Source organism: Rutidosis leptorrhynchoides, chromosome 2 (assembly GCF_046630445.1).
Source record: "Rutidosis leptorrhynchoides isolate AG116_Rl617_1_P2 chromosome 2, CSIRO_AGI_Rlap_v1, whole genome shotgun sequence".
NCBI classification, from domain to species: Eukaryota; Viridiplantae; Streptophyta; class Magnoliopsida; order Asterales; family Asteraceae; genus Rutidosis; species Rutidosis leptorrhynchoides.
In genome coordinates, this window is record NC_092334.1 from 119,733,484 (window position 1) to 119,805,572 (window position 72,089).

The window sequence follows — 72,089 nt, forward strand, 5'->3', positions numbered from 1 at the left end:
GGAAGATGACATGCTTTTCCATAAACGAGTTTAAAAGGTGTGGTTCCAATTGGAGTTTTGTAGGTTGTTCTAAAAGCCCAGAGTGCATCCTCCAATTTCATGGACCATTCCTTCGGATTTGATCCTACGGTTTTCTCTAGAATACGTTTTAATTCTCGGTTGGTATTTTCAACTTGTCCACTTGTTTGTGAATGATAAGCAGTTGAGATTTTATAAGTTACTCCATATCTTTTGAGAACTTTCTCAAGTTGATTGTTACAAAAATGAGTACCCCGATCACTTATTAAAGCTTTCGGTGTTCCGAACCTAGCAAAAAGACGTTTTATAAAGTTGACTACAACTTGTGCATCGTTAGTTGGGAGAGCTTGTGCTTCTACCCATTTAGATACATAATCAATGGCAACGAGAATGTAGATATTATTATGAGATTTTGGAAATGGACCTATAAAGTCAATACTCCAAATGTCAAATACTTCACATACTTGAATGACATTTTGTGGCATTTCATCACGTTGACTTATTTTTCCGGCCCTTTGACATGCATCACATGATTTGCAAAGAAGGTGTGCATCTTTGAAAATTGTTGGCCAATAGAATCCAGCATCGTAAAATTTTCTTGCTGTGAGTTGAGGCCCATAATGTCCTCCTGTTGGTCCTGTGTGACAATGGTTTAAGATTTGACTAGCTTCATCTCCGAATACACATCGGCGTATTATTCTATCGGGACAACTTTTAAACAAATGTGGATCTTCCCAGAAATAGTGTTTTATATCACTAAAGAATTTCTTTCGTTTTTGGTACGACAACCAATTTTCAAGGAATCCACATACTAAGTAGTTTGCATAGTATGCAAACCATGGATTTTCACTATAATCTATCTTCAATAGATATTCATCAGGAAAGTTATCTTGTATGGCTGATTCATTTAGAACTTCTAATTCGGGATTTTCAAGACGAGAAAGATGATCAGCGGCGAGATTTTATGCTCCCTTTTTGTCTCTGATTTCAATATCGAACTCTTGTAAGAGTAAGATCCAACGAATTAATCGTGGTTTGGCATCTTGTTTCCAAAATAGGTATCTAAGAGTAGAATGGTCAGTATAGACCACCGTTTTAGCTAGAACGAGATATTAACAAAATTTGTCAAAAGCAAAGACAATAGCAAGGAGTTCTTTTTCAGTAGTTGTGTAATTCGTTTGTGCTCCTTGTAACTTCTTACTAGCATAATAAATAGGTTGAAATCATTTTTCAATCCTTTGTCCTAAAACGGCTCCCATTGCAAAATCACTTGCATCGCACATCAGTTCAAACGGTAGATTCCAATTTGGAGTTATCATGATTGGCGCATTAGTGAGTTTATCTTTAAGAAATATTAAAAGATTTGATACATTCATCTGAAAAGATGAATGGCGCATCCTTTTCTAGGAGTTTATTCATAGGAGTGGCAATTTTAGAAAAATCTTTTATGAAACGTCGGTAAAAACCGGCATGCCCTAGAAAACTCCTAACTCCTCTAACATTGGTGGGATGTGGAAGTTTAGCAATTACATCTACTTTAGCTCTATCCACTTCAATTCCTTCTTTTAATATTTTATGACCAAGAACGATGCCTTCTTTAACCATGAAATGGCATTTCTCCCAATTAAGTACTAGATTTGATTGTTCGCATCTAATAAGCATTCGTTCAAGATTAACTAGACATGATTCAAATGTATCACCGAAGACTGAAAAGTCATCCATGAAAACTTCCATGCATTCTTCTATCATGTCGTGAAAAATCGCCATCATGCACCTTTGAAAGGTTGCAGGGGCGTTACAAAGTCCAAATGACATGCGTTTATAAGCAAAAGTACCATAACGGTACGTGAACGTGGTTTTTTCTTGATCTTCGGGTGCTATTAGGATTTGAAAATATCCGGAAAAACCATCAAGAAAACAATAGTAACTATTTTCGGCTAATCTTTCCAACATTTGATCAATGAAAGGTAAGGGAAAGTGATCTTTTCTGGTGGCGTCATTTAATTTTCTATAATCAATAAAACACACCATCCTGTTACAGTCCTAGTAGGAATAAGCTCATTTTTCTCATTTGTGATGACAGTCATGCCACCCTTCTTAGGTACACATTGAACTGGGCTTACCCATGGACTATCAGAGATTGGATAAATTAAACCTGCATCTAGCAGTTTAATTATTTCTTTCTTAACAACATATTGCATATTAGGATTTAGACTTCGTTGGTGTTGCACATACGTTTTATGACCTTCTTCCATAAGGATTTTATGTGTGCAATACGAAGGACTTATTCCTTTAATATCATGAATCTTCCATGCAATAGCTGGTTTGTGAGCTTTTAGCACAGAAATGAGTTGAGATTTTTCATTTTCCGTAAGAGAAGACGATATTATTACAGGTAATTCAGATTCACCATGTAAATAAGCATATTCCAAATGGTTTGGAAGTGGCTTTAACTCTAATGTCGGTGGTTCTTCTATCGATGATTTGTATCGATATCTGTCTTCTTCTTTTAGCATTTGAATTTCTTTTGTTGCTGGTTCATATCCATTAGTCATAAGTGTAGCTAACATTTTAGCTTCATTAATTAGTTCAGTTCATTCTCCTAAAGAACATTCTCCTGTTCCTTGTAATTCTGGAAATTCTTCTAACAATTCTGCATGTGAATCTATAGTTTGAATATAATAACATGTATCATCTGCAGATTGCGGTTATTGCATGGCTCTATCAACAGAAAAAGTAACACTCTCGTCCTCTATACTTAGGGTCAGTTACTTACCGAACACGTCTATTATTGCTTTAGCCGTGTTTAAGAATGGTCTTCCTAATATGAGAGGAACTCGAGAATCTTCTTCCATGTCCAGAATAACAAAATCTACTGGAAATACTAAAGTACCAACTTTAGCTAGCATGTTTTTCATTATCCCTCTAGGATATTTTACTGATCGATCGGCTAGTTGTATGCTTATTCGTGTTGGTTTCAATTCTCCAAGGTCTAGTTTAGCGTATAGTGAATACGGCATTAGATTTATACTAGCACCTAAATCTGCCAATGCTTCTATTGAACTAAGACTACCCAGAAAACATGGAATCGTGAAACTTCCTGGATCTGATAATTTTTCTGGTATCTTATTCAATAGTACTGCAGAACAATTAGCATTCATAGTAACAGCCGAGAGTTCTTCCATTTTCTTTCTATTTGTGATTAGATCTTTCAAGAATTTAGCATATCTAGGCATTCCTGAAATCACATCAATGAAAAGAAGATTAACATTTATTTGTTTAAACATATCCAAGAATTTTTATTGCTCGACTTCAAGTCTCTCTTTTCTCATTTTACTCGGGTAAGGAAGTGGTGGTTGGTATGGTTTAACATAAGGTTTAGCCTTAATTGTGTTATATTCATTAACCTTTTCAACTACCGGTTCTGTTTTCTTATCTTGCTCAGGTTGTGGTTCTTGTGGAGTAGGAATAGCGTCATCAGAAATTATATGTATTTCAGGTGGTTTAAGTGTAATACCGCTTCTTGTGGTAATGACTTTAGCTGTTTCATTCCGAGGGTTAGCATTTGTATCACTAGGTAGATTTCCCGATTTTCTTTCACCTATCAACCTTGCTAGGTTACTTACTTCTTGTTCCAAATTTTGAATAGAAGCTTGTTGATTTCTAAATGCTTGAGCATTTTGTTCATTGATTTGTTTCTGAGATGTGAAAAACCGAGTTTGAGATTCAGCTAGCTTCGACATCATATCTTCTAAATTTGGCTTTTTATCATCAGTTTGTGGTGGTTTGTTTTGAAAAATAGGTCTTTGCTGATTGTAAGTATTATTAGATACTTGTTGATTGCTAGGACCTTGTTGGTTGTTGTATGGAACATTTCGGTTATAATTCTGATTTTGATTGTAAATTGGTCTTGGCGGTTGATAATTATTCTGATAATTATTTCCAGGCCTTTGGTTAATGTATGAAACATTCTCTCTTTGTTCCATTGTTTGTTCAATACTGTGACAATCTTTTGTCAAATGTGGTCCTCCACACTGCTCACAACTAATTCGTATTGAGTGAATATCTTTAGTCATCTTTTCCATTCGTCTCTCGACAGCCTCTATCTTTGCGGAAATGGAATCTAAGTCATGGCTAGAATCGGCTCTAGCTACTTTAGATGATCTAACGATATCTTTTTCTTGGTGCCACTCATGTGAGTGGGAAGCAGTGTTATCAATAATTTTGTAAGCGTCAATTGCGGTTTTCTTCATAATGGAACCACCAGCTGCTATATCGATGTCTTTTCGTGTAGTGATCTCACATCCTTGGTAGAATATTTGTACTATTTGACAACTGTCTAAACCATGTTACGGACATCCTCTCAATAACTTTCCAAATCTTGTCCACGCCTCATATAGAGTTTCATTTGGCTTTTGTGTGAACGTAACAATTTCTCCTTGAAGTCGTACGGCTTTAGATGCCGGAAAGAATTGTTTAAGAAATTTTTCAACTAAAACATCCCATGTATCAATCGCCCCTTCAGGTAACGATTCTAACCAATCTTTGGCTTCTCCCTTTAAAGTCCAGGGAAATAACATGAGATATATCTGTTCATCCTCCACTTCTCTTATTATGAATAAAGTACAAATCCTGTTAAAGGTACGAAGATGTTCATTTGGATCTTCCTTCGGCGCACCACTAAATTGGCATTGATTTGTTACCATGTGTAGGATTTGTCCTTTGATTTCATAATCTGGCGCATTAATGTCTGGTTGAGTAATTGCGTGACATTGGCCAGTGCGTTTAGCTCTCATTCGGTCTTCCATACTTAGAGGTTCCAGATTCTCCATGATTGAATTTGTTGAATATGAATCACTAGAGGATTCTGATTTAATGGGTTGTTCCTCTACAATCTCTGTTTGAATGATTGGTGGTTCCGGAGAAAAGATTAATGGTTCAGGATTTCTGAATTGTCCCTGAATATCCTCCGGATTCTCAATTGTGAGGTCGGGTTCAAAAAATGGATTATCAGAAATTTGAATTGGAGTACTTGGTCGACTAGATGAAGATTCTAAAGAAAAATCAACGGCGACAATATTGGCTAGATGTCTTGATCGAGTTACAGGTGGTGAACGTATGAAAGGTGGTGAACGTTTTGCTCGGTGCGTTCACTGAATATCCTATTAGTTATAAAAGATAAAAATTATATAAGTTATCAAAATAATAGACTTTTCTGATTTTTCTCACGTTTCGAATAGCCAATAGATGCAGCAGGTAGCCAGGACCCTTTAAATCGGAAGCTCACAACTCACCACTAACAAATCCAACTATTACTATGAACCAGAAATTTTGGATGTCTATCAATTTAACCAGTTAAAATAATTTTTCGTTGAAATTTAAAGAAATTTTAGAGAAGAAATAGAAAAAAAAATTCTAAGTCCTAAAAACTAGAGCGTCGATGAAAAAGAAAAAGTGCGTCGAAAAATGTGTTAAAATAAAAGGTCGAAAAATAATAAAAAGAACGTAGCGCGTCGAAACTTAAAAGTCTAAAAACTAAGAATTAAAAGTTGCGTCTAAAGGTATTAAAGCTTAAAGAAATTCTATATCTAAAACGGCAATAACTTAAAAAGTACTAAAATTTATAAAACGGTGTCGCAAAATTCTAAAGCACCTAAATCTTAGTCTAAAGAAAAAGCACTTATGGGATTTTACGGCAAAGCCTGAAAATCTAGAAATAAAAATAACTACGACAAAAACTATGACTTAGAACTAAATACGAACAAAAAATACAAATATTACGCTAAATAAAAAGATACAAAATATAAAAATAAACTTAAAGTTGTAAAAAGTACAATTTTTATAAAAATATTATTTTTATATTATTTATTTATAAAAGTAATTATTAAATAATAATTAATTAAAACTAATTAAAACTAAAAATAAAAATTAAATCTAAAAACTAAATTAATTAATTAATTAATTAATTAACCCTAATTAGGGTTTAGAATAATTATAATAATAATAACTCCGTAATTAATGCAGTACTAGGATCAGATGTGGCATGTCAGAGCACTTCATGCGGTCGCATGAAATTTTACCTTCGGATCCATGCGATCGCATGGACTAGAAAACTGGGCCAGATATTGGGCTGCTACAGTGTAGTGGCCCGTATACTTTTTTATTTATTTTATTTTTTTCTGTTTTTAATATTAAATAAAATATTTACATAAATAAATAAAAACTTATATTTTAAAAAAACTAAAAAAAACTTTATAATTTTATATATATATTTAACAATCTCTTAAAAATATATAAATTTTGTTTTTTTTATATATATAGCGTTACGCTTTCGGCGTTTAAGCAGTCCCCGAAAGCGGCGCCAAAAATACTTGATGTTTTGCGAGGGGTATACGAAATAGTATTAATTTTTACAAGGAAATACTATTAAATATGATACAATTTTACACAAGATATTTATTTATTTATAGAATGGATATACCTAAACCTTGCTACAACACTTATAGGCAGTGTACCTAATCGTACAGTAGTGTAGTTTTTAGTAAGTCCGGTTCGTTCCACAGGGATCTTAGCCAAGTTTAACGCTATATTTTTAAAAACTATATTTGTAAATAAATATATAAGTAGTATTATTATTATAAAAGGGGGTTTTTTACCGTTTAATGACCGGTTTGTCGATTTTAAAACTTTAGTCGCAGTTAAAACCTAATGTAAAATATTAAAAATAAATATAACTTAATTTTAAGCGTAAAGTAAATAACGATAATGAAATTGCGATAAATAAAAGTGCGATAAATAAAATGACGAATAAATAAAATTGTGTTAATTAAAAGTGCAATTAAATATGAAATAAAGGAATTATGCTTATTTAAACTTCCGTAATCATGATGTTTGACGTGTTGAACGTATGAAGCCCAATTCCACAAGTGTCGTTCTTTTTTCCAAACCCCAACTATGGTACAAAGCCCAATTACCCAATTTTAATATTTAGCCCAACATCACGATTACTTCGGCTTAAATAAGCATAATAATAACTTAGCTACGAGACATTAATTTAAAAAGGTTGAACATGACTTACAATGATTAAAAATAGCGTAGCGTTACACGGACAGAATTTCGACTTACGCCCTTACAACATTCGCTAACATACCCTTATTATTAGAATTTAAAATTAAAATTAAAATTAATATATATATATATATATATATATATATATATATATATATATATATATATATATATATATATATATATATATATATATATATATATATATATATATATATATATATATATATATATGTACGTTGAGAGTAAGAGAGGAAAGAAAAAGATGTGTTTATTTTGGCCAAAACACGCGAAATTTATAGATGTGGCCTGATAATTGGGGCCATGCGAACGCATGGAAATTACTCTTCCAGGCCATGCGATCGCATGGCCAGCTGGGAGAGTTTACATGTGCTTGTTTTCTTCTTGCCGACGGTTTTAAATAAATATATATAATATATAAATAATTTTAAGAATTATTTAAATATTATATTATATTTATGTGCATAGTTGACTTGTAATTTTCGCTCCGTTGCGTCGCGCGTTGAGAGTTGACTCTGGTCCTGGTTCCGAATTTTCGAACGTCCTTTCGTACAATTTAATATTTTGTATTTTGCGTTTTGCGGCTTGTACTCTTGTAATTTTGAGACGTTTCTCATCAATAATTTGAACCACTTTGTTTGTATTTTGTACTTTTGAGTTTATTGGTCGTTTGCGTCTTCAATTCGTTGAATCTGTCTTTTGTCTTCACCTTTTATTATTTAAACGAATATCACTTGTAAATAGAACAATTGTAATCAAAAGCTTGTCTTTCTTGAGAGATAATGCTATGAAATATATGTTCATTGTTTAGCATTATCAACCCACATCATGCATCAACAAATAACGAAGTATTGATTCATAATTTCAATCACATTGAAGAAATACTCCGTAAAATGTATGTAATTTCTAAAGTTTCAGGGATTACTCAATTCTAGTTTCAACCGTAAATCAAATGAGTTTAATTTAATATTAACTCAATAAATCTATGTTACATCTGAAGAAAATATATACATATATATTTTCATAAAGACTGAAATAGAATTCTGTTGTACAAAATATTAATTGTAAATTTTTTTTTAACGGGTAGGTAATACCCGAGAAATATATAAATTCACAATTAATATGTTACATTTTTCGAATCTGATTCAGCAATCATCAACGATACTCACTACCTTCACAACAACATACCTTCTTTCATAAGAAATCAAGATAATCATTCTCATCCAAATTTCATTACGTATTCTGATTTTGACAAATCAAAATTTAAGTCAAGATTCAATCAGTATCATCACACTTAGATCCTTACATCTTTCAAAGCTATACTTTGATTTCAAAACTATGCTAGAACATCATATGTATATTAACGATTACAATCTGTGTCCAAACCACTTCAAACAATGAACAATCAAGATGATGATCTGACCACATGTTATCCACAGTTATTGTGATAACCTGGAAATTTCCAACCAAATTTAAACTTTAATATTTATATGTTTCCGACACGATAAGCAATATTTGTTAAGTTAAATTTCAAGAATTTTAAACTATGTTCATACATTCATTCAACCTCAACCAAGTTCCAACGATTCACGAACCATTAAACGAATATGATTATATATGTATATGTGTATATATATTATAACTTGAAACGTAAACAAAATATTAGATTAAATACTTTATATGATTGTATCTGTTTTAAAATATTTATCAATGGAATTAGAAGATAAGATCAAATGATTGAATTATCAGATATATTGAATTATGATTACAAGTCTCTGTTGAAAGGCCCACGTTGATTTGAGAAATCTTTCCATTTTAACAATATTCGAAAAATGGTAAAGTGATTTTTAAATAAGAATAAATTGTCAATCATTGAGAACTAGACAAAGGATAGTGGAAGATTGAATCTCATAAAGACTCGATTGATCTATTTAGTTTCAAACGTACAAAAACATTTTCAGTTTAAAAAGAACTTTATTATTAAAATGTATATAACTTTTATAAATATCTAGAACCACTTTTGACAACTCATTACTTAACTAGTATGATAAAGATAACGATATTTATATTTTATTTTATTAAATATATATAACGATTTAAATTAATATTATATATATTTATACGCGTATTATACGTACATAGTTTTATACTTTTACTATACTTAAACTTTACCTTTACTTTATTTTTACTTTACTTTAACTTTAATAATTCACTTTAATAATTCATACTTTAATAATTCATACTTTAATAATTCACTTTAACAATTCACTTTAATAATTCATACTTTAATAATTCACTTTAATAATTCATACAATAATAATTCACTTTAATAATTCAAAAATCTATTATAAATAGAATTCAATAGGTTTCATTATTTCATGGAAACTTGAAAATATTTTTCTCTAAACTCTCTCAATCGATTTACATATATATATTTACTCCGTATTATTTCAAGATATTATTAGTATACATAAAATATTACGACGGAGTGCTGTCCGAGTGATTTCGAAATTGTTTTTCGAGTGGGATAGGATTAAGGAAATTATGGGTTATAGCTATGGAGGTGATTGAGTATGGTTCATGGGTATGCTCGTGAGGTCAATATAGTGTTTATCATTTCCGTTACGTCTATGTACCTTTCCTGCAATATTGAATCTCAATATTGATACGTAAGTACTCATAATTTAACTTTTACATACTAATAGTGTATCCCTGACTAGTGCTCGAGTATTTAGGATTATGCATGCTTGTACTTTTGATATTTCCCTTAGACAGGTTAGGTTGATTCTTTAATTAGTTACACTTGCGGTTGAGATAAGGTATAAGATATGCATGTCCTTGGAAAGCTAGCGAAAAATTAAGAACTTTTCCTTTAGATATCGAATGGTTTCGATGAATGGATTAGAAGTTATAATCAATTGAAATTTTGATATTTTTATTAAAAATGATTATTATTATCGTCGTTTTTATCGTCGTTCTAGTTTTATCTTATTATTATCATTATTATTATCTTTATCAATAAAAGGGATTTATCATTAAAAATTGTTATTTTTTTATTATTATTACTATCGTTATTATCGTTAAAGTTATAATTAGTATTATTATTATTATTATTATCCAATTATTATTATTATTATTGGTATTATTATTATTATTATCATTATTAATATATATATCATTATTTAAAAATGGTTATTGTTATTGTTATTATTATTATTACTATATTATCATTAAGATAATTATTAGTATTATCGTTAATAATGTTATAGTAACTATCATTATTAATATTAGTGTAATTAAAACAAATATTTGTAACACCTAATTATTTTGATTACTAATATTATCATTATTATGAACACTATATAAAAGACGATTAAAAGCTATTAAACGAAACAATTAGAAAATAATGGGTAAGAGTATCATGATGAAATTAAAATATTATAAGATATTGATTTAGATAAAATTATCGTTCTTATTATTTTTATCATTACTATTATTATTAAAAGTATAGTTAGTATTAAAACTATCATTTTAACAAAAATTATCATTTTAATAGAAATGTCATTGTTACTATAAAATATCATTATTATTATTATTTTAAATAGAATTATTATTTTAAAGATAATATTAAAAATTATCGTAAATATTAAAGTTATCATAATTAGAATTATCGTTTTATCATAATGTCATCTTAGTAATTATAAATATTGATATTTTTATAATAATAATTATTATTACAAAATAATACAACTTTTACTTACTATCATTATAGATATTATTTTATCAAATAAATATGTGATACAAACATATTTTACTACGTGTAATAACTTACTTTAATAATACCTATCATATTATCTTTATAATATTAAATGAACCCTATAAATTTTATTACTTAATATATATAAAAGTATATTTTATTATATAAATTTAATATAAAATTTTATTTATTAATAAATAAATTATATTATTTACTCTAATAAATCTTTTAAAAATATTTAAAAATATAAAACGACGATATTTAAACTATATATTAATCATGTATAGATTTTTGGAAATTATTTTGAGTCAAATTTACTTTTGTTGACTTTTGCATATTAGTCTCGAGCATTAGGATTGTGGTACACTATGACTTGACCTAATTTGTTAGACAAATATTGACTAACACATAAATATATATAATTAATTTAGGTTCGTGAATTCGAGGCCAACCTTGCACTTGTTCAATGATGTTATATGTATTTTTACTACGAAATACAGTATGGTGAGTTTCATTTGCCTTTTTACCCTTTATATTTTTGGGACTGAGAATACATAGGCTTTTATAAATGTTTGATGAAATAGACACGAGTAATTGAAACTATATTCTATGGTTGAATTATCGAAATCGAATATGCCCCTTTTTAATAAAGTCTGGTAATCTAAGAATTAGGGAACAGACACCCTAATTGACGCGAATTCTAAAGATAGATCTATTGGGACTAACAAACTCCATCCAAAGTACCGGATGCTTTAGTACTTCAAAATTTATATCATGTCCGAAGGAGGATCCCGGAATGATAGGGGATATTCTTATATGTATCTAGTTAATGTCGGTTACCAGGTGTTCACCATATGAATGATTATTTTTGTCTCTATGCATGGGACGTATATTTATGAGAACTGGAAATGAAATTCTTGTGGTCTATTAAAATGATTGAAATAAATGATTATGATAAACTAATGAACTCACCAACCTTTTGGTTGACACTTTAAATCATGTTTATTCTCAGGTGTTAAAGAAATCTTCCGCTGTGCATTTGCTCATGTTAAAGATATTACTTGGAGTCTTTCATAGCATATTTCGAAGAACGTTGCATTCGAGTCATTGAGTTCATCAAAGATTATTATTAAATTAATTTATTGTTGGAGAGTGGATATTATGAAATGGTATGCATGCCTGTAAATTTTCGATGTAAAGAAAGATTGTCTTTTAAAAACGAATGCAATGTTTGTAAAATGTATCATATAGAGGTCAAATACCTCGCAATGTAATCAACTATTGTGAATCGTTCGTAATGTATATGAACGGGTCCTTTCAGTTGGTATCAGAGTGGTGGTCTTAGCGAACCAGGTCTGCATTAGTGTGTCTAACTGATAAGTCGATAGGATGCATTAGTGAGTCTGGACTTCGACCGTGTCTGCATGTCAAAAGTTTTGCTTATCATTTTGTGTCAAAAATTAACTACTTATCATCCTCAGGAAATTACCTACTTATCATTTTTAGTCTAAGACACGTCTTGCTGCATTGATTGCATGAATAGTGTATAGACAAAAATCCATATCTTAGCATATCTGCTAAATCATATCTTATCGTATCTGTTACTTTAAACTTCGCTTGACATATCCGGCAAAGTCCTCCATAATCTACGAAATCTTTTGATCTATATATATATATATATATATATATATATATATATATATATATATATATATATATATATATATATATATATATATATATATATATATATATATATATATATATATTCTATGTAATTAGAATACCATCCGTTAGCCAAAATCATTTCATATCGGAAAAAAAAATTCTTTATCCAATCGTACGAAATGGAATTCGTCATCAGTTCAAGTCACTCAGATTCTGAAATGGAATCCCATTCAAGCTCCAAAAGCAGTGTGACCGGAATAGATCAACCAATCAGTCATCACCTATTCTGGATGAATTGGGGATGGGTTCGTAGCCTCCTCAATCATTGGAGACAAGAAGAAGGTGATCCCTTCCATCCACCACATTGCCCTCTTGACGAAGAACCTAAAGCACTTACCGGCGAACCTGTCCGAAATACCATGTTCTCGCTCATTTCCAGAGTATCTCGTCACGATTATATATTACATCAAATTTTAGATTTTATTTATCCGCTCGTCCGAACCGACAATCACCCCGGTGTAATAGAAGAAGTCAACGAGCTTCGCGCTCGGGTAGTGGCTTTGGAGAATATGGTGCAGAGATTACAAACACCAGCAGCAGCATCAGCAGCATAACCAGTACCACCATCATCAATGCCAACAGTACCATTACCACCTCCAACCACAACCGCGTCGTAAACCTCAACTTCACAATCTGTCCCACGAGCATCAACGTCATACGCACCATAGATACCAAGGAGTACCAACAACAATAACTGACGAAGTATTAATTCATAACTTCATTGGAGAAACATTCCGCGGCGATTATGTAATCTCTAAAGGCTTAGAGATTATCTAATCTAGCCCTAACCATAAATCAGTTAAGCGAACCAAAATGATAGAAGGAAGAGTAGAAACCCTGACAAAAATGGTGTGTGATTAACAAGCTAAACTTGCTTTACCAACAGTATCAACAGTACCGTCAGCGTTACCAGCATCGTCAGTACAGTCAACATCCAAATCAACAACACCGATAACATCACAAACTCTGTCAGTTCAAGAATCACTGTGGACATCATTACGAATCAATAACGTGTATATTGTATCAACGAGTTATGAAGAATTAACTCATTCCCTCTGAAGAAATTATATGTATATATATATATATATATTTTGAAATAAATCTTTTCGTGCTTAGTTATTGTGTGTGAATCTTAACTACTCGGTTAATTCATATTACAAATATGCAATAATGTACGTCCTTCGGCCGCAACTTAACCAGCGTTAACTACAATCTCTGTCGCAATTCAACAAATTCCAATTCATAATAAATCAAGTATATATTTGATTTTACACTTTCATCATCGATGTACCCGAAACTTTTCAGATAACATCATTCGTACTTTGCGAAATTCACAAGAATTCCACGAACCGAACATCATACATCAACAAATAACGAAGTATTGATTCATAATTTCAATGTCATTAAAGAAATACTGCGTAAAAGTTATGAACTTTTTAAAGCCTTTAGGGATTATATAATTCTAGTTTCAACCGTAAATCAAATGAGTTTAATTTAACATTAACTCATTAAATCTATGATACATCTGAAGAAAATATACATATATATATATATTTTCATAAAGACTGTAATAAAATTCTTTTGTACAAAATATTAATCGTGAATTTTTTTTTAACGGGTAGGTAATACCCGAGAGATATATAAATTCACAAATAATATGTTACATTCTTCGAATCTGATTCAGCAAATCATCCATTATACTCCCTACTTTCACAACAGTATACATTCTTTTATAGAAATCAAAACAACCATACTCATTCAAAATTTAATTACATATTCTGATTTTGAAATCTCAAAATTCAACTCGAGATATGACCAAAATCATCACTCTTAGATCCTTACATCTTTCACAAGCTATATTTTGACTTCAAAACTGTGTTAGAACATCAAATGTATGTTAACAATTACAATTTGTGTTCAAACCCTTCGAAAATTTCTGAAGACACTTCGAATGATGAGCAATCGAGATGATGATCTAACCACATGTTACCCACAGTTATGTACTCGAAAAACTCTTGAAACCAAAGTAAAAGTTTAAACAACGTATCCGCGTCAGATTCTTTGGCATTTATTAGCAAAAATAACTTTGCGACTCCTATTCAAAGTAGCCAGTTTTGTCACAGCTCCAGCAAGTCAACTTTGACTTTTCAGTCAGACTAACCTTATTATAACCTTGAGATATACACCATCGTTACCAGGGAACCTTTTACATTCCACCACATTATTAGCAGATGTACCAACAACTTCATTACCCTTTGACTTTAGCATCTCCAAAAAGTCATTATAATTATTTATTGAAACCCCATCATTTACTCATTCGCATCTTGTAATGAGAATTGTCATACGAATCATTGGGAATTAGCAATCAGTATTTTGAAATCTCGCAGCATGTCTACGCCAACAGTTATATGTGTATATATAACGTCTATCTTCTGGACTTAATTTGAATGTGAAGTTTCTGAAAAACACTCCGAACTACGAATTGGTTCTCCGAAAATGGAAAAAAAAAATACTGATGAAACAGCAAAAACTATAAACGACTTTAAACGGTAAAAGTTGGATGATAATGATGAAGTGTGTTGGAAAAGCGCAAAAAAAGAGAAGTTTTGGAACTGGAAAACGGATTGAGCAAAGTAGGAAGGAGGCTGTGGACAAATTACAAAGACTGAACCTGACTTCAAAGGATCCAAATGATTCAGTACCTGCTGAAGTCATTAACGAATACCTTGCTCCTGACTCTAAACCCCTGCGGACAATATTCTTCATCATCCTCTGATATTAGAAATTCTAAAATATCATCATATCTTTCATTATAAATATCCTCCATATTTCTGAAGGTATTTTCTTAATTTTTCTTATTTGAAATCATTTACCTCTTCGCGCTATCTGTATTACATCATAAAAGAAACTATTTTAGTTTCTAAATTCTGAAACATTCAAGTTTAAAATAGGAATATTTTGAAGTAGTGTTGGGAACTGAAGCATGAATTAGTATAATATAATGACACTTGATCAACGTGATTATATTACAGTAAGTCATGCTGAGTTTCTAAATGGAACGTGATGATTCACAGATCATAACATCATCATGTGCCATGTTATACAATTCTTGTATTCTATTTAACCTCTAAAATATCAAGAAAATATTTCTTGTTGATTCGGCCTTTTTCAAGATATTCTAGTAATTTGACAAGTCAAGATCGTGCCATCACAATTTCCTTCCTAGAACATTAACAATGTTCATTCCGAAATTCATATCTATGAATTCTGGACCATTACAAGCGGTGCTTAATCGCAAGAAGAAGAAACGAAAGGACAAAACTCCGAAATAGAAATTGGGGTATAAATTGCAGTAAATAAAAGAGAGCATTAACTGTGAATGATAATGATTATAGAAGACATAAGCAGAGACTTTGAAATATAAGGGAACATATAAAGCCCAACGATAAACCAGAAATTATAAACCATATGTATCGATGCATATAGAAATATAAAGACACGGGAGAACTAGAAACACTATAAACCCAAGAGTATAGTAGAAGTAAATAGATTCTTCCGGCGGTAGATGAAAAAGAAGAATGACCGATATGAAAGTTAGAAGTATATCGAGAATCAAAACTGGATGGAGCATATTGATGAATACTTTAAAATATGAGTTGAGGGGAAAAGAATAGAAGGTGATGAAACATGACTAAGAACTTAGAAATCAACAGATTTAACTCACACAATGGCGGAATAAGTGAATCAAACCCTCTAGTGAATATGTTAAGTTTTTTTTTTGATTAAATTAGTCAAACCACAACTAAATCAAGTGTGATTAGATCAACACCTAGAGCTATTATTCATCACCTGAGTGATTTGGACTGAGAGAGAATCAGAGGAGCTCACTAGATCTGAGTGTGTGTAACAAATGAGAGGCTTAACCTAAAATGAAGAACATAAGACTTTATTTACCCCTGCTGTTGACTCACCCATACGATTCATTCATCACACGTATGAGTTGGCTTCATCAGCCGTACGGGTGATCACTCACTCGTGTCTTCTCATTTAGGTTGTAATTGTGACTTAGCTCAGCATCAACCATGCGTATGAGCCTGTTAGCCGTACTAGTGAGGCTTCACTCTTACGTCTGAATAAGTCTAACATAGTCAAACATCTAAATCTCGTTCCTGCAGTTCCTGTAACCACATACAAACACGGATAGGATAATAACGAGCAATCATGGTGGCCTGTAAACTGTTGTACCTGCAATGGATGTGGGTAGATGTCTAGGGACTTGTATAAAATGCATCAACAGAAGGTGTGAGTTGTAAGGAAACGAAGGAGGTGAATTTATAAGAAAATCTCCGACAGAACAATTAAAATGGACGATCGCATTTAAAGCGGATCCTAATTCCCTTGATTACCGGAGAGTCAAATCTTATTAAGAAGATTTTCTTCAAATCCCTTGAAATCTGGGAATCAATCATATCTACGTCAAATGATAAGATGAATCTACACTTACTCATTTTACTCTTCTATGTTAGCTTCATTCGTACTATTCATATAAATGGATTGTTTATCCAAATTATTCGCTGATGATAAAAACTCTAATTTTCAGCCCGTATGCATCATGAAAACATACTTATTATCATTCACGACCTTTCCACTCAAATTTCGGGACGAAATTTCTTTAACGGGTAGGTACTGTGACAACCCAGAAATTTCCAACCAAATTTAAACTTTAATCTTTATATGTTTCCGACACGATAAGCAATATTTGTTAAGTTAAATTTCAAGAATTTTAAACTATGTTCATACATTCATTCAACCTCGACGAAGTTCCAACGATTCACGAACCATTAAACGAATATGATTATATATGTATATGTGTATATATATTATAACTTGAAACATAAACAAAATATTAGATTAAATACTTTATATGATTGTATCTGTTTCAAAATATTTATCAATGTAATTAGAAGATAAGATCAAATGATTGAATTATCAGATATATTGAATTATGATTACAAGTCTCTATTGAAAGGCCCACGTTGATTTGAGAAATCTTTCCATTTTAACAATATTCGGAAAATGGTAAAGTGATTTATAAATAAGAATAAATTGTCAATCATTGAGAACTAGACAAAGGATAGTGGAAGATTGAATCTCATAAAGACTCGATTGATCTATTTAGTTTCAAACGTACAAAAACGTTTTCAGTTTAAAAAGAACTTTATTATTAAAATGTATATAACTTTTATAAATATCTAGAACCACTTTTGACAACTCATTACTTAACTAGTATGATAAAGATAACGATATTTATATTTTATTTTATTAAATATATATAACGATTTAAATTAATATTATATATATTTATACGCGTATTATACGTACATAGTTTTATACTTTTACTATACTTAAACTTTACCTTTACTTTATTTTTACTTTACTTTAACTTTAATAATTCACTTTAATAATTCATACTTTAATAATTCATACTTTAATAATTCACTTTAATAATTCACTTTAATAATTCATACTTTAATAATTCACTTTAATAATTCATACTTTAATAATTCACTTTAATAATTCAAAAATCTATTATAAATAGAATTCAATAGGTTTCATTATTTCATGGAAACTTGAAAATATTTTTCTCTAAACTCTCTCAATCGATTTACATATATATATTTACTCCGTATTATTTCAAGATATTATTAGTATACATAAAATATTACGACGGAGTGCTGTCCGAGTGATTTCGAAATTGTTTTTCGAGTGGGATAGGATTAAGGAAATTATGGGTTATAGCTATGGAGGTGATTGAGTATGGTTCATGGGTATGCTCGTGAGGTCAGTATAGTGTTTATCATTTCCGTTGCGTCTACGTACCTTTCCTGCAATATTGAATCTCAATATTGATACGTGAGTACTCATAATTTAACTTTTACATACTAATAGTGTATCCCTGACTAGTGCTCGAGTATTTAGGATTATGCATGCTTGTACTTTTGATATTGCCCTTAGACAGGTTAGGTTGATTCTTTAATTAGTTACACTTGCGGTTGAGATAAGGTATAAGACATGCATGTCCTTGGAAAGCTAGCGAAAAATTAAGAACTTTTCCTTTAGATATCGAATGGTTTCGATGAACGGATTAGAAGTTATAATCAATTGAAATTTCGATATTTTTATTAAAAATGATTATTATTATCGTCGTTTTTATCGTCGTTCTAGTTTTATCTTATTATTATCATTATTATTATCTTTATCAATAAAAGGGATTTATCATTAAAAATTGTTATTTTTTTATTATTATTACTATCGTTATTATCGTTAAAGTTATAATTAGTATTATTATTATTATTATTATCCAATTATTATTATTATTATTGGTTTATTATTATTATTATCATTATTAATATATATATCATTATTTAAAAATGGTTATTGTTATTATTATTATTACTATATTATCATTAAGATAATTATTAGTATTATCGTTAATAATGTTATAGTAACTATCATTATTAATATTAGTGTAATTAAAACAAATATTTGTAACACCTAATTATTTTGATTACTAATATTATCATTATTATGAACACTATATAAAAGACGATTAAAAGCTATTAAACGAAACAATTAGGAAATAATGGGTAAGAGTATCATGATAAAATTAAAATATTATAAGATATTGATTTAGATAAAATTATCGTTCTTATTATTTTTATCATTACTATTATTATTAAAAGTATAGTTAGTATTAAAACTATCATTTTAACAAAAATTATCATTTTAATAGAAATGTCATTGTTACTATAAAATATCATTATTATTATTATTTTAAATAGAATTATTATTTTAAAGATAATATTAAAAATTATCGTAAACATTAAAGTTATCATAATTAGAATTATCGTTTTATCATAATGTCATCTTAGTAATTATAAATATTGATATTTTTATAATAATTATTATTATTACAAAATAATACAACTTTTACTTACTATCATTATAGATATTATTTATCAAATAAATATGTGATACAAACATATTTTACTACGTGTAATAACTTACTTTAATAATACCTATCATATTATCTTTATAATATTAAATGAACCCTATAAATTTTATTACTTAATATATATAAAAGTATATTTTATTATATAAATTTAATATAAAATTTTATTTATTAATAAATAAATTATATTATTTACTCTAATAAATCTTTTAAAAATATTTAAAAATATAAAACGACGATATTTAAACTATATATTAATCATGTATAGATTTTTGGAAATTATTTTGAGTCAAATTTACTTTTGTTGACTTTTGCATATTAGTCTCGAGCATTAGGATTGTGGTACACTATGACTTGACCTAATTTGTTAGACAAATATTGACTAACACATAAATATATATAATTAATTTAGGTTCGTGAATTCGAGGCCAACCTTGCACTTGTTCAATGACGTTATATGTATTTTTACTACGAAATACAGTATGGTGAGTTTCATTTGCCTTTTTACCCTTTATATTTTTGGGACTGAGAATAAATGCGCTTTTATAAATGTTTGACAAAATAGACACAAGTAATTGAAACTACATTATATGGTTGAATTATTGAAATCGAATATGCCCCTTTTTATTAAAGTCTGGTAATCTAAGAATTAGGGAACAGACACCCTAATTGACGCGAATCCTAAAGATAGATCTATTGGGACTAACAAACCCCATCCAAAGTACCGGATGCTTTAGTACTTCGAAATTTATATCATGTCCGAAGGAGGATCCCGGAATGATAGGGGATATTCTTATATGTATCTAGTTAATGTCGGTTACCAGGTGTTCACCATATGAATGATTATTTTTGTCTCTATGCATGGGACGTATATTTATGAGAACTGGAAATGAAATTCTTGTGGTCTATTAAAATGATGGAAATAAATGATTATGATAAACTAATGAACTCACCAACCTTTTGGTTGACACTTTAAAGCATGTTTATTTTCAGGTGTTAAAGAAATCTTCCGCTGTGCATTTGCTCATGTTAAAGATATTACTTGGAGTCTTTCATAGCATATTTCGAAGAACGTTGCATTCGAGTCATTGAGTTCATCAAAGATTATTATTAAATTAATTTATAGTTGGAGAGTGGATATTATGAAATGGTATGCATGCCTGTAAATTTTTGATGTAAAGAAAGATTGTCTTTTAAAAACGAATGCAATGTTTGTAAAATGTATCATATAGAGGTTAAATACCTCGCAATGTAATCAATTATTATGAATCGTTCATAATGTATATGAGCGGGTCCTTTCAGTTATGTACCTGAAAGACTCTCGAAACCAAAGTCCTAGTTTAACACGTACCCGTAACAGATCCTTTGGCATTTATTAGCAAAAATAACCCTGCAATTTCTTTTCAAAATAGCATATTTTGTTACAGCTCCAGCAAGTCAACTTCGACTTTTCAGTCTGACTAATCTTATTATAACCTTGAGATATACGTCATCGTTATCGAAGAACCTTTTACATTCCACCACATTATCAGCAGAGGTACCAGCAACTTCTTTAACCTTTGATATTAGCCTCTCCGAAAAGTCATTATAGTTATTCATCGAAACCCTATCATATACTCATCCGCACTTTGTAACGAGAATTGCCATACCTATTACCGAGAATCGGCAATCAGTATTTTGAAATCTCGCAGCATGACTACAGTTATATATATACATATAACGTCTATCTCCTAAGCTTACATATTTCGAATGTGAAGTTGCTGAAAAACACCCCACCCTACGAATCAGTACTATGAAGTCTTGAAAAAGGCCGATGAAGTGGCAAGAACTGTAGACATCAATTACGGTCAGGAGTTTGATAATAAAGAATGGAAGATTGGAAAAGCTCAAACGAAAAATTTGGTACTGGAAAACGGATTAAGCAAAGTATGAAGGAAGCTGTGGACAAATCACAAAGACTAAATCTGCCTTCAGAGAATCCAAATGATTCAGTGTCTGCTGAAGTCTTTAGCGAATATCTTACTCCTTACTTTAAAACCTTTGCGGACAATATTCTTCATCATCCTCTGATCTTAGATATTTTAAGATATCATCATATCTTTTATTATAAATATCCTCCATATTTCTGAAGATATTTTCATACCTATTCTTATCAGAAATCATTTGACTCCTCGCGCTATCTGTATTATATTATAAAAGAAACTAATTTAGTTTCTAAATTCTGAAACCTTCGAGTTTAAAATAAGAATGTTTTGAAGTAGTGTTGGAAACTGAAGCGTGAGTTAGTATAATATAATGAGACTTGATCAACGTGATTATATTACAATAAGTCATGCTGAGTTTCTAATGGGACGTGATGATTCACAGATCATAACGTCATCATGTGCCATGTTACATAACTCTTTCATTCTGTCTAACTTCTGAACATATCAAGAAAGTATATTCTTGATAGTTCTATTCTCAGTGATTCTGGTAATTTAACAAATCAAATTGTGCTATTACGTTCTTTCCTGTTTAGGACATTAAGATCATTCGAAACTTTATACTTACGAATTCTGGACCGTTACTCGCTTTACTAGAGGTCGAGAAAAGGATAAAAAGGCAAAGAGCTCTAAAATATAAGAGAAAATATAAAGCCCAATAACAACACGGAGGTTACAAACCGTGGAAATTAATACAAATAGCAATATAAAGCACGGTATAATTAAGAATAGTATCACCCCAAGGGCGATGTTGAAGAAAACAGATTCCTCCGGTGGAAGTTGGAAAAGAAGAATGATTGTTGCAATAGTAAGGATAAGGACAAGAATTAGAACTGAATTAAGTATTGTCACAATCTTTTGAATTTGGAAATTTAGTATAAGAGTGGTGAAAATAATGGAACGGGAGAAGTTCATTTATAGTGGAGATACCAGACAAAGCAATCAAGACAGATGATTGCATTAAATTAAAGAGATTTTAATTTCCTTAATCCCGAGGAAATCAGATCTTAATCAGATCACGAAGATTTTCTGTAAATCCCTTAATTCCAGAATTCAACCATGACTAGTGAAAAGTCATGATGAAACTTATCTATCTCATTTCACTATTTAATGATAGCTTCATTCGTACTCTTCGAATAATCGAATTAATTTATCCTTACTACTCAATGGTAATAAAACTCTATTTATCAACTCATGTTCATCATGAAAACATGTTTATTGTTAGCCATGACCACCCTAATCAAATTTTAAGACAAAATTTCTTTAACGGGTAGGTACTGTGACGACCCGGAAATTTCCGACCAAATTTAAACTTAATCTTTATATGTTTCCAACACGATAAGCCAAGTCTATAATATTGGGTCTTACAATTTTGGAACCGTTTACTTGAATGCAGTTGTCCTTTAACTATTGCCGACGATTCACGAACCATTTTGTGTAAGTAATTATGTAAATAAATATTTATAAAAATAAAAGTGTATATTTGATATTTTGAGTTAATAAAATAAACTTTAATCAATCGGAATTAAACATATAAAATAATAAATTAAGTATTTATATATAAATCTATACATGATATTATTATGAATCTATATGTATATGTGTGATTCTATTAGTACTTATCAATTATATATTGTGATATATATATATATATATATATATATATGAGAAATTACTACTCAATAAAAGTTATTACATAATATAAATTATAAAATTTCATAAAGAATAACATGTAATAATAATATATTAAAAATTACAAGTTAAAAATAAAGTTGTTATATCAATGTTATTACTTTCATTACTATAAGAATTACTAATTATATTAAAATCAGTATTAGGGGTATTATCATTTTAATATAAAAATATGAAATGGAAAAAATATAAATTGTTATAGTATTATTATTACCAATAATATTATTATTAATAATATTAGTAACTTTATAAATTAATATTTCTATTATTAATACTAATATTGTAAATATTATTATCAATAACATTATTATCATTATATTATATTATAAAGTTTTATTATTATTATTTATAACATTAAGAATGTTAGTATAATTATATTTATTAATTTATAAGATTAAATATAAAATACATATAATATAATTACAATTATATAAAAACAGATCCACCTATGCATATATACTGTTATAATTTTACAAATACATATTCAGTATTTTATTTATATAGAAGTACATATACAGTGATATATACACACGTATATATGGTATATTATATATATATATCCAAATACAGAAAATTCATAATCAGTGTGCATCGCTTTCCATCTATTTATGAAGTGATTTCATGTCTCCAAATTCGTACTAGCAGGATTGCAAACACTAGCATGAATCCAATTCAGTAACAACCCTTGCAGCTTTTTATATTTTCTTTTTATTTTTCTTTGGTATAATCGATTTAGCTATCGACGAATTTTGCTGTAAAATCCAAATCAATTTTAAATCCTTTTCAAACTGTAACTGATTGGTACGAATGATTATATCTATTCCCATAATCAACCAAATTCAGTACAAATCAATTACACTACGAACAAATTCTTGTTAACCGTCTTAATCTAATTGTATATTTTTTCTTCTCCATTCTTGTTTCTGTCCTTCCTCCTTGATTCCTTGTCGACCACTATCACTAAATTTCAATCAAGAACAATGCTTTAATTATTCGAATTACATTATTGATATCGTTGATATACTACATGTAGTTATTGCTAAATGGGAAGAAAAACATAAATTAACGAAAACAAAACTCACCAAATCACCATCTCTTGTTTCATGATTACCACTAATCCACCAATTATCTTTTTCTGTTTTAATTATGTTCAATAACAACCATCACCACCCTTCTTTACAAACTCGATCACCATCATCATCACTTACATTTTCTTTTCTCTTTCGTTTTCTGTTTATGGGTGATGTCAAAGCAGAGGGGTATAAAATACTATTAAATTTTAGCAGAAAATACTATTAAATACGATACAATTTTACACAAGATATTTATTTATTTATAGAATGGATATACTTAAACCTTGCTACAACACTTATAGGCAGTGTACCTAATCGTACAGTAGTGTAGTTTTTAGTAAGTCCGGTTCGTTCCACAGGGAGATCTTTAAGCAAAGCTCAACGCTATATTAGTTTACTTTTATAAAAATACAAATATATATATAAGTAATATTATTATTATAAAGAGGGGTTTTTACCGTTTAATGACCGGTTTGTCGATTTTAAAACTTTAGTCGCAGTTAAAACCTAATGTAAAATATAAAATAAATACAAGACTTTAAATTAAAGCGTAAAGTAAATAACGATAATGAAATTGCGAATAATAAAAATGCGATAAAAATTAAATTGCGATAATTAAAAAGTACGATAATTAAAAGTGCGATAAAATGAAATAACAATAAATAAAAGTGCGATAATTAGAAGTGCAATTAAATATAAAATAAAGGAAATAAAATATGATATAAAAGAATTATGCTTATTTAAACTTCCGTAATCATGATGTTTGACGTGTTGATTTTAGTTTTATGCCCATGGGTTAATTGTCCTTTGTCCTGGATTATTCAATATGTCCGTCTGGTTTTTGTCCATAACAGTCCATCAGTCATAAATATAAATTGCAAGTGTCCTTGTCAAATTATTATTATACCCGAAGATAAATATTCCAACTAATTGGGGATTCGAATTGTAACAAGGTTTTAATACTTTGTTTAATGAATACACCAGGTTATCGACTGCGTGTAAACCAAGGTTTTACTACTTTGTTAACAATTACACCAATTACCCTTGAATGTAATTTCACCCCTGTTTTAATTATTCTAGTGGCTATTAATCCATTCCCGTGTCCGGTTAAATGAACGATTATTCGTACATATAAATACCCCGCCCATCGTGTCCGATCGAGTGTATATGGTAATTTATAGGGACGCCCAATTGTAAATCTTTATATTAACATTAACAAACTTTCATTTAGTTAAACAAATATAAAGCCCATTAATAGCCCATAGTCTAGTTTCCACAAGTGTCGTTCTTTTGTCCAAACCCCAATTATGGTACAAAGCCCAATTACCCAATTTTAGTAATTAGCCCATCATCATGATTACTTCGTTTTAAATAAGCATAATAATAACTTAGCTACGAGACATTAATATAAAAAGGTTGAACATAACTTACAATGATTAAAAATAGCGTAGCGTTACACGGACAGAATTTCGACTTACACCCTTACAACATTCGCTAACATACCCTTATTATTAGAATTATAATTAAAATTAAAATATAAATTATAAATATAAATATATTACGTATATATTGAGAGAGAGATTGAAAATATGATGTAAAATTCGATCAGAATTCGGTTGGCTTTATAGCCAGAAGTGAATTTTGGGGCTCCGCGACTCGCGGCAAAATACCCTTAAAACTCCGCGAGTCGCGGAGAGGTATTTACAGTTTACACCCTTGGAGTTTCCTGCTGCCGACGGTTTTAAATATATATATATAATATATATATAATTAATATAATTAATTATATATTATATTATATTTATATATATAGTTAACTTGTAATTTTTAGTCCGTTGCGTCGAGCGTTAAGAATTGACTCTGGTCCCGGTTCCGGATTTTCGAACGTCCTCGCGTACAATTTAATATCTTGTACTTTGCGTTTTGAATCTTGTACTCTTGTGATTTTGAGACGTTTCTTATCAATAATTGGAACCTTTTTGATTGTCTTTTGTTCTTTTGAGCTTTTTGGTCGTTTGCGTCTTCAATTCGTCGAATCTGTCTTTTGTCTTCACCTTTTATTATTTAAACGAATATCACTTGTAAATAGAACAATTGCAACTAAAAGCTTGTCTTTCTTGAGGAATAATGCTATGAAATATATGTTCGTTTTTAGCATTATCAAATATTCCCACACTTGAGCGTTGCTTGTCCTCAAGCAATATTGTCTTGAAATACTAGAATCACTTCTTTATTCTTCACACTTTGTACATCAGTGATTTCTATATGGCGGTATAAACAATGGTAGTAACGATATGGTTTACAGTCCCACATGACTATAAAAATTTAGATCCATTAAGGAAATTGGATCTTTATGAAAACATTTGATCTTTTGAAATCTAGTTTTTACCCTAGATAAGTTTTTCGGGATAACCCTTTACCGGTGTTTGCAAAATATTTTTGTGGGTTTGGTGGGTTTCAGATTTGAAAATTTTAGCTCAAAACTTGCGGTTTTGTGTCACCCACTTGCTAACCTTGTATTTGGAAAGCAACACGTCCAGTTTACTTGTTCCGTATATTACCTTTCGGCAAACTACCGTCCGGTTGTAAAGGAAAGCGTTGAACAAGCAACTGTTTAATGCAATGTCCCGTGACATGCTTTTGATTATGGTCTATAACGTGTCGGACGCAATTACTATCCTTGGTAGGAGCAATAGTAAAGCTCACCCTTATAATTTTTCGGTCTGGCACAAGGTTCTGTCTTTGACCATGTTATGCAACCACCGTTCTTACGGTTGACACCCGATTTAGTTCAGGTGACCTAATGAATTCCAGGTGAATTCCTAGGATTTTACGTTCAATGGTAATGAACGCATTGAAAATAGGGTTTTCAGAAAACAAATCGGTTTATAATTTTGATCAAAATATTTTCTCGTTTAAGCTCGAGTTTAGATATCATTGAATTCCATGAGTTTGTAATTCTCAATCTTTAAGGTCAATCTCTAGGATTGAGTAATATCAGTCTTAAAAGCTGATTTTTAATCTTTAAGGAGATTATCCTTTCTGGGGATCTGATTCATTAGTCTTATCCAGCTAATTTGCATGGTGCCCCCCCATTGTACGAGATAAATCCTTCTCATGGTTAGGATAAATCTGACCACTTGGCGACCCTGTTTAATGCTGAGGTCCGTGGATTTCCTGCTGATTTTAGTGATGACTTTTCTAGATTTTTCGTCAACCTACAGCTGGTCTGAACGACAACTTCATGACCTAAATCAAGAAGCGCGTGTCTTTTTCGGAAGACTTTACTTCCTTTTAATGATGGAATTGATTCATCGTGTAGATCCATCTCTTCTTTTCTTTCATCGGGTAAAACAGTTTAGTTTAGTCCAAAGCAAAAGTATTTTCAGTTATTTGTTACAGATATATGTGACATATGTTTAAAATAATTTGGTAAATTTTCCCACACTTGGCTTTTTATTTTTCTTTTTATCGTCCTCTATTCCATTTTAAATGAATTTTAACATTTTAGTTTGTTTCTCAATTTATGTCCTTTCCGAGGTAACAATAATTTCGGTGTTAAAACCTAGTTTTATCGTTCATAAATGTGTATAAACATGATTTTAATTCATTTAATTGAAAATTTTGAAAAATTTTACTAGAATTGGGTAGTCAGTATATAAGACTAGGGCTGTTCTTTTTTATCAGAGAGCACTAGATTCTAATACAACTACTGCTTTACTAGTATTTTTAATGGTAACCAAGTGTTTAATATAAAAATTTTAAAATCCGAAAGAATTTAACCCCTTCCCACACTTAAGATCTTGCAATGCCCTCATTTGCAAGAAATCAGTAACAATTTAAATTATTGAGGGTGATTTGTGTGAAAATGATTAAATTTTTACCAAAGTTTCCAAATATATTGGCGTTTGTTTGCTGAATGATAAATGGTGCACGTCATTTGTTCATTCCGTCTTGTTGTTATTTCACATACATGTTGCATCATTGTCGTCAAAATTACTTGCTTTTGCTGAACTTAATGCCAGTCTTTGAAAACGCGTTGTTTTACCCTGTTGTGTACATAAGATAAACTGCAAACATATATACATATTTTTGAAGTTTGGTTTATTACCCCACATTCAAAAATTATTAAAATCTAAGAATAAAAGTTAGAAATTATAAAAATGATTACAATATAAACAAAAATATTAAATGTATCAATAATTACAAATTACAAAATAATAAAAAATAAAATAAGTAAACTAAGGATGATATTGGTACCAATAGGGGTTCCACGCATAACCATAAGTGCTATAGAATGCTTCGGCAGGGTCATACGTAGGATATGGTGGCTGCATCTCTATCGACCAAGGAGGGAAGACGGGTTTCGGTGTAGGAATATAGTTTCTACCTATATGTTGGCAATGTGCTATGATCTGGTTCTGATGAACTTGCCAATCTTCAAATGCTCTCTGTCTAGCATTTTCGTATTCCTGAGAAGCTATAAACCTATGCATTTCTTGCATCTGGTTCCCCCCTCCTACATTACCTTGTTCCTGGTTTCTCTCTACCTGTGGATGTCTACCATTGTATCGTACTGCGGCGTTATTTCGCCGCTTCAAAACTTTAGCACCATGGTACACATTTAAACCTATAGTGTCGCGGGGTTCCGGCTCTTCTACTAATAATCCCCCCCGACTTATATCCACACCGAGATATTCACCAATCAAAGTAATAAAAATACCACCTCCTATTATGCTATGTGGACGCATCCCTCGAACCATAGCTGATAAATAATAACCCACACAATATGGTATACTTACAGCGCTGTGTGGGTCTCGAATACACATATGGTAAAACAAATCTTGTTCATTTACCTTTTCTTTGTTTTTACCCCTTTGTGTAATCGAATTAGCTAAAAACCTATGTATTACTCTTAATTCGGCTCTATCTATATCCAAATAAGAGTAGTTTCCCCCTTTAAAACGGTGATGGCTTGTCATTTGACTCCACACACCGTGTGTATCAAAATTCTCATCTATTTTCCTACCGTTTAGTATCAATCCTCTACAATCGGCAGACGCTAATTCCTCAGGCGTATATATACGTAAAGCCTGAGCCATGTCCAGTAAAGACATGTGGCGCATCGAACCGCCTAACAAAAATCTAATAAAAGAACGATCGGTTAAACTAGCTACCCGATCATTCAACTCTATACTACATAACAACTCTTCACACCATACTTTATATACAGGTCTGCGTATGGTGAATAAACATATCCAGTCATTAAAAGAAGAATTACCATACTTCTGTACCAGTAATTCCCTAATTGGCCCGGCCAATTCTACAGCTTCCAAGGGTCCCCATTCTATGACCCTTGGTACCTCAACAACCTTGGAATGAAGAGTATGCAAACCCCGTTGATATTTTGGATAATCTATCCAAAGTCTGTCAAATCGCAGGTTCGGGTGCAACTGTTCCAAGTGCATATCTGAAAAGGTCATGACTGGATGAGGTACATCCTGCTTGTAGTAGTTATCTACCTCCTGTTGTTCCAAGTTCTCAGCAGGAGCATGGCGGGCTTGGGATGAAGATTCACCCCTTTCATTCTGCAAAACACATCAAACACAAATTTTGTGCATCCAAGTATGCATTAGTGTCAGCAAAATCATCAATCAAAATAATTACAATGACATTATCAATTTATATCAAACTTAAGCTTATTTTCACATTTTTATCAAATCTACACTTTTTCAAATAAGCATATACGAAAATTTTCGCCAAGTTCATAAGCATTCAACTCAAATAACATGTCAAAATAATCATTACTAGCAATCAAACAAGTCTCAAATGGCATTATCTTTAAAAAATCAAGTTCATGAATTTTAGACTTGAAAAAGTCCACTTTAATTCTCAAAATCATGTTTAGGCTCAAAGGTTGGATCATTTAACTACCTAGACATGTTACACTACTCAATTTAGCAACAATTCATGACAAAAATCGGCCATAACCTGTTTATATCAAAAAGCCCCAAATTTGCTCAAGAACACAAACCCTAGATTCTAAAGATTTTGAAGTTTTTGGCTTCAAATCATGTTAACAAGCATCAATCTAGGTTATACATGCATAATATACTAACAATTTAACACTAATTACACTAAAAATTAACAAAATTCAAATTATGAAAATATGCTAAAGAACACACTAAAATTCGGATTTAAAGGTGATTTGGGGTGTAATTGTACCTGTTTTCTTGAGTAATTCTTAGATAAGATCCTCCTCAACATGATTGTAGTGAAAATTTTGAAGATTAACGGTGAAAAATCGAGTTTTTGGGATGATTTTCGTGGGTTTTCTCGGGTTTTTTCGAAGTGCAGTATGTGTGTGTGTGTTATTCTGTTCCAGCTCGTTCCTTTTATTTTTTTTTTCTGTATTTTTGTCCCTCCGCGAGTCGCGGAGGTTTTCACTTAAAACTCCGCGAGTCGCGGAGTTTACCCTTTTTTTTTTTTTTTTTTTTTTTTAAACTTATAAAACAATTAAGAAATTAATTTTAAAATTTTGTTTCCCTTGTTATTTAGGACGAGGTCGTTTCGGATCGATGTCCTAGTCCGTCCCTCGACAAAATTTTAAAATTTGTCTTTTTGTAGCGATTGTTTTAAAAGCTAAGATTTTTGGGTTTTTTCAATGTTTTTGGCATACTTTAAATCAATAAGATTAAAAATAATGATAATAAAAGTTCTCGTCCCTCCCTCGGGTAAAGCAATTTCGGTTCAAAGACCTAGTCTTCAACTTACGACGAATTTTAAAAATCATATTTTTAACTTAATGAGATAAAGTAAATTTTTGTTTTTTAAATTCACACAACATAAATATAAAATTCATAATTAATATTAAAAATTAAAAATTCATACCAAACTTAAAATTTGAAATGCATAAAATTAAAATTTCATATTTTAAAAATTAAAAATTCACACCAAACTTAATTTAAAAATTCATATTATAAATTCATACCAAACTTATATTAATTTTTTAAATATTTACAATTTTAAATATATTATTTTTATAAAGTTTACAATATTAAATTAAGGTTTAAATATTAATTTTAAAAACATGGTAAAAATAAATTAAAAATCTTTTTGTCTTTTTATCCCACTTTTATCAATCAAATATTATCAAAAATATGCGCCCCTCTTTTCGGTAAAGTAATTTCGGTTCCAAGACCTAATTTAACTCATGACGAATTTTTGAAATATTTTGGGTTGATTGATTAAAGATATTTATACCTTAAGAATAAACGTTAAATTTCGCAGTGATGTAATAAATTTTTGAATGATATCAATAATTTCGGTCGCCAAACCTAATTTTATTCAATACCAATTTAATACTTTTTAGCGAACAAATTAGCGTTTATTATCAAAAGGTTAAAAATAAAAATAAAATAAAAATAAAAACTGTACAGACATACCTGTGAAATAGATTTCTTAGTTATATGATCTATTATATTCATAAGATAGTCGGTTTAATTGGTCTTCCATGGCTGCATAGGCGTAACCTCGAGCATTCATTGTCTTTTCTTCTAAACATATGAACGGTCCGTCTCTGCATAAAGTAACAAATTCGGTATTTGAATAGGTTTGATTATTTGAACATTTACCTCCATGTGACCATTTTCCGCATTTGTGACATTTTTCTAGGTGTCGTGCTCTTCTTTTCGCTGCGGATTTTGATTTTCCTTTACCAAATTGTAACTTATTATCTTCGCATCTGGATCCTTTTCTAACTCCGTCCATTCTTTCTCTGATTACTGATACTATTTCACTCGGTAGTATGTCATTATTTCTTTTAGTGATCAAAGCATGTAGCATTAGACCATGGTTTAGTTCACAGGCAGTCTTCATTTCGTAAAAACCTAAAAAAATAAAAATTCAGAATGGGGGGAGAAGACTAGTTCTTTAGGGTCTGCTAGGGAAAGACCATACGTGTTCCATTTTCGAGAACTACACGAAAACAGACAATCTAACTCTAACAGAAATATATATTATCCTTTAAAGACTTGATTCTCCTCACACTTAGTTAGCTGTGGCATCGAAATTGTGATTAACTTCGTTGTCGACCTCCATCGGACCATGTATGTAATGTTTAACTCTGTGACCATTAACTTTAAATTCAATCCCATTTGAATTTATCAATTCTATCGTTCCGTATGGGAAAACTCTTTTGACTATGAATGGTCCAGACCATCTTGATTTCAATTTTCCAGGAAATAGCTTGAATCGTGAATTGAAAAGAAGAACTCTGTCTCCTTCTTTGAATTCTTTTGAACTTCTGATTCTTTTATCATGCCATTTCTTCGTTCTTTCTTTATATATTAACGAATTCTCGTATGCTTCATGTCTTAATTCTTCTAATTCGTTTAGTTGACTTAATCGTAGACGTCCGGCTTCATGTAAATCAAGATTACATGTCTTCAAAGCCCAAAATGCTTTGTGTTCAATTTCTACTGGAAGATGACATGCTTTTCCATAAACAAGTCTAAAAGGTGTGGTTCCAATTGGAGTTTTGTAGGCTGTTCTAAAAGCCCAGAGTGCATCCTCCAATTTAATGGACCATTCCTTCGGATTTGATCCTACGGTTTTCTCTAGAATACGTTTTAAAGCTCGGTTGGTATTTTCAACTTGTCCACTTGTTTGTGGATGATATGCGGTGGAGATTTTATGAGTTACTCCATATCTTTTAAGAACTTTCTCAAGTTGATTATTACAGAAATGAGTACCCCGATCACTTATTAAAGCTTTCGGTTTTCCAAACCTTGCAAAAAGACGTTTTAAAAAGTTTACTACAACTCGTGCATCGTTAGTTGGGAGAGCTTGTGCTTCCGCCCATTTAGATACATAATCAATGGCTACGAGTATATATAGATTATTATGAGATTTTGGAAATGGACCCATAAAGTCAATACCCCAAATGTCAAATACTTCACATACTTGGATGACATTTTGTGGCATTTCATCACGTTGACTTATTTTTCCGGCCCTTTGACATGCATCACAGGATTTGCAAAGAAGGTGTGCGTCTTTGTAAATTGTAGGCCAATAGAATCCAGCTTCATAAACTTTTCTTGCTGTTAGTTGAGGCCCATAATGCCCTCCTGTTGGTCCTGTGTGACAATGGTTTAAAATTTTACTAGCTTCATCTCCAAATACACATCGGCGTATTATTCCATCGGGACAACTTTTAAACAGATGTGGATCTTCCCAGAAATAGTGTTTTATATCACTGAAGAATTTCTTTCGTCTTTGGTACGATAATCCTTTTTCAAGGAATCCACAAACTAAGTAGTTTGCATAGTCTGCAAACCATGGGATTTCTTTATAATCTATCTTCAATAGATATTCATCAGGAAAGTTGTCTTGTATGGCCGATTCATTCAGAACTTCTAATTCGGGATTTTCAAGACGAGAAAGATGATCAGCGGCGAGATTTTCTGCTCCCTTTTTATCTCGGATTTCAATATCAAACTCTTGTAAGAGTAAGATCCAACGGATTAATCTTGGTTTAGCATCTTGTTTTGAAAATAGGTATCTAAGAGCAGAATGGTCGGTATAGACCACCGTTTTTGCTAGAACGAGATATGATCGAAATTTGTCAAAAGCAAAGACAATAGCAAGGAGTTCTTTTTCAGTAGTTGTATAGTTCGTTTGTGCTCCTTGTAACGTCTTACTAGCATAATATATAGGTTGAAATCGTTTTTCAATCCTTTGTCCTAAAACGGCTCCCATTGCAAAATCACTTGCATCGCACATTAGTTCAAATGGTAGATTCCAATTTGGTGTTATCATGATCGGCGCATTAGTGAGTTTTTCTTTAAGAATATTAAAAGATTTGATACATTCATCTGAAAAGATGAATGGCGCATCCTTTTCTAGGAGTTTATTCATAGGAGTGGCAATTTTAGAAAAATCTTTTATGAAACGTCGGTAAAAACCGGCATGCCCTAGAAAACTCCTAACTCCTCTAACATTGGTGGGATGTGGAAGTTTAGCAATTACATCTACTTTAGCTCTATCCACTTCAATTCCTTCTTTTGAAATTTTATGTCCAAGAACGATGCCTTCTTTAACCATAAAATGGCATTTCTCCCAATTAAGTACTAGATTTGATTTTTCGCATCTAATTAGCATTCGTTCCAGATTAACTAGACATGATTTAAATGTATCACCGAAGACTGAAAAGTCATCCATGAATACTTCCATGCATTCTTCTATCATGTCATGAAAAATCGCCATCATACACCTTTGAAAGGTTGCAGGGGCGTTACAAAGTCCAAATGGCATGCGTTTGTAAGCAAAAGTACCATAAGGGCACGTGAATGTGGTTTTCTCTTGATCTTCGGGTGCTATTGGAATTTGAAAATATCCGGAAAATCCATCTAGAAAACAATAGTAACTATTTCCGGCTAATCTTTCCAACATTTGATCTATGAAAGGTAAGGGAAAGTGATCTTTTCTGGTGGCGTCATTTAATTTTCTATAATCAATACATACACGCCATCCTGTTACAGTCCTAGTAGGAATAAGCTCATTTTTCTCATTTGTAATGACAGTCATACCACCCTTCTTAGGCACGCATTGAACTGGGCTTACCCATGGACTATCAGAAATTGGATATATCAAACCTGCATCTAGCAGTTTAATAATCTCTTTCTTAACTACATCTTGCATATTAGGATTTAGTCTTCGTTGGCGTTGCACATACGTTTTATGACCTTCTTCCATAAGGATTTTATGTGTGCAATACGAAGGACTTATTCCTTTAATATCATGAATTTTCCATGCAATGGCTGGTTTATGAGCTTTCAACACAGAAATGAGTTGTGATTTCTCATTTTCAGTAAGAGAAGACGATATTATTACAGGTAATTCAGATTCACCATGTAAATAAGCGTATTCCAAATGGTTTGGAAGTGGCTTTAACTCTAATTTCGGAGGTTCTTCTATTGATGATTTATATCGATATCTGTCTTCTTCTTTTAGCATTTGAATTTCTTCTGTTGTTGGTTCATATCCATTAGCTATAAGTGTAGCTAACATTTCAGCTTCATCAATTGGTTCATTACCTTCTCCTAAAGAACATTCTCCTGTTCCTTGTAATTCTGGAAATTCTTCTAACAATTCTGCATGTGCATCTATAGTTTGAATATAATAACATGTATCATCTGCAGATTGCGGTTGTTGCATTGCTCTATCAACTGAAAAGGTAACACTCTCATCCTCTATACTTAGGGTCAGTTTCTTACCGAACACGTCTATCATTGCTTTAGCCGTGTTTAAGAATGGTCTTCCTAATATGAGAGGAACTTGAGAATCTTCTTCCATGTCCAAAACAACAAAATCTACTGGAAATACTAAAGTACCAACTTTAACTAGCATGTTCTCCATTATCCCTCTAGGATATTTTATTGATCTATCGGCTAGTTGTATGCTTATTCTTGTTGGTTTCAATTCTCCGAGGTCTAGTTTAGCGTATAGTGAATACGGCATTAGATTTATACTAGCACCTAAATCTGCCAATGCTTCTATTGAACTAAGACTACCCAGAAAACATGGAATTGTGAAACTTCCTGGATCAGATAGTTTTTCTGGTATCTTATTCAACAGCACTGCTGAACAATTAGCATTCATAGTAACAGCCGAGAGTTCTTCCATTTTCTTTCTATTCGTGATTAGATCTTTCAAGAATTTAGCATATCTAGGCATTCCTGAAATCACATCAATGAAAGGAAGATTTACATTTATCTGTTTAAACATATCCAAGAATTTGGATTGCTCGGCTTCAAGTTTCTCTTTCTTCATTTTACTCGGATAAGGAAGAGGTGGTTGGTATGGTTTAACATAAGGTTTATCCTTAACTGTGTTATCTTCATTAACCTTTTCAACTACCGGTTCTTTTTCCTTATCTTGATCAGGTTGTGGTTCTTGTGTAGTAGGAATAGTTTCATCAGAAGTTACAGGTATTTCAGGTGGTTTAAGTGTTGTACCACTTCTTGTGGTAATAGCTTTAGCTGTTTCATTCCGGGGGTTAGCGTTTGTATCACTTGGTAGACTTCCCGGTTTTCTTTCACCTATTAACCTTGCTAGGTTGCTTACTTCTTGTTACAGATTTTGAATAGAAGCTTGTTGATTTCTAAATGCTTGAGCATTTTGTTCATTTGTTTGTTTTTGAGATATGAAAAACTGCGTTTGAGTTTCAACTAGCTTCGTCATCATATCTTCTAAATTCGGCTTTTTATCATCGGTTTGTTGTGGTGGTTTGTTTTGAAAATTCGGTCTTTGCTGATTGTAAGTATTATTGGATACTTGTTGATTGCTAGGACCTTGTTGGTTGTTGTATGGAATATTTCGGTTATAATTCTGGTTTTGATTGTAAATCGGTCTTGGCGGTTGATAATTATTCTGATAATTATTTCCAGGCCTTTGGTTTATGTATGAAATATTCTCTCTTTGTTCCATTGTTAATTCAATACTTAGACAATCTTTTGTCAAATGTGGTCCTCCACACTGCTCACAACTAATTCGTATAGCATGAATATCTTTAGTCATCTTTTCCATTCGTCTCTCGAAAGCATCTATCTTTGCGGAAATGGAATCTAAGTCATGGCTAGAATCGGCTCTAGCTGCTTTAGATGATCTAATGATATCTTTTTCTTGGTGCCACTCATGTGAGTGGGAAGCAGTGTTATCAATAATTTTGTAAGCATCAGTTTCGGTTTTCTTCATAATCGAACCACCAGCTGCTATATCTATGTCTTTTCTTGTAGTGATGTCGCATCCTCGGTAAAATATTTGTACTATTTGACAGGTGTCTAAACCATGTTGCGGACATCCTCTTAACAACTTTCCATATCTTGTCCACGCCTCATATAGAGTTTCATTTGGCTTTTGTGTGAACGTAACAATTTCTGCTTGAAGTCTTACTGCTTTAGATGCAGGAAAGAATTGTTTAAGAAATTTGTCAATTAAAACATCCCATGTATCGATCGCCCCTTCAGGTAACGATTCCAACCAATCTTTGGCTTCTCCTTTTAAAGTCCAGGGAAATAACATGAGATATATCTGTTCATCCTCCACTTCTCGGATTTTAAATAGTGTGCAGATCCTATTAAAGGTACGTAGATGTTCATTTGGATCTTCCTTAGGCGCACCACTAAATTGGCATTGATTAGTCACCATGTGTAGAATTTGTCCTTTGATTTCATAATCTGGCGCATTAATGTCTGGATGAGTAATTGCGTGACCTTGGCCAGTGCGTTTAGCTCTCATTCGGTCTTCCATACTTAAAGGTTCCAGATTCTCCATAATTGAATTTGTTGAATCGGTATCACTAGATGGTTCTGATTTAATAGTTCGTTCCTCAACAATCTCTGTTTGAATGATTGGTGGTTCCGGAGGAAAGTTTAATGGTTCAGGATCTATGAACCGTTCCTGAATATTTTCTGGATTCTCAATTGTTAGGTTTGTTTCAAAAACTGGATTATCGGAAATTTGAACTGAAGTACTTGGTCGACTGGATGACGATTCTAAAGAAAAATCAACGGCGGTTATATTTGTTAAACGATGTCTTGATCGAGTTACAGGTGGTGAACGTACAAAAGGTGGTGAACGTCTTGCTCGGTGCATTCACTGAATATCCTATTAGTTTTAAAAAGGAAAGAAAAATTATAATAAGTTATCCAATCAATAGACTTTTCTGATTTTGCCCACGTTTCGAATAGCCAAAAGATGCAGCAGAGGGGCAGGATTCGTTTGGTCTTAATATAATTGAGGACTGTTTGGCTCCAATAACCCGGTCCACGTACAAATCCAACTATTACTACGAACCAGAAAATTTTGATGTCTATCAATTTAACCACTCAAAATAAATTTTCGTAATTTTAAGAAATTTAGATAAGAAGTAGAAAAAATTCTAAGTCCTAAAACTAGAATAGCGAGAAATAAGAGAGAAAAAGAGTTCGTCGAAAAAGGTAGAAAAAGAAAAAAAAATATGGTTGAAAAATAAAAGGTGACGGAAAAATAAAAGGAACTTATCAAAACTTAAAAATACTTAACTAATTTAACCTTATTACTACAACTAACTTAAAATTATAATCGCAAATTGAAATTACTAATTGGAATGATAATTGATACATAGTAAAAGGTCTAAAAATATTAAAGCTTACAGGAAAAACTAAATCCCAAATGGAAATAACTTAAAAAGAAACTAAAACTTAAAAAGGCGTCGCAAAATTCTAAAGCACCTAAATCTTAGTCTAAAGAAAAAGCACTTAAGGAATTCTACGGCAAAGCCTAAAAATATAGGAGTAAAAATAACTATAGCAAATACTAAATTTAAAATTAAATATGAGCTAAAAATATAAATATTACGCTACAACGATTAAAAAGGTACAAAATATAAAAATATATAAAAAGTTGTAAAAAGTACAATTTTTATAAAAATATTATTTTTATATTATTTATTTAATAAAACTATTAATTTTATAATTTAATAAAAACTTAATTAATACTAAATACATAAATATAAAGTAAAAAGTAAAAATAAAACTAAAATTAATAATAATAATAATAATATTTAGGTTTTAATAATAATAATAATTAAAAATAACCCGTGATTAGGGTTTTTGTCCGTGTGTCAGAAGCCCTCCGCGAGTCGCGGCAAATAAAGAGGAAAACCCCGCGAGTCGCGGGGTTCAGTAATTCAGTTGACAGGACTTACTTTTTACGCGTTTTTCTTTATTTTTTTTTTTTTTATTATTTTCTGTTTTCTGTTTTTAATTTAAATAAACGATTTTTAATAAAATTTATATTTTTATAAATTAAAATAAAGATAAAGAAACTTATAAAACTTAAATATTTAACAAAATCCTAAAAATACTTATATTTTTGTTTTTCTTTTTATATTTTTGAATATTTAAAACGTATTTTTACAAAAATGACTTTTAATAAAAGTAGATAAAAAATCTTTTTTTTTTTTTTATTAGCGTTGCGCTTCCGGCTTTTAAGATAATTCCCCGGCAGCGGCGCCAAAAATACTTGATGTCAAAGCAGAGGGGTATAAAATACTATTAAATTTTAGCAGAAAATACTATTAAATACGATACAATTTTACACAAGATATTTATTTATTTATAGAATGGATATACTTAAACCTTGCTACAACACTTATAGGCAGTGTACCTAATCGTACAGTAGTGTAGTTTTTAGTAAGTCCGGTTCGTTCCACAGGGAGATCTTTAAGCAAAGCTCAACGCTATATTAGTTTACTTTTATAAAAATACAAATATATATATAAGTAATATTATTATTATAAAGAGGGGTTTTTACCGTTTAATGACCGGTTTGTCGATTTTAAAACTTTAGTCGCAGTTAAAACCTAATGTAAAATATAAAATAAATACAAGACTTTAAATTAAAGCGTAAAGTAAATAACGATAATGAAATTGCGAATAATAAAAATGCGATAAAAATTAAATTGCGATAATTAAAAAGTACGATAATTAAAAGTGCGATAAAATGAAATAACAATAAATAAAAGTGCGATAATTAGAAGTGCAATTAAATATAAAATAAAGGAAATAAAATATGATATAAAAGAATTATGCTTATTTAAACTTCCGTAATCATGATGTTTGACGTGTTGATTTTAGTTTTATGCCCATGGGTTAATTGTCCTTTGTCCTGGATTATTCAATATGTCCGTCTGGTTTTTGTCCATAACAGTCCATCAGTCATAAATATAAATTGCAAGTGTCCTTGTCAAATTATTATTATACCCGAAGATAAATATTCCAACTAATTGGGGATTCGAATTGTAACAAGGTTTTAATACTTTGTTTAATGAATACACCAGGTTATCGACTGCGTGTAAACCAAGGTTTTACTACTTTGTTAACAATTACACCAATTACCCTTGAATGTAATTTCACCCCTGTTTTAATTATTCTAGTGGCTATTAATCCATTCCCGTGTCCGGTTAAATGAACGATTATTCGTACATATAAATACCCCGCCCATCGTGTCCGATCGAGTGTATATGGTAATTTATAGGGACGCCCAATTGTAAATCTTTATATTAACATTAACAAACTTTCATTTAGTTAAACAAATATAAAGCCCATTAATAGCCCATAGTCTAGTTTCCACAAGTGTCGTTCTTTTGTCCAAACCCCAATTATGGTACAAAGCCCAATTACCCAATTTTAGTAATTAGCCCATCATCATGATTACTTCGTTTTAAATAAGCATAATAATAACTTAGCTACGAGACATTAATATAAAAAGGTTGAACATAACTTACAATGATTAAAAATAGCGTAGCGTTACACGGACAGAATTTCGACTTACACCCTTACAACATTCGCTAACATACCCTTATTATTAGAATTATAATTAAAATTAAAATATAAATTATAAATATAAATATATTACGTATATATTGAGAGAGAGATTGAAAATATGATGTAAAATTCGATCAGAATTCGGTTGGCTTTATAGCCAGAAGTGAATTTTGGGGCTCCGCGACTCGCGGCAAAATACCCTTAAAACTCCGCGAGTCGCGGAGAGGTATTTACAGTTTACACCCTTGGAGTTTCCTGCTGCCGACGGTTTTAAATATATATATATAATATATATATAATTAATATAATTAATTATATATTATATTATATTTATATATATAGTTAACTTGTAATTTTTAGTCCGTTGCGTCGAGCGTTAAGAATTGACTCTGGTCCCGGTTCCGGATTTTCGAACGTCCTCGCGTACAATTTAATATCTTGTACTTTGCGTTTTGAATCTTGTACTCTTGTGATTTTGAGACGTTTCTTATCAATAATTGGAACCTTTTTGATTGTCTTTTGTTCTTTTGAGCTTTTTGGTCGTTTGCGTCTTCAATTCGTCGAATCTGTCTTTTGTCTTCACCTTTTATTATTTAAACGAATATCACTTGTAAATAGAACAATTGCAACTAAAAGCTTGTCTTTCTTGAGGAATAATGCTATGAAATATATGTTCGTTTTTAGCATTATCAATGGGTATCGAACAAAACAACCACTTCTACTCGTCTTCTGTTCCTGCTATTAACTGCTATATTTTCCTGGTAATACACCTCACCCACCACCTTAAATAAATTGATAAATAGTTGCCTTTTTGGTGAACCATTCACTGTAATTTTTCTCTTCCTTTTTTCGTGAGACAACGAAATATATAATGAATATAAATGATAAATAGGGACGTGAGGTTGTGATGGTTATCGTCCGGTTAAAAAAAAAAATAGGAAAGCAAAAGGTGTAGAACCTACCAAATGGAATTAAATGATAGGAGTAGTTTCACGATTAGTTGTTAGTGTCCCTGTCTTCCTTTATAAATTCTAAAAAGTGAAACGTGCACGCAATCTACGGCTGATATGATCCATTTTTCTTCGGTTATGATTTTGAAAAACAGTCCACAAATATTGTTCTTTTGGGCTGTTAATGGATCGTTACTTATTTTGAACTGATATGATTATACTTGTTGGGTTAAGGTCCAGCTAGACTTTTCCTTTGGGCTGTTCGACTTATAGAACCCAGAACACCACCAAAAGATATTGCTACGCTATTATTACTCCTTCCATTTTCTGTTGAACCGCCACCCCAAAAACACCATAACTTATGGTGAACCACTACTAGTCGTTGCTACTGCTAACCGTTCCTGTACAGTTTTGATCATCAACATAACCCACCATATTTTCTTTCTTTCCTGCTATTATTCGATCAACCCTATCACCATCACTAAACTAATTATTTTTTTTGTTTTGCTCGATAAAACCAAACCCATTTGATTTGATCGAGACCCAACATCACACACTCATTTACGGGGGACCAATTGAAGCTTTTGACTGTAGTTCCTAGTTCCTATTTCTTTTAAAGCTGTGAACGAAGGAAGTGAAACAATGATGATGATGATGATGATGATGATGATAATAAATATGATATGTCAATATGATAATATAAGTTAGATGATTATGATGATATTGATGATTAAGATTATGATGATGATGATGGTTAATAGTATAATGATGATTAGCGAATGAATGATACATGATGATGAAGATGATAAGGAGATTAGAAGGAGAAGAAGTCAGGTGAAGTTAAGGGTTAAATATAGCAAGATTACGTATATTTTCAAAAAAATGGAATTGAGCAGTTAGTTTGGGTGTGTTTGTGTGTAACGAGAGGTCTCGGGTTCGAACCCAGGCCGTGGCATTTTTTTTAGAAAGCTCATTCTTTAAGGTAGTAATTTTATTATTATTATTATTATTATTATTATTATTATTATTATTATTATTATTATTATTATTATTATTATTATTATTATTATTATTATTATTATTATTATTATTACTAGTTTTATTATTATTATTATTATTATTATTATTATTATTATTATTATTATTATTATTATTATTATTATTATTTTATCAAATAAATAATAGATACATAAAAATATATATTTGATACATAATATAATTATATTAGTGTTACATACGATTTTAGAATGAAAATAATGACATTAATTATATAAATACTACTTATAACAAATTACGGATTTTTGATATAATACTAACTACTTGTATACATATATTAATATAACTATATGTATAAATATTAATTATTTTACAAAATAAATATATGTAACACATAATTGAAGATATAATATATATCTTAAATAGAATTGAGTATGATTATTGTATAATTAAAATACTTAAATAAATAGCACATAATTAATAAACGGAATTATGTGATTATATATTTTAATATATATTACTGATATAGGTTCGTGAATCCGAGGCCAACCCTACACTTGTTCAATGATGTCATATGTATTTTTACTACAAAATATAGTATTGTGAGTTTCATTACTCCCTTTTTAAATTCTTTTGCAATATATATTTTTGGGACTGAGAATACATGCGCTTTTATAAATGTTTTACGAAATAGACACAAGTAATTGAAACTACATTATATGGTTGAATGATCGAAGCCGAATATGCCCCTTTTTGCTTGGTAGCCTAAGAATTAGTAAACCGGTCTGCCAATTGACGCGAATCCTAAAGATAGATCTATTGGGCCTAACAAACCCCATCCGTTGTAGCGGATGCTTTAGTACTTCGAGTTTCTATATCATGTCCGATGGATGTCCCGGAATGATGGGGATATTCTTATATGCATCTTGTTAATGTCGGTTACCAGATGTTCAATCCATATGAATGATTTTTGTCTCTATTCATGGGACGTATATTTATGAGAACTGGAAATAAAATTCTTGTGGTCTATTAAAATGATGGAAATGTATGATTATGACAAACTAATGAACTCACCAACCTTTTGGTTGACACTTTAAAGCATGTTTATTCTCAGGAGATAAAGAAATCTTTCGCTGTGCATTTGCTCATTTTAAAGATATTACTTGGAGTCATTCATGACATATTTCAAAAGACGTTGCATTCAAGTCATTGAGTTCAATAGAGATTATTATTAAGTAAATGACAGATTAGGTCATTTATAGTTGGATATTATGAAATGGTATGCATGCCTGTCAATTTTCGATGTAAAGAGAGTTTATCTGTTAAAAACGAATGCAATGTCTGAAAAATGTATCATATAGAGGTCAAATACCTCGTGATGTAATCAACTATTGAGAATCGTTTATAATGTATATGAACGGGTCCTTTCATCCCATTTCTCAATGGTTTCAATCTTTGTCGGATCAACTTGAATACCTTCTTTGCTCACTATGTGACCGACGAATTGAACTTCTTTCAACCAAAATACACACTTTGAAAATTTAGCAAACAGTTTCTCATTCCTCGACAATTCTAGCACTTTTCTTAAATGTTATTCGTGCTTTTGCTCATTCTTTGAGTAGATAAGGATGTCATCGATGAAAATAATAACAAACTTGTCAAGATATGGCCCACACACTCGGTTCATGAGATCCATGAACACAACTGGTGCGTTAGTCAATCCAAACGGCATAACTATAAACTCATAATGACCGTAACGCATCCTAAAATCAGTCTTTGGAATATAATCTTCCCTCACCCGCATTTGATGATACCTGGAATGTAAATCGGTCTTTGAATAAACCGACGAGCGTTGTAGTTGATCAAATAAGTCGTCGATTCTCGGTAGTGGATAACGGTTTTTGATGGTAAGTTTGTTCAACTCTCTGTAGTTGATATACAACCTAAATGTACCATCCTTCTTTTGACAAACAAAACATGAGCTCCCCTCGGTGATGTACTTGGTCGAATGAAACCACGCTCTAAAAGTTCTTGTAATTGGATCTAGAGTTCCTTCATTTCGCTGGGTGCGAGTCTGTATGATGCACGAGCTATCGGTGCAGCCCCGGGTATAAGATCTATTTGGAATTCAATAGATCGACGTGGAGGTAGTCCCGGTAATTCTTTCGGAAATACATCGGGAAATTCTTTTGCAACGGGAACATCACTGATGTTCTTTTCTTCGGGTTTGACTTCCTCGATGTGTTCTAGAATGATATAGCAACCTTTTCTTATTAGTTTTTGCGCCTTCAAACTACTAATAAGATTTAACTTCGCGTTGCTCTTTTCTCCGTACATCATTAAAGGTTTTCTTTTTTCGCGTACAATGCGAATCGCATTTTTGTAAAATACAACCTCTGCTATCTCCTTTATCAACCAGTCCATGCCAATTATCACATCAAAACTTCCTAACTCTACTGGTATCAAATTAATCTTAAATGTTTCACCAACCAGTTTAATTTCTCGGTTTTGACATATTTTATCCGCCATAATAAACTTACCGTTTGCTAATTCGAGTAAAAACTTATTATCCAAAGGCGTTAATGGACAACTTAATTTGGCACAAAAATCTCTACTCTTATAGCTTCTATCCGCACCCGAATCAAATAAAACATAAGCAGGTTTATCGTCAATAAGAAACGTACCCGTAACAAGCTCCGGATCTTCTTGCACTTCTATCGCATTAATGTTGAAGACTCTTCCTCATCCTTGACCATTTTTATTTTACTGATTTGGGCACCTAGTTTTGTAGTAGCCCTTCTTTCCGCATCCAAAACATATAATGTTGGCATTTTCTGTTCCTTTATTCCCTGGTCCGTAAACTTCACACTTTTCCGCACTATGCCCCATTCTATTACACTTGGTACATGTTACCGAACAATAAATATTCGGATGGTATCCTTCACACCTTTCTCACAGAATTTTCTAGTTTTTGTTGCCATTGTTGTTATTGAGATGGTTGTTGTTGCGATTGTTATTATTGTTGGGACGGTGGTTGTAGTGGTTGTTGTTGTAGGGATTACTGTTGTTGCGTTTGTTGTTGCGAAAATTGGTGCGATTGTAGTTGTGATTGTTGTGTTGATTGTTGAAGCGATAGTTACTGTTGTTGTGTTGGTGACTTTTGTCACTGTTTTCTTCCCACTTCCTCTTGACTTGTTTCGTGTTGGCTTCTTTGGCTGCCTGCTCTTTAATTCTTACCTTAATTTGATTTATGAGTTTATGAGCCATTCAACTTGCCTTTTGTATGGAGGAAGGCTCGTGTGAACTCACATCTTCTTGAATTCTTTCTGGTAACCCTTTTACAAATGCGTCGATCTTCTCTTCTTCATCTTCGAATGCTCCCAGACACAATAGACACAATTCTGTGAATCGTCGTTCGTACGTGGTAATATCAAACCCTTGTGTTTGTAACCCTCTAAGCTCTACCTTGAGCTTATTGACCTCGTTTCTGGGTCGGTACTGCTCGTTCATTAAGTGTTTGAATGTCGACCACGGTAGTGCGTAAGCAGCATCTTGTCCCACCTGCTCAAGATAGGTGTTCCACCATGTTAACGCAGGTACTTTACTTTATCTTCTTCAGTGCACTTACTTATGGCAAACACCGATTCGACCTTCTAGGTCCACCGTTTCAATCCAATTAGTCCTTCGGTTCCATCGAATTCTAGAGGTTTACAGGCAGTGAATTCTTTGTAGGAGCATCCTACACTATTTCTTGTGGAATTAGTTCCACTGCTAGATCCAGAGTTATTGTTGTTATTTTGCATTACGGCCTGCACTGCAGCTATGTTTGCAGCAAGAAAGGTACGGAATTCTTCTTCAATCATATTCATGGTGTGTCGAGTAGTCGGTGCCCTTTCCTTCAAAAATAGCCAAAAGAAATGAGTTAATCATATAGAACATTAAGAGTAGTCAATAGTATTTTGTAGCATAATATGAACTTATTTATAAAAGATTTTTCTTCATATTAGCGTTTTATAAGTTTTAATTCGGGTAGTACCTACCCGTTAAGTTCATACTTAATAGCTAAAATACAATTCAACTACTACAATTCTATATGAGAAACTGATTACAATAATATTTCACGTTCAAACTTTTATACAATATTTTACAAACATACAATACCGTTATTTTACATATAGCATGAAATATAGCACACAATAACATTGATACAAGGCAATTTCGAAGACAATTCTAGTTTAACGCAATTCGTTCCGCTAAGGCAATAAAGATACGTAATTCATAGGTCCAGAAGCAAGTCATGCATTCGGGTTTTACTAATACTATTTCCCATCCTTGATCTTGTGGAACATAACCGGTATGGACGTTGGCTAGGCAGCATGTTGTAACGTCATCAAAAGGACGAGGGTTACGTAATGCCCAACAGCCCCGTAACAATCTAAAAACCTTATTTCTCACTTCAACTACTGAATCCGTCACTTGTGGAAATGTTTTATTTAAAAGTTGCAACCCGATGTTCTTTTTCTCAAATTGGTGAGAGTTGAACATCACTAACCCGTAAACATAACATGCTTCTTTATGTTGCATGTTTGAAGCTCTTTCTAAAGAAAGAAGTCCTATGTTGGGATATGTGGAGTCAAAATAGGCTCTCAACCTGTAGCGGAAAGTTGCAGTAGGGTTTCCCGCACTTAATGCCTTAAAGAAAACATGGCGTAACTTAGGTTCTCCCCAATGTGATATACACCATCTATCAAAGGAAAGCCTTTTATAAACCAAGGCATGCCTGAAACATCTTTCAAATGTCCTACAAACTAATTTCGCCATAAATAATTGTGCCGATGAATTTTTACCGACTTTAGACAAGATTTCATCAATCATATCCCCTGGTAAGTCTTCTAAAATATTTGATTGTCTATCCTTAACGTCCATTGTGTGTTTTTATACTGTAAAAGAGATGAAAAATTAGATTTTGTAAAGAATGATAGAATACAAACATTACAAGTAATTTTTACATACAGCATAAAAGTACAAACACACTGCAATACATGTATTACATGACATGGCAAGAATAATTGACTTCAACTCTTTATTCAGACTCACTTGTTTCTTCTTCTTCAGACTCATTTCGTTTTACTAATTTTCTAGGGATAGATGGTGCTCCTCTAATACGAGCCGTCCTTTTCACAAATGGTTTAGAAAAACCTGGTGGCTTAGATGTTCCCGGGTTATAGTGAAAGTTTAAGAAATACAGGTGTTTACGATATATCCCATCGGGATATTTCATGTTAACATAGAGTTCATCTGTTTTGGACTCGATTTTTTCTATTTTGATAGCTTTTCCCTTATTATTTTCTTTTGCCTTATTAAATTGATCCAAGATAATTTCTATAACATCATCGGAATCCTCGTCGGGATCCGATTCATCAAAAAATTGGTAATTTTCCCAATATTTTGCTTCCTCGGCGGAAACTGAAATGTCCCGTTCTTATTGATTAAAAACGTTCCATATTAATTGATTTCGTTGCGAGGTTTTGACCTCTATATGAGACGTTTTTTAAAGACTGCATTCATTTTTAAAACAAACCATAACCTTTATTTCATAAATAAAGGTTTAAAAAGCTTTACGTAGATTATCAAATAATGATAATCTAAAATATCCTGTTTACACACGACCATTACATAATGGTTTCCAATACAAATATGTTACATCGAAATCAGTTTCTTGAATGCAGTTTTTACACAATATCATACAAACATGGACTCCAAATCTTGTCCTTATTTTAGTATGTAACAGCGGAAGCTCTTAATATTCACCTGAGAATAAACATGCTTTAAACGTCAACAAAAATGTTGGTGAGTTATAGGTTTAACCTATATATATCAAATCGTAACAATAGACCACAAGATTTCATATTTCAATACACATCCCATACATAGAGATAAAAATCATTCATATGGTGAACACCTGGTAACCGACATTAACAAGATGCATATATAAGAATATCCCCATCATTCCGGGACACCCTTCGGATATGATATAAATTTCGAAGTACTAAAGCATCTGGTACTTTGGATGGGGTTTGTTAGGCCCAATAGATCTATCTTTAGGATTCGCGTCAATTAGGGTGTCTGTTCCCTAATTCTTAGATTACCAGACTTAATAAAAAGGGGCATATTCGATTTCGATAATTCAACCATAGAATGTAGTTTCACGTACTTGTGTCTATTTTGTAAATCATTTATAAAACCTGCATGTATTCTCATCCCAAAATATTAGATTTTAAAAGTGGGACTATAACTCACTTTCACAGATTTTTACTTCGTCGAGAAGTAAGACTTGGCCACTGTTGATTCACGAACCTATAACAATATATACATATATATTAAAGTATGTTCAAAATATATTTACAACACTTTTAATATATTTTGATGTTTTAAGTTTATTAAGTCAGCTGTCCTCGTTAGTAACCTACAACTAGTTGTCCACAGTTAGATGTACAGAAATAAATCGATAAATATTATCTTGAATCAATCCACGACCCAGTGTATACGTATCTCAGTATTGATCACAACTCAAACTATATATATTTTGGAATTAACCTCAACCCTGTATAGCTAACTCCAACATTCACATATAGAGTGTCTATGGTTGTTCCGAAATATATATAGATGTGTCGACATGATAGGTCAAAACATTGTATACGTGTCTATGGTATCTCAAGATTACATAATATACAATACAAGTTGATTAAGTTATGGTTGGAATAGATTTGTTACCAATTTTCACGTAGCTAAAATGAGAAAAATTATCCAATCTTATTTTACCCATAACTTCTTCATTTTAAATCCGTTTTGAGTGAATCAAATTGCTATGGTTTCATATTGAACTCTATTTTATGAATCTAAACAGAAAAAGTATAGGTTTATTGTCGGAAAAATAAGTTACAAGTCGTTTTTGTAAAGGTAGTCATTTCAGTCGAAAGAACGACGTCTAGATGACCATTTTAGAAAACATACTTCCACTTTGAGTTTAACCATAATTTTTGGATATAGTTTCATGTTCATAATAAAAATCATTTTCTCAGAATAACAACTTTTAAATCAAAGTTTATAATAGTTTTTAATTAACTAACCCAAAACAGCCCGCGGTGTTACTACGACGGCGTAAATCCGGTTTTACGGTGTTTTTCGTGTTTCCAGGTTTTAAATCATTAAGTTAGCATATCATATAGATATAGAACATGTGTTTAGTTAATTTTAAAAGTCAAGTTAGAAGGATTAACTTTTGTTTGCGAACAAGTTTAGAATTAACTAAACTATGTTCTAGTGATTACGAGTTTAAACCTTCGAATAAGATAGTTTTATATATATGAATCGAATGATGTTATGAACATCATTACTACCTCAAGTTTAGTAGGTAAACCTACTGGAAGTGACAAGAAATGATCTAGCTTCAAAGGATCTTGGATGGCTTGAAAGTTCTTGAAGTAGGATCATGACACAAAAACAAGTTCAAGTAGGATTTTTACTCGAATTAAGATAGTTTATAGTTATAGAAATTGAATCAAAGTTTGAATATGAATATTACCTTGAATAAGAAAGATAACCTACTGTATATAACAAAGGTTTCTTGATCTTAGATGATTACTTGGAATGGATTAGAAAGCTTGGAAGTAAATTAGTAAACTTGAAGGGATTTTTGAAGTGTTCTTGAAGTGTTCTTCCTATGATGATTATAGCTTGATTCTTGAAGTGATTTTTGATGAAGATGATGATTAACTACTGGAAAAATACGTTCATAATAGTGTATGTGTGTTGAGAGAGAATTAGAAAGAGAATTGGAAGTGAAATGGAGTGAATGATGAGTGGTAATTGGTGAGTGGTGAGTGGGGTTAAAAGGAGTTCTAGTTAGTTGACTAGCTCATGGTAGAAGTTAAAATTGATTAGTCATACATGAAATAATCAAGAGTGGAATCCCATGCTAGTTCCTATTGGTATATACCCATAGTAAGTACGTTTTGAAGCTGTGTATAATACGGGTAAGAATACGACTAGAATTCTTGATGAAAGAAAAGAATGGGAAAGTAACTGTAACCATTTTTGTTAAGTATGAGTGTTTTGATATATGTCTTGAAGTCTTCCAAAAGTATTTTAATACATCTAAATACACTACATGTATATACATTTTAACTGAGTCATTAAGTCATCGTTAGTCGTTACATGTAAGTGTTGTTTTGAAACCTTTAAGTTAACGATCTCAATTAATGTTGTTAACCCATTGTTTATTATATCTAATGAGATGTTAAATTATTATATTATCATGATATTATGATATATTAATATATCTTAATATGATATATATACATTTAAATGTCGTTACAACGATAATCGTTACATATATGTCTCGTTTTGAAATCCTTAAGTTAGTAGTCTTGTTTATATGTATATAACTCATTGTTAATATACTTATGGAGATACTTACTTATCATAATCTCATGTTAACCATATGTATATCCATATATATATCGTCATGTCATTTTTACAAGTTTTAACGTTCGTGAATCGCCGGTCAACTTGGGTGGTCAATTGTCTATATGAAACATATTTCAATTAATCAAGTCTTAACAAGTTTGATTGCTTAACATGTTTGAAACATTTAATCATGTAAATATCAATCTCAATTAATATATATAAACATGGAAAAGTTCGGGTCACTACAGTACCTACCCGTTAAATAAATTTCGTCCCGAAATTTTAAGCTGTTGAAGGTGTTGACGAATCTTCTGGAAATAGATGCGGGTATTTCTTCTTCATCTGATCTTCACGCTCCCAGGTGAACTCGGGTCCTCTACGAGCATTCCATAGAACCTTAACAATTGGTATCTTGTTTTGCTTAAGTCTTTTAACTTCACGATCCATTATTTCGACGGGTTCTTCGATGAATTAGAGTTTTTCGTTGATTTGGATTTCATCTAACGGAATAGTGAGATCTTCTTTAGCAAAACATTTCTTCAAATTCGAGACGTGGAAAGTGTTATGTACAGCCGCGAGTTGTTGAGGTAACTCAAGTCGGTAAACTACTGGTCCGACACGATCAATAATCTTGAATGGTCCAATATACCTTGGATTTAATTTCCCTCGTTTACCAAATCGAACAACGCCTTTCCAAGGTGAAACTTTAAGCATGACCATCTCTCCAATTTCAAATTCTATATCTTTTCTTTTAATGTCAGCGTAGCTCTTTTGTCAACTTTGGGCGGTTTTCAACCGTTGTTGAATTTGGATGATCTTCTCGGTAGTTTCTTGTATAATCTCCGGACCCGTAATCTGTCTATCCCCCACTTCACTCCAACAAATCGGAGACATGCACTTTCTACTATAAAGTGCTTCAAATGGCGCCATCTCAATGCTTGAATGGTAGCTGTTGTTGTAGGAAAATTCTGCTAACGGTAGATGTCGATCCCAACTGTTTCCGAAATCAATAACACATGTCTTCAAGCGTTTATATCATCCTTTCGCTCTGCCCATCAGTTTGTGGATGATAGGCAGTACTCATGTCTAGACGAGTTCCTAATGCTTGCTGTAATGTCTGCCAGAATCTTGAAATAAATCTGCCATCCCTATCAGAGATAATAGAGATTGGTATTCCATGTCTGGAGACGACTTCCTTCAAATACAGTCGTGCTAACTTCTCCATCTTGTCATCTTCTCTTATTGGCAGGAAGTGTGCTGATTTGGTGAGACGATCAACTATTACCCAAATAGTATCAAAACCACTTGCAGTCCTTGGCAATTTAGTGATGAAATCCATGGTAATGTTTTCCCATTTCCATTCTAGGATTTCGGGTTGTTGAAGTAGACCCGATGGTTTCTGATGCTCAGCTTTGACCTTAGAACACGTCAAACATTCTCCTACGTATTTAGCAACATCGGCTTTCATACCCGGCCACCAAAAATGTTTCTTGAGATCCTTGTACATCTTCCCCGTTCCAGGATGTATTGAGTATCTGGTTTTATGAGCTTCTCTAAGTACCATTTCTCTCATATCTTCAAATTTTGGTACCCAAATCCTTTCAGCCCTATACCGGGTTCCATCTTCCCGAATATTAAGATGCTGCTCCGATCCTGTGGGTATTTCATCCTTTAAATTTCCTTCTTTTAAAACTCCTTGTTGCGCCTCCTTTATTTGAGTAGTAAGGTTATTATGAATCATTATATTCATAGATTTTACTCGAATGGGTTCTCTGTCCTTCCTGCTCAAGGCATCGGCTACCACATTTGCCTTCCCCGGGTGGTAACGAATCTCAAAGTCGTAATCATTCAACAATTCAATCCACCTACGCTGCCTCATATTCAGTTGTTTCTGATTAAATATGTGTTGAAGACTTTTGTGGTCGGTATATATAATACTTTTGACCCCATATAAGTAGTGCCTCCAAGTCTTTAATGCAAAAACAACCGCGCCTAATTCCAAATCATGCGTCGTATAATTTTGCTCGTGAATCTTCAATTGTCTAGACGCATAAGCAATCACCTTCGTTCGTTGCATTAATACACAACCGAGACCTTGCTTTGATGCGTCACAATAAATCACAAAATCATCATTCCCTTCAGGCAATGACAATATAGGTGCCGTAGTTAGCTTTTTCTTCAATAACTGAAATGCTTTCTCTTGTTCATCCTTCCATTCAAATTTCTTCCCTTTATGCGTTAATGCAGTCAAGGGTTTTTCTATTCTGGAAAAGTCTTGGATGAACCTTCTGTAGTAACCAGCTAGTCCTAAAAACTGGCGTATGTGTTTCGGAGTTTTCGGGGTTTCCCACTTTTCAACAGTTTCTATCTTTGTCGGATCCACCTTAATACCTTTTTTGTTCACTATGTGACCGAGGAATTGAACTTCTTCCAACCAAAATGCACACTTTGAAAATTTAGCGTACAATTCTTTCTTCCTCAATACTTCTAACACCTTTCTCAAATGTTCACCGTGTTCTTGGTCATTATTTGAGTAAATAAGTATGTCATCAATGAAAACAATGACAAACTTGTCAAGGTATGGTCCACACACTCGGTTCATAAGGTCCATGAACACAGCTGGTGCATTAGTTAAACCAAATGGCATGACCATAAACTCATAATGACCGTAACGTGTTCTGAAAGCAGTCTTTGGAATATCATCTTCTTTCACCCGCATTTGATGATACCCGGAATGTAAGTCAATCTTTGAATAAACAGACGAGCCTTGTAGTTGATCAAATAATTCGTCGATTCTCGGTAGTGGGTAGCGGTTCTTGATGGTAAGTTTGTTCAACTCTCGGTAGTCGATACACAACCTGAATGTACCATCTTTCTTCTTGACAAACAAAACAGGAGCTCCCCACGGTGATGTGCTTGGTCGAATGAAACCATGCTCTAAAAGTTCTTGTAATTGGCTTTGCAGTTCTTTCATCTCGCTGGGTACGAGTCTGTAAGGAGCACGAGCTATTGGTGCAGCTCCTGGTATAAGATCTATTTGAAATTCAACGGATCGATGTGGGGGTAATCCCGGTAATTCTTTCGGAAATACATCGGGAAATTCTTTTGCGACGGGAACATCATTGATGCTCTTTTCTTCAGTTTGTACTTTCTCGACGTGTGCTAGAACAGCATAGCAACCTTTTCTTATTAGTTTTTGTGCCTTCAAATTACTAATAAGATGTAGCTTCGTGTTGCCCTTTTCTCCGTACACCATTAAGGGTTTTCCTTTTTCTCGTATAATGCGAATTACATTTTTGTAACAAACGATCTCTGCTTTCACTTCTTTCAACCAGTCCATACCGATTATCACATCAAAACTCCCTAACTCTACTGGTATCAAGTCAATCTTAAATGTTTCGCTAACCAGTTTAATTTCTCGATTCCGACATATATTATCTGCTGAAATTAATTTACCATTTGCTAATTCGAGTAAAAATTTACTATCCAAAGGCGTCAATGGACAACTTAATTTAGCACAAAAATCTCTACTCATATAGCTTCTATCCGCACCCGAATCAAATAAAACGTAAGCAGATTTATTGTCAATAAGAAACGTACCGTAACAAGCTCCGGGTCTTCCTGTGCCTCTGCCGCATTAATATTGAAAACTCTTCCGCGGCCTTGTCCATTCGTGTTCTCCTGGTTCGGGCAATTTCTAATAATGTGGCCCGGTTTTCCACATTTATAACAAACTACATTGGCATAACTTGCTCCGACACTACTTGTTCCTCCATTACTCGTTCCGACACCATTTGTTCCTTTCGTTCTATTAACCCCTGGTCCGTAGACCTCACACTTCGCTGCGCTATGACCATTTCTTTTACACTTGTTGCAAAATTTGGTGCAGAACCCAGAGTGATACTTTTCACACCTTTGGCATAGCTGCTTCTGATTGTTGTTGTTGTTGCGGTTATTATTGTTGTTGGAATGATTGTTGTAGTTGCTGTAGTTGTTGTTGTTGTTGTTGTTGTTGTTGGGCCGTTTGTTGTAGTTGCGATTGATGTTGCGATTGTTGGGATAATTGTTGCGATTATTGTTGTAATTGTTGTTGTTGTTGTATTGGTGATTCTTATCACCGTTTTCCTCCCACTTTCTTTTGACTTGCTTCACATTGGCCTCTTCAGCAGTCTGTTCTTTAATTCTTTCTTCAATTTGGTTCACTTGTTTGTGAGCCATTCTACATGCCTGTTGTATGGAGGCGGGCTAGTGTGAACTTATATCTTCTTGGATTCTTTCCGGTAATCCTTTCATAAACGCGTCGATCTTCTCTTCCTCATCTTCGAATGCTCCCCGACACAATAGGCACAATTCTGTGAATCGTCTTTCGTACGTGGTAATATCAAATCCTTGGGTTCGTAACCCTCTAAGTTCTGTCTTGAGCTTATTGACTTCGGTTCTGGGACGGTACTTCTCGTTCATCAAGTGCTTGAATGCTGACCACGGTAGTGCGTACGCATCGTCTTGTCCCACTTGCTCTAGATAGGTATTCCACCATGTTAACGCAGAACCTGTAAAGGTATGCGTAGTGTACTTTACTTTGTCCTCTTCAGTACATTTACTTATGGCAAACACCGATTCGACCTTCTCGGTCCACCGTTTCAATCCGATCGGTCCCTCGGTTCCATCAAATTCCAAAGGTCTGCAGGCAGTGAATTCTTTGTAGGTACATCCTACACGATTTCCTGTACTGCTAGATCCAAGGTTATTGTTGGTATGTAGCGCAGCCTGTACTGCGGCTATGTTTGAAGCTAGAAAAGTACGGAATTCCTCTTCATTCATATTCACGGTGTGTCGAGTAGTCGGTGCCATTTCCTTCAAAATAGTCAAATGGAACAAGTTAATCATACAAAATATTAAGAGTAGTTAATAGTATTTCGTAGCATAATATGAACTCATTTATAAAAGCTTTTTCTTCATATTAGCGTTTTATAAGTTTAAATTCGGGTAGTACCTACCCGTTAAGTTCATACTTAGTAGCTAATATACAATTCAACTACAACAATTCTATATGAAAAACTGATTATAATAATATTTCGCGTTCAAACTTTTATACAATATTTTACGAACTTACAATACCGCTTATTTTACATAAAGCATGAAATATAGCACACAATAACTTTGATACAAGATAGTTGTGAAGATAATTCTAGCTAGTACACAAGTCGTTTAGCAAAGGCAATAAATACACGTAATTCATACGTCCAGAAACAAGTCATGCATTCCGGTTTTACTAGGACTACTTCCCATCCTTGGTCTTGTGGAACATAACCATTATGGCCGTTGATAAGACAGCGTGTTGTAACGTCGTCAAAGGGACGAGGGTTACGTAATGTCCAACAGTCCCGTAACAATCTAAAAACCTCATTTCTTACCCCAATTACCGACTCCGTCACTTGTGGGAACGTTTTGTTTAATAGTTGTAGGCCGATGTTCTTGTTCTCACTTTGGTGAGAAGCGAACATTACTAATCCGTAAGCATAACATGCTTCTTTATGTTGCATGTTAGCCGCTTTTTCTAAATCACGAAGTCCAATATTCGGATACATTGAGTCAAAATAATTTCTTAACCCATTGCGTAGAATAGCATTTGGGTTCCCCGCAATATATGCGTCAAAGTAAACACATCGTAACTTATGGATTTCTCAATGTGATATCCCCCATCTTTCGAACGAAAGCCTTTTATAAACCAAGGCATTCTTGGAACGTTCTTCGAATGTCTTACAAACTGATCTCGCCTTAAATAGTTGTGCCGAAGAATTCTGACCGACTCTAGACAAGATTTCATCAATCATGTCTCCGGGTAGGTCTCTTAAAATATTGGTTTGTCTATCCATTTTGTGTTTTTATACTGTAAAATAGACAAGAGTTAGATTCATAAAAAAAAATACTTATTAATACAAGCAATTTTTACATATATCATAAAGCATAAGCACACTATATTACATATATTACACCACACGAATACAACTATCTTATTCCGACTCGCTTGTTTCTTCTTCTTCGGTTTTGGTTCGTTTTGCCAAGTTTCTAGGGATATATGATGTTCCCCTAATACGAGCCGTCATTTTCCACATTGGTTTAGAAAAACCTGGTGGTTTAGAGGTTCCCGGGTCATTGTTGCAACTTAAGGACTTCGGGGGTTGACGATACATATAAAGTTCATCGGGGTTGGAATTAGATTTCTCTATTTTTATGCCCTTTCCCTTATTATTTTCTTTTGCCTTTTTAAATTCAGTTGGGGTAATTTCTATAACATCATCGGAATTCTCGTCAGAATCCGATTCATCGGAGAATTGGTAATCCTCCCAATATTTTGCTTCCTTAGCGGAAACACCATTGACCATAATTAACCTTGGTCGGTTGGTTGAGGATTTTCTTTTACTTAACCGTTTTATTATTTCCCCCACCGGTTCTATTTCTTCATCCAGTTCCGATTCTTCTTCCGGTTCCGATTCTTCTTCTGGTTCCGACTCTTCTTCCGGTTCCTCTTCGGGAACTTGTGAATCAGTCCACGAAACATTCCAATTTACATTTGACTCTTCATTATTATTAAGTGAGTCAATGGGACTTGTTCTAGAGGTAGACATCTATCACATAATATCAAACGCGTTAAGAGATTAATATATCACATAATATTCACATGTTAAAAATATATAGTTTCCAACAAAATTTGTTAAGCAATCATTTTTCAAGTAAACATGGTCGAAGTCCAGACTCACTAATGCATCCTAACAAACTCGATAAGACACACTAATGCAAAATTCTGGTTCTCTAAGACCAACGCTCGGATACCAACTGAAATGTCCCGTTCTTATTGATTAAAAACGTTCCATATTAATTGATTTCGTTGCGAGGTTTTGACCTCTATATGAGACGTTTTTCAAAGACTGCATTCATTTTTAAAACAAACAATAACCTTTATTTCATAAATAAAGGTTTAAAAAGCTTTACGTAGATTATCAAATAATGATAATCTAAAATATCCTGTTTACACACGACCATTACATAATGGTTTACAATACAAATATGTTACATCGAAATCAGTTTCTTGAATGCAGTTTTTACACAATATCATACAAACATGGACTCCAAATCTTGTCCTTATTTTAGTATGCAACAGCGGAAGCTCTTAATATTCACCTGAGAATAAACATGCTTTAAACGTCAACAAAAATGTTGGTGAGTTATAGGTTTAACCTATATATATCAAATCGTAACAATAGACCACAGGATTTCATATTTCAATACACATCCCATACATAGAGATAAAAATCATTCATATGGTGAACACCTGGTAACCGACATTAACAAGATGCATATATAAGAATATCCCCATCATTCCGGGACACCCTTCGGATATGATATAAATTTCGAAGTACTAAAGCATCCGGTACTTTGGATGGGGTTTGTTAGGCCCAATAGATCTATCTTTAGGATTCGCGTCAATTAGGGTGTCTGTTCCCTAATTCTTAGATTAACAGACTTAATAAAAAGGGGCATATTCGATTTCGATAATTCAACCATAGAATGTAGTTTCACGTACTTGTGTCTATTTTGTAAATCATTTATAAAACCTGCATGTATTCTCATCCCAAAATATTAGATTTTAAAAGTGGGACTATAACTCACTTTCACATATTTTTACTTCGTCGAGAAGTAAGACTTGGCCACTGTTGATTCACGAACCTATAACAATATATACATATATATTAAAGTATGTTCAAAATATATTTACAACACTTTTAATATATTTTGATTTTTCAAGTTTATTAAGTCAGCTGTCCTCGTTAGTAACCTACAACTAGTTGTCCACAGTTAGATGTACAGAAATAAATCGATAAATATTATCTTGAATCAATCCACGACCCAGTGTATACGTATCTCAGTATTGATCACAACTCAAACTATATATATTTTGGAATCAACCTCAACCCTGTATAGCTAACTCCAACATTCACATATAGAGTGTCTATGGTTGTTCCGAAATATATATAGATGTGTCTACATGATAGGTCGAAACATTGTATACGTGTCTATGGTATCTCAAGATTACATAATATACAATACAAGTTGATTAAGTTATGGTTGGAATAGATTTGTTACCAATTTTCACGTAGCTAAAATAAGAAAAATTATCCAATCTTGTTTTACCCATAACTTCTTCATTTTAAATCCGTTTTGAGTGAATCAAATTGCTATGGTTTCATATTGAACTCTATTTTATGAATCTAAACAGAAAAAGTATAGGTTTATAGTCGGAAAATAAGTTACAAGTCGTTTTTGTAAAGGTAGTCATTTCAGTCGAAAGAACGACGTCTAGATGACCATTTTAGAAAACATACTTCCACTTTGAGTTTAACCATAATTTTTGTATATAGTTTCATGTTCATAATAAAAATCATTTTCTCAGAATAACAACTTTTAAATCAAAGTTTATCATAGTTTTTAATTAACTAACCCAAAACAGCCCGCGATGTTACTACGACGGCGTAAATCCGGTTTTACGGTGTTTTTCGTGTTTCCAGGTTTTAAATCATTAAGTTAGTATATAATATAGATATAGAACATGTGTTTAGTTAATTTTAAAAGTCAAGTTAGAAGGATTAACTTTTGTTTGCGAACAAGTTTAGAATTAACTAAACTATGTTCTAGTGATTACGAATTTAAACCTTCGAATAAGATAGTTTTATATATATGAATCGAATGATGTTATGAACATCATTACTACCTCAAGTTTAGTAGGTAAACCTACTAGAAGTGACAAGAAATGATCTAGCTTCAAAGGATCTTGGATGGCTTGAAAGTTCTTGAAGTAGGATCATGACACAAAAACAAGTTCAAGTAAGATTTTTACTCGAATTAAGATAGTTTATAGTTATAGAAATTGAATCAAAGTTTGAATATGAATATTACCTTGAATAAGAAAGATAACCTACTGTATATAACAAAGGTTTCTTGATCTTAGATGATTACTTGGAATGGATTAGAAAGCTTGGAAGTAAATTAGTAAACTTGAAGGGATTTTTGAAGTGTTCTTGAAGTGTTCTTCCTATGATGATTATAGCTTGATTCTTGAAGTGATTTTTGATGAAGATGATGATTAACTACTGGAAAAATACGTTCATAATAGTGTATATGTGTTGAGAGAGAATTAGAAAGAGAATTGGAAGTGAAATGGAGTGAATGATGAGTGGTAATTGGTGAGTGGTGAGTGGGGTTAAAAGGAGTTCTAGTTAGTTGACTAGCTCATGGTAGAAGTTAAAATTGATTAGTCATACAAGACATAATCAAGAGTGGAATCCCATGCTAGTTCCTATTGGTATATACCCATAGTAAGTACGTTTTGAAGCTGTGTATAATACGAGTAAGAATACGACTAGAATTCTTGATGAAAGAAAAGAATGGGAAAGTAACTGTAACCATTTTCGTTAAGTTTGAGTGTTTTGATATATGTCTTGAAGTCTTCCAAAAGTATTTTAATACATCTAAATACACTACATGTATATACATTTTAACTGAGTCGTTAAGTCATCGTTAGTCGTTACATGTAAGTGTTGTTTTGAAACCTTTAAGTTAACGATCTCAATTAATGTTGTTAACCCAATGTTTATTATATCTAATGAGATGTTAAATTATTATATTATCATGATATTATGATATATTAATATATCTTAATATGATATATATACATTTAAATGTCGTTACAACGATAATCGTTACATATATGTCTCGTTTCGAAATCCTTAAGTTAGTAGTCTTGTTTATATGTATATAACTCATTGTTAATATACTTATGGAGATACTTACTTATCATAATCTCATGTTAACCATATGTATATCCATATATATATCGTCATGTCGTTTTTACAAGTTTTAACGTTCGTGAATCGCCGGTCAACTTGGGTGGTCAATTGTCTATATGAAACATATTTTAATTAATCAAGTCTTAACAAGTTTGATTGCTTAACATGTTTGAAATATTTAATCATGTAAATATCAATCTCAATTAATATATATAAACATGGAAAAGTTCGGGTCACTACAGAAACACCATTGACCATTTTTAATTTTGGTCCATTGGTTGAGAATTTTCTTTTATTTAACCGTTTTTCTGTAGTTATTAATATTTCTTCCTCCGGAACCTCTTCTTCTTCTTCTGGTTCCTCCTCTTCTGGTTCCTCCTCTTCCGGTTCCTCTTCTTCCGGTTCCTCTTCGGGAATTTGTGAATCTTCCCAAAATACATTCGACTCTTCATTATTATTAGGTGAGTCGATGGGATTTATACTAGAGGTAGACATCTATCACATAATATTTACATGTTAATAATTTGTAGTTTCCAACAAAAAGTGTTAAGCAATCATTTTTAAAGAAAACACGGTCGAAGTCTAGACTCACTAATGCATCATAACAAATTCAATAAGACACACTAATGCAAATTTCTGGTTCTCTAAGACCAACGCTCGGATACCAACTGAAATGTCCCGTTCATATCGATTATAAACGTTTCATATTAATTGATTTCCTTGCGAGGTATTGACCTCTATATGAGACGTTTTTCAAAGACTGCATTCATTTTTAAAACAAACCATAACCTTTATTTTATCGTTAAAGGTTTTAAAATCATAACGTAGATTATCCAGTAATGATAATCTAAAAGATAACATTTTTCACACGACCATTACATAATGGTTTACAATAATATTACACATCGATTTAAATCTCCGAATGCAGTTTTTAAACAATATATTACAAGCATGCTGACTCCAATTCTTGTCCTTAATTAGCATGCAATAGTGGAAGCTCTTAATAATCACCTGAGAATAAACATGCTTAAAAACGTCAACAAAAATGTTGGTGAGTTATAGGTTTAACCTATATATATATATATATATATATATATATATATATATATATATATATATATATATATATATATATATCAAATTGTAATAATAGACTACAAGATTTCATTTTTCATAAACATCCATCTCATATCATGCATTTCGCATAAACTGCATAGAGATAAAAATCATTCATATGGTGAACACCTGGTAACTGACATTAACAGAACGCGTCTAGAATATCCCCATCATTCCGGGACTCTCATCGGACATGATAAAATTGAAGTACTAAAGCATCCGTAACCCGGATGGGATTTGTTAGGCCCAATAGATCTATCTTTAGGATTCGCGTCAATTAGGGTTTCTGTTCCCTAATTCTTAGATTACCAGACTAAAAAGGGTGATATTCGGTAATAATAATTCAACCGTAGAATGTAGTTTCGCATTCTTGTGTCTATTTTGTAAAACATTTATAAAACTGCATGTATTCTCATCCCAAAATATTAGATTTTAAAAGTGGGACTATAACTCACTTTCACAGATTCTTAATTCGTCGAGAATTAGACTTGGCTACTGATCGATTGACGAACCTATAACAAATATATACATATATATCAAAGTATGATCGAAATATATTTACAATATGTTTTATTATGTTTTAATGATTTAAGTTTGTTAAGTTAGCAGTTCAACGTTAGTAATCTACAACTAGTTGTCCACAGTTAGATGTACAGAATTATATCAATATATATTATCTCGAATCGATCCACGACCCAGTGTATACAAGTCTCAGGCTAGATCAAAACTCAAAGTATATATATTATTTTGGAATCAACCTCAACCATGTATAGCTAACTCGAGCATTACTGCATATAGAGTGTCTATGGTTGTTCCCAAATAATATATATAGATGGGTCGATATGATATGTCAAAACATTGTATACGTGTCTATGGTATCCCAAGATTACATAATATATGTTAGAATACATGTATAATATAATATAAGTTAGTTAAGTTATGATTTGTATAGATTTGTTACAAATTTAACGTAGCTACAACAAGTAAAAATATCCAATTTTATTTTACCCATAACTTCTTCGTTTTAAATCCGTTTTGAGTGATTCAAGTTGCTATGGTTTCATATTGAACTGAAATTTATGAATATAAACAGAAAAAGTATAAGTTTGTAGTCGAAAATATAAGTTACAAGTCATTTTTGTAAGAGGTAGTCATTTCAGTCGAAAGAACGACGTCTTGATGACCATTTTGAAAAGCATACTTTTACTTTGAGTTTAACCATGATTTTTGGATATAGTTTCACGTTCATAAGAAAAATCATTTCCTCAGAAGAACAACTTTTAAATCAAAGTTTATCATGGTTTTTAATTATCTAACCCAAAACAGCCCCCGGTTTCACTACGACGGCGTATGTCCGATTTTACGGTGTTATTCGTGGTTCCAGGTTTTAAATCATTAAGTTAGAAAATCATATATATATATATATAGAACATGTGTTTAGTTGATTTTAAAAGTCAAGTTAGAAGGATTAAATTTGTTTGCGAACAAGTTTAGAATTAACTAAACTATGTTCTAGTGATTACAAGTTTAAATCTTCGAATAAGATAGTTATATATATATGAATCGAATTATGTTAAGAACATAATTACTACCTCAAGTTTATTAGGTAAACCTACTGGAAGTGATAAAAAATCATCTAGCTTCAAAGGATCTTGGATGGCTTGAAAGTTCTTGAAGTAGAATCATGACACGAAAACAAGTTCAAGTAAGATTTTTACTCGAATTAAGATAGTTTATAGTTATAGAAATCGAATCAAAGTTTGAATATGAGTATTACCTTGAATAAGAAAGATAACCTACTGTAAATAATAAAGGTTTCTTGATCTTAGATGATTACTTGGAATGGATTAGAAAGCTTGGAAGTAGACTTGCAAACTTGAAAGTGTTCTTGAAGTTTTCTTGAGTAGTTGTTTTATAAGTTGATATAGGTTAGGATTTATGAGCTAGATTGATGTAGATTATGAAGAAAATGATGAAGAACACTTAGAACAATGAGATAAAACTTGAGAGAGATCAATTTGATGCTTGAAAGGTGATTGAAAATGTGTTGGTGTATGTGTGTGTTTACGTGAATATGGGATGGTATATAAGGTCACATTAGTTTGTAATTTTGTGAGATATTTCATGCTAGTTGCCAAATTATGGTTCCCACATGGTTAGGTGACTCACAAGGGCTGCTAAGAGCTGAATTATTATATTTATATACCAATAGTATATACATCTAGGAGCTGGGTATTGTACGAGTACGAATACGGGTGCATACGAGTAGAATTGTTGATGAAAATGAATGAGAATGCAATTATAAGCATTTTTGTTAAGTAGAAGTATATTGATATGTGTCTTGAAGTCTTTAAAAGTGTACTAATACATCTTAATATACTACATGTATATACATTTTAACTGAGTCGTTAAGTCATCGTTAGTCGTTACATGTAAGTGATGTTTTAAAACCATTAAGTTAACGATCTCATTTAATGTTGTTAACCCATTGTTTATTATATCTAATGAGATGTTAAATTATTACATTATCATGATATTATGATGTATGAATATATCTTAATATGATATATATACATTAAAATGTCGTTACAACGATAATCGTTACATATATGTCTCGTTTTGAAATCCTTAAGTTATTAGTCTTGTGTTTACATATGTAGTTCATTGTTAACACACTTAATGATATACTTAATTATCATTTTATCATGTTAAATATAGTGTAACAATATCTTAATATGATACATATGTATTTAGTAAGACGTTGTTATAACGATAATCGTTATATATACCGTTTCGAGTTTCTTAATTCAATAGTCTCATTTTATGTATATAACACATTGTTAATATACCTAGTGAGATACTTTCTTATCATAATATCATGTTAACTATATATATATATCCGTATATATATATATATATATATATATATATATATATATATATATATATATATATATATATATATATATATATATATATATATATATATATATATATATATATATATATATATATATATATATCATATAATTTTTACAAGTTTTAAGGTTCGTGAATCGCCGGTCATCTTGGGTGGTCAATTTTCTACATGAAACTGATTTCAAATAATCAAATCTTAACAAGTTTGATTGCTTAACATGTTGGAAACATTTATTCATGTAAATATTAATCTCATATAATATATAATCATGGAAAAGTTCGGGTCACTACAACTTCTAACCTGATTCTTCCAAATGCCCTTATAGTTGTCCCTGTAATTCTCGCAACTGCCAAATCTGTTCTACGATTTCTATTTTGAATGTTGTACAGAAAAGACCCGAGACATTCTAGATACATGATATTGGCTTCACTTGCAGTGGATGTGTAAATTCTTTAAATGAGTTGATTTTCTATCACTGCAGAAATAAAACAGTGGTTCTTCAAATAACCTCCAATTTCGAATTGGCTGGAATATGAGCGGTGTGTACATCCATGGCTCTAGATCTTCTCTATTTTGCGGTTCAACGTCTTCGATGTCGTTCCAAATTAAGTTGATTCGTAACTCTGGTGTTTGCTCTCTTTCTTCTCTCCGTTCTCCGTATTGATTTCTTTCTATTCTTCCTCGTCGCTTTTCTCTTCTCTTCCCACACCCTCCATTCCTCAACTTTACTTTCCATGCAAATCTTTTGTTCGGGTCATTTCATTTGTACTGCTTTCCAGGTAACATATGATTTAACTCTCCAGCTTTAATTTTTGTGATAATTTCCCTCATTAAAGATTTGCAATTATCTCTGTCATGGCTATATGCTTCATATAAGTCACACCACAATTTGCTTTTAGATCCTTCTCACTCTTCCATTGGTATCGGAAGTTTGAAGGTTTTTTCTACTTGCACTGTAAACAAAATTTTCTTTAGAGTTTTTGTTGAAGACATGATTAAAGGGTGTCTGTCCAGCGGTCTGCTTGTGTGATGATAATCATTTGGATGATTGTTTCCTTTCCATCCTTGATGAACATTATCATTTCTTCTCTGGTGCCTATCAAAATATCGTCCTCCTTTTTTTCCTTGAACATCCTTCAAATCGATATTGTCCCATTTCCCCAGATCGTAAATGCTTTTGAGCAGTACCTAGAGCTCGATATAGCGTTTTGGGTATATCATCTCACAGTGCATTAACTAGGCCTCCAAAACGTCTCTCATCTAAGTAGAAGATAAAACCAGACACCGACGGAGATTCTGTAATATCTGGTATTTTCTGACATTCAAGAGTGTATCGTTTCATAAAGTTGCTCAACGACTCATTGTTATGAATTTTTATCTCGTGTGCATCTAAATGCGTCAGCGTGCAACTTCTCAAGCTTTGATAATGCATGACAAATTTGGCTCGTAAGTCTAAAAAGCTAGTAATAATTCTTGTCGGCAAGCTTGTAAACCATTATCTTGCCATTTTTTATAAGACTGACGAAAACATATGACAAGTTACTTCATCCTCCCAATGTTGTAAGCCCATCACTCCTTTAAACATTGTTAGGAAAGCTTCTGGGTCTATCGTTCCATCATAAACTCCAATTGATGGTATCCCCAAATTTCTTAGAAGTGGATAATTTGCTATGCGATTAATGAAACACTTAGTTGGCAGGTGGTTTGGTTACCGGTCCCCCTGTTATTAAAGAAAACAAGTTGTCTACTGCTGCTTCATGGATGGCGAGTTGTGCTAACTTTTGATTGTACTTTGACGATGCTGTTTTGGTTAGACCTGTTCAACATTTTGATTTCCATTTTTTCAGAAATAACATCTTCCTCATCCTCTTCTCCGTCTTCCGTTTCATTGCTTAAGAAAAAATCATTATGTTCCTCTTGCTCTGAATCATCAACCGAGATACCCAAATTTTCTAACAATATGGATAATTGTTGCTTAGTCATCTTCTGCTTTGCTAATGTACGCTTTGCTTAGTTATTACGGCTTGTGGTCTTCGTCTCGCCTACCAAATTCTTGACTTAGGCGTGTCGGTTGTCAATTTTTTGAAATGTGTGACAGTTTTTGTTATTATTTCTTCTGGTATCTCTCTGCTTACATTCTCGTCGTCTTCTTCTATGTTTCCTTCCACTATTTCTTCTAAATTAACTCGGTACAAGGTATATCTTCAAATTAAAGTCAACCAGTTGTTTCCATCTGTGTTCTTTTTGAACGTATATCATCTGGCTTGGTATTCTTTGTGCTTCTGGTATTCTTTGGAACGAATGGCGCCACATGTTGGTACTTATTTTCGGCTAGCATCTGTACATAATAGTACAGAACTAGAACTATTCTGTGTGGTGAAATGTATTGTCGATTGATGTTTACCCTCGGGATTAACCCCTACAGACCCAGTTCATGACCATAATGTCGTGAAGTGACTTTATCAATCTTCTGTGACCAAACAATAAGTCAATCCGTTTAGCGCTATTCTGCAGAGCGGTTCAGTTCTAGAGTGAGAAAGTACTATGTGAGTGAGAAAGTGTGTTCTCTGCCACAAAATCAGAGGTCATAAAGTGATGGCCTAGGTGGCCTATTTATAGGCATAAATGCTCTGTGATATTCAGAGACACGTGTCATGCTGCTATTGATTAATTCATACGAGGTTTGTGTAACTGACTTTATGTTAAGAAGTGACGTGACATGTGCTGCTTACGTGCTCTTTTAGGGGCTTAAGCATAGAAAGCTGCTTGTAGGGCTTACGCAAAATGCTGAACGGCCTGATATGTATTTTATTTACTGTTCTTGGCGTAACACGCTGAATGGATGACTATTAAAAAACGCTTTTAATACTGTTTTTGTGTGTTCGGAACGTTTTCTCTGTATAGAAATGATGTTTTTAGGCGTGTAAACCATAAAATACACCATTACAATTATCACACAACTACTTAGGTAGGACTTCTAACCACTGTTTATATTAATAAATAAATAGAAATAAATGTCTATAAAACATTAAAAGAATCTAGCATATAAGACAAGTTAGACAAAGTGAGCACTAATATTACCCTATCTTCTATTACTACAACAAAATCCTTCACTCCTATTGGTCCATTCCTTATTATTCATACTATTGATAAGCAAGTGAAGGAAAATTAAGTAGTGGCCAAACCTATGTATGCTTCACTATTATTATTTTATACTACTATAACTACTACTATAATATAATTTATTGTATACAATAAAAGTTTTTTAAAGTTTTGTAGACCACTGGACCAATTAATTTGGGCTTCACATGAATTATGGCCCGTTCTTTATTTTTTATATTATTTTAGAGGATTAAATGCAGACGACACTCAACCGCCCATCACTTTGTACCTCTTAGTCTTCGCTTCCATACCTCGCTACCATACGCCATCAACATCCGACATCTACATGTCCTACGCCTCTAAAAACATACTATGTTCTTCCATTTTTTTGTTAGCCATATGCCCATATCGTGTTTGCTGGATTGTTGCTCCAAGATTTTCTTCTCAACAGGTAACAGAAATTCTTTTTGATTTAGGGTTTGCATTGTTTTTTTTTTTCAAGATTTTCTTCTCAACAGGTAACAGACATTCTTTTTGATTTAGGGTTTGTATTGCTTTTTTGTTATTTTTTGATTGATTGTTTTGTATTATTGTAGTGTTTGCAGGTGTATGTTGATTACGTTTCATCCATCTCCAAGGTAGTTCCCTTTTTTCGAATTAATTTGTGATATTCATTACTTATTGCTAGCTGTGGTTTCTTCCGTCTCGAAGGTAGTTCTCTTTTTTGGAATTAATTTGTGATATTCATTACTTATTTCTGGCTGTATTTGTAACGACCCGGATTTTTCCGCTAATATATTGAAGATTAATATTTACATAATTAATGTTTCCAACATGTTAAGCAATCAAACTCATTAAGAATTGGTTATTTGCAATGAATTTTATACAAACGTTTGGCCACCCAGTTTGTCTGACGATTCACGAACGTCATAAATTGAAATAATTATATAATGATGTATATATGGATATATATATACTTATGATTTGTTAAAATAATATTTAAGTATCTCATTATATATAATAACAATTGGTTATATACATAAAATGAGATTACTAACTTAAAGACTTCAAGACTATATACATATATATAACGATTAACGTTGTAATAACTTCTAAATTAAAATGTATGTATATGTATTGTATTAATATGTATTAATGCACTTTTGAAAGACTTAATAATATATATCAATATATTTATACTCAATAAAGATAGCTATACTCATTTTCTCATTCAATTTTATCAAGAATCCTATTCGTATTCATACGGTATTTATACCTGTATCATACCTAGCTTCTATACGTATTTACTATGGGTATATACATACCAAATAATTGATCTTAGCAGCCCTCAATCAGTTGTGAGACATGTATAAACATGATGTAGACTTGTGGGAACCATGGCTTGGAAACTAGTATGACTAAATGCATAAAATTACAAACCATTGAGCCATGTTTTTGCTCCCATTTTGATGCCAACATGTAGGATAAATAACCATCCATTTCATTCCAATTAACTACATCATTTTACTCTCTAAACACATACTCAAACACTCTCTCAAACCTCCATTCAATTCAGCAAGTATTGGTCTCATAATCCAAGTTATAATCATCATAACAAAGCTTGATCAAGAACACTTCAAGAATTCTAAGCCATCAAGGGTATCTTTAAACTCAAGATATTCTCCTTATTTCTCCAGCAACTTTACTCATTTGATTTGAGGTAGTAACCTTATTCATAATCTTATTCGATTCGTATTCATATAGCTATCTTATTTTGAGTTATAACTAATAACAACAAGAACATAGTTTAGATTATTTCTAAACTTTTTTGCAAATAAACTTAATCCTTCTAACTTGACTTTTAAAACACTTCAACACATGTATTATGATAGTATGTCAAGCTAACATAAGGATATAAAACTTGTAAACACGAAGAACACCTTAAAATCGAATATACGCCGTCTTAGTCGAACGGGGGCTGTTTTGGGTTTAATTTTAAAAACCTATCTTAAACTTTGAATTAAAAGATTTACTTTGGTGAAAAATCTTATTTTATATGGATATGAAATATATCCAAAATCCATGGTTAAACTCTAAGTGGAAGTATGTTTTTCAAAAGGGTCATCAAGATGTCATTCTTACGACGGATATGACTATCTTCTCTTATTTGACACCTAAGCTGTATTTTTGACTATAAACCTATACTTTTTCTGTTAAGATTAATAATGTTGAGTTCGAAACGAAACCATGGCAATTCAAATCACTCAAAACGGATTTGTAACGAAGAAATTATGGGTAAAACAAAATTGGATATTTTTCTTAATTTTTAGCAACGGACATGATTTATAAAAATGGATGCTAACCTTATCCTAGCTAACTTACCTTGTATCCTACATGTATTTATACATGTCTTGTTCTTGAACTTATGGAAATACAATTTATAATAGTCGTGATTAAGTTCTACGATAATATATTATAGTCTTAATAAAGATCGTAAGGCACCATATATATATATGACTTGATCACCGTGGATTCGTATACAAAGTTTTGACATATCATTTTGACTTCTTCTATATATATTATTGGAACGAACTATTAGACACCATTGGCAGTAATCTCGAGTTAGCTGTGGGTCGAAGTGGATTCCAAAATATTATATACTTTGAGTTGTGATCGAGCCTGAGACATGTATACAATGGGTCGCGGATTGCTTCAGACAATATACATATTATGTGTCTTATTATATTTAGACAATATATTATAGTGTTAGTGAATTCTAACACAATATACGCATTTATATTTATATATATATTTATGCTGTTGGACTATTGGACTATTAGACTATTGGACTACGAACGTTAGACTACTAATAATGGACAATTAAAATTATCACAAGTATCATAAGTATGGAATATTAATTATATATATATATATATATATATATATATATATATATATATATATATATATATATATATATATATATATATATATATATATATATATATATATATATATATATATATATATATCTATATATATATATATATATATCTATATATATCTCTTAACACAAGAATAATATTATTAGGTTTGTGAATTTGTCAAAAGGCCAAGTCTTATCACCATCTATTCGGAAATCATCACAAGTGAGTTATAGTCCCACTTTTACAATCTAAATTATTTTGGGATGAGAATACATGCAAATTTATAAATGTTTTACAAAATAAGCACAAGTTCATGAAACTACATTCTACGACTGTTTTGTTATACCGGATATCTATACTTATTATTATTATGCTTGGTAACCTAAGAATTAGTGAAAAACACTAATTGACGCGAATCCTAAAGGTAGATCTACGGGCACCAACCACCCCCATTTTCGAATAGTGGAAATGCTTTAGTACTTCGAAGGGTTCTTGTCATACATTTGAATAGTGGAATGTATGATGTCAGATATCTTAAGCGCTCTATGTTAAGGTCGGTTACCAAGCGACTCATCGTATGAATGATTTTTGCAGTTGTAATGATCCTGCGCATTTAATTAAATGAAATCTTGTGGCTTATTAAATGTTATGATTATTATATAGAAATTAAACCTATGACTCACCAACATTTTTGTTGACATTTTAAGCATGTTTATTCTCAGGTGAATATTAAAAACACTTCCGCTATCGTATGCCAACCCAAGGTCAAGATTTGGAGTCGGCATAATTGTTTATATTGTTTAAACTTGCATTCGGAGTATTTGTTGTAATATATTTGATTATATTGTAATGGGTTGTGTAAAAACTTATTTATTTGAGGAGATTGTCTTTGATAGACAATCTAAATTATGTCATTAAGACCTTTATTCAATAATAAAGGTTATGGTTGTTTTTAAAAACGAATGCAAGATTTGAAAAACGTCTCATATAGAGGTCAAAACCTCGCAAAGAAACCAATTAATATGAAATGTTTATAATTAATA